The 72,089-nt window shown below is 38.3% G+C and overlaps 4 protein-coding genes across 4 annotated transcripts in view; 3 read left to right on the top strand and 1 right to left on the bottom strand.

The window, feature by feature from the left end:
- The first annotated feature begins 12,960 nt into the window (after window positions 1-12,960).
- On the top strand, window positions 12,961-35,613 carry LOC146003682 (uncharacterized). The gene is made up of 5 exons (XM_083142403.1): window positions 12,961-13,296; window positions 15,182-15,325; window positions 17,080-17,294; window positions 17,441-17,602; window positions 35,277-35,613. Exons 1-5 carry the CDS (start codon window positions 12,974-12,976, stop codon window positions 35,558-35,560), a joined length of 1,128 nt encoding a protein of 375 aa, XP_082998529.1. The 5' UTR covers window positions 12,961-12,973; the 3' UTR covers window positions 35,561-35,613.
- A 4,669-nt stretch (window positions 35,614-40,282) lies between these two features.
- On the top strand, window positions 40,283-58,923 carry LOC145979677 (uncharacterized). Its single transcript, XM_083112643.1, has 3 exons — window positions 40,283-41,024; window positions 56,783-56,932; window positions 58,833-58,923. Exons 1-3 carry the CDS (start codon window positions 40,342-40,344, stop codon window positions 58,921-58,923), a joined length of 924 nt encoding a protein of 307 aa, XP_082968769.1. The 5' UTR covers window positions 40,283-40,341.
- An 835-nt stretch (window positions 58,924-59,758) lies between these two features.
- LOC146002964 (uncharacterized) lies at window positions 59,759-69,470 on the top strand. The gene is made up of 3 exons (XM_083141385.1): window positions 59,759-59,969; window positions 61,828-61,989; window positions 68,928-69,470. Exons 1-3 carry the CDS (start codon window positions 59,765-59,767, stop codon window positions 69,386-69,388), a joined length of 828 nt encoding a protein of 275 aa, XP_082997511.1. The 5' UTR covers window positions 59,759-59,764; the 3' UTR covers window positions 69,389-69,470.
- A 1,989-nt stretch (window positions 69,471-71,459) lies between these two features.
- Pfdn5 (prefoldin 5) overlaps window positions 71,460-72,089 on the bottom strand; it is a 12,052-nt gene continuing 11,422 nt past the window's right edge. The window contains exon 5 of the mRNA XM_083140411.1: window positions 71,460-72,003. Within this exon, the coding sequence (XP_082996537.1) occupies window positions 71,924-72,003 (80 nt within the window). The 3' untranslated portion in view covers window positions 71,460-71,923. The remainder of the gene's footprint in view (window positions 72,004-72,089) is intronic.

The following is a 72,089-nucleotide window of genomic DNA, read 5'->3' as shown; positions in this document are numbered from 1 at the left end:
CGAAAACACGTGTATCAGTGTACAATTCTGGCATCAGTCCATCTTCCCTTGCGCGAACTGTGGCCTCGTCTGTCCTCTGCCCTGTGCAAACAGATTCCTAATAGCGAGAGAAGGAGAAGCGAGTCTCAACTTGTTACGCTGCCAATCCACGCGCGCGCCATTATCGACGTAACATCTCACGGTACGACAGCTTACGACGGAACTCACAAGCTCGCATTTTATTGTTCAACAAGTTTTTCACCTTTCCTTTATCCGTTTCTAGCATTTATAACACGCTGAGAACTTACTGCTGATACCAAAAAACCTATCAGTGTCATTTTAACGGAAAAACAACACAATTTAATCCCTGATTTGTCAGCTGATTTTAAAAATTTGATTGTAGTTCGAGGATCATGCGGTAGGGGGCGTGCGTAGCATGACGAATGACATTAGGTAAACACAATCTCCCATTAATCACGAATGGGCGCTTGTTCAAACCTCAAATAGGATATTAACACGCAAACTCGGTTCATGAGAACTGAAAAGACTACGAACATTTTCTATATTCTGACAACAAGGACATATTTATGGGGGGGCAAGGGGTCCGAACTCCGCCGAAAGTATAAAAAATAATAAAATATTAAAATAACTCAAATTAAATAATGAAACTATGCTTGTTGTTTAATCGAGGGTCATTTATTTCCGCCGAACTTATTGGAAGGCAAGGGCTATATTGGGATCATACGACTGAACGACAGTACCAAAGAAGATTTATGCAAGATTTATTACTACTTATAATAATATGCAGGGCTTGAAAAATCCCGGTCGCCACTAAATTTCATCTTGGCGACTATGATCTCTTGCTGTAATATTCCCGTTTTTTAAACGAAACTTTGAAGATTCTAAGTTCAAATTGCAGTACAGCGTAAGCTAGCAAGTGATTTTTTTTTTTATCAACGTTGTGAACATTCCATAGAATCAGTAACAATTTCTTACTCTTCGTCCCCAACCCCCCACTTCCCGCTTTCTCACATGATTTAGCGATGTTTTGAATAGGATGATGCTCAGCTTCTTATAGATTGATCGATTTGCTTTATTTTACTTCGCGTTTTGTGCCACTTTTGGCTAATTTGCGAAGAAGGTAATGAATGATGATATGATGAAATTGATGAACAAACACTCAGAAACATCCAAGCCCAGTCCAGGATTCGAAACCGGGACCCCTAGCGTCGTAGCGCGATGTGCTAACCACTCCACCACAGGGTCTGGCTCAGCTTCTTATACGAGGGTCACAATTTATATTTTGAGCCTTGGCAACACTGATTGAAGTTAGGCACGATTTGACGTTTGCACGGAATCGTCTGGCATTATTGACCATAACGTACTTCAAATGATTTGTCAATAGCTTCATTTGTGTTGTTTATGTTGCCTTGGAGATTGCGCGACAACAATAAAATGAAATTAACTCGTGAACATTTTCGTGCGATGATTTTTTACGATTTTCGACGTGGATTATCAAGACAAGAGTGCATCGATCAACTTACTTCCACATTTGGCGATGAAGCTCCATCCTTTGCCACTGTGAAACGCTGGTATAACGAATTTAATCGTGGCCGCCATTCGCTCACCGACGAGATTCGCGAAGGTCGTCCAAAATCAGTTGTTGTTCAAGAAAACATTGATGCTGTGCAAAACCTAATACTGCAAGATCGTCATAAGACATACTGTGAGATTGAGGCAACCATAGGCATTAGTTCCACCAGAATATTTAAAATATTACATGATCATTTAGCTGTGAGAAAGGTATGTTCTCGTTGGATCCCACACAATTTGACAAAAACTCAAAAAGACGCTCGCGTCAATTGGTGCAAACAAATGCTCAATAAATACAATCGTGGTGCTTCAAACGACGTATATAAGATTGTAACAGGTGTCGAATCATGGATATATGCATATGAGCCGGAACGTAAACAGCAGTCGACTGTATGGGTGTTTCAAGATGAACCCAATCCAACAAAAGTTGTTCGCGCTCGAAGCACATCGAAACAAATGGTCGCCCGTTTTTTCGGGAAAACTGGTCATGTGGCAACTGTGCCTTTAGAGGAACGTAGAACTGTCAACTCTGAATGGTACACAACAATTTGTTTGCCAGAGGTCTTCGGTCAAATACGGAAAACAAACAAACGCCGTCGGATCATTCTTCATCAAGACAATGCCAGCTGTCACACATCTCGTCTAACAACAGACTTTATGAACAGTCAAAAATCGAATTGATGGGTCATCCACCGTACAGTCCTGACTTGGCACCCAATGACTTCTTCTTGTTCCCGAATGTCAAGAATAAATTGCGTGGACAACGATTTTCGTCGGCGGAAGACGCCGTTGATGCGTTCAAAACCCATATTATGGAGGTGTCTCAAGAAGATTGGAAAAACTGCTTTGACAAATGGTTCGAACGAACGCAAAAGTGTATTGACCATAAAGGAGAATACTTCGAAAAACAATAAAGCAGTTTACAATGCCAAATTCCTGTTTTTTCATTGTTAGGCTCAAAATATAAATAGTAACCCTCGTAGTATCCACAATTGCTAGTAGGTGGTTTCCTGGCGCCTAGCTCTGAAGAAGATTTTTCGACCACTCATAATATGCATAAAATATTACCAGGAACTTTACTTTTCGTCAACTGGATCTAACATCCTTTTTTGATATTCAATAAATATTCAATTCTTTATCTATTTGACACTAATTTCCATGCCACGGCAGTTGTTTTTGCCGACCTTGACTAAAATAATGAATACGTGCTGTTATATCACTATCCTTATACCGTCTGTTTACCCTATTCATGTAACGAAAATATAATATGAATGTTTTGTTTAATATTATTTTAATTAAATTAATATAATTATGATTATTTTAATTTAAACATTATTATTATTATTATTATTATTATTATTATTATATGCACTTGGTTCGGATTTATTGGTTCCGTGAACGTATGGATATCCTATAAAGTTAGTATATTTGCTAGATTGCAAAGAAATAGATTTTTAAAATCTTGGTCGCTTCACTCTCAATCCAACCCTCGTCTGTACGAGTCACAGTGGTTTTCTTGTTTCACAAAACAATATTTTCTGTAATGGTGGTTTCTCGCCGAAGTGAAGATCGACACACGACACTTGTAGCCCAGTCAATAAAGGTTTCATGTCGGGAATAATTCCGTAAAATCTGAATTTTGGTCAGTTGTTAGAACACTACTAGTAGTGCAAAATACCAAAACTCCCCGCACCTCCTCGCGGTGTCCCCCCCCCCCCCAACATCAATTTCGCAGACTCTCAGATATTTACTTATATCTCCGTAACCAATGGTCATAGACAGATAATCTTTCTTTAGTCGTAAGCCTCATTAGATGGGCTACGAAAAGGATTCTGTTTAATTTTTCGATAATTTTGGTGGTTTTGCCGTAATTTAAAAAATTATCTTTGAAAAGTGAATTTTTTCTACTACTTTCTGAAGTTTTTGCGTTGTAACTTTTGAACAAATTAAATGACAAGAAATTGTTTGGAATAAAAGTTGTAGTCCAATTTATAAGCTTTCAAGCGATATAACATTTAATATATTTTAATGAAAGATGCGCTATAGAATGTGCCTCCAAATAGAGGACAGCATCAGAAAAGTGTGTCGATCACAGTTCGGCGGTTAAATCCGGAATCATTGACTTTTCGATGAAAACAAGAGACTTGGTAGAATCAATTGCTATACCACTTAAGACATGCTCAGTCGAGCAGCTAATCGCCATCTGCATGATGGTGTCCGCCATCTTGAAGAGAGTCCGCCATATTGGATATTTTTGATTTGGTATATCTCGTGAACTGTGACACCTGTCAACTCAGGATTTTTCAGAAATGCTCCAAATAATGTAAACTTTCATAATATATCAATAAATTTATTTTTGAAAAATGAAAATAGTGTTTTTTGCAGAAAAACTCACTATAATAATTTATGTGAATAACTCCGAGTTTAAAGTCTTAGTAATTATGGAACTATACAATAGTATTGTATATTTGGTAAAGTTACGAAATGTTTGTTAGAAGACTTTCGACGAACTTAATCCTTAAAATACTATTTTTTGTTACCTTAAATAACATTTTTAAGATAAATACAATTTATGTTCAACCCAATTTGATTTCTGAAAGTAGGAGTAACTGAAATTCTATTAAATTGTTTTATTAATTGAAAGAGAAAAGCATACATTGTAATTGATGATACGAAAATACGGAAATTTGTTTTACAAAATATTTTGTGATGAATTTCTCATTACATCGGTTTTGATCAGGTCTTCAATTCAAATCTATCACATTTGGATAATATAATACAGGCAATATTTCCCATTCAATTGCTCTCTGGAGCAATCCCGCGCATAACGGAGAAGAAGGGGATAAAGCGAGCAAACAGATGATGCAAACAGCTGGTAACTGCAGTCCTTTTTGCCCGTCCACGGAATCGCGTTTCCTCGCAGAATTTCATTGTTCGAGTCCCTTGATCCATAGATTCCCTGGACAGAGTATAGTGCTCTGTGCTTGCTTGTAATGGTATTTAGCGTGAAAACCCCACTGCAGATTGCACAGAGTTTTGATGTATAAAAAGAAGTTTATTTCGTGAAGGGTCTTTCCCAGGTGAACAATGTGAAGTTCTGTCTCAATTTAAGTTGTTACACTGAGAGTTATGGGCTTCTATAGTTCCTTTAGTAGTTTCTTTACTTGCAAGTTCTTTACTCATCCGATATTGAATGCTGAAAGGTACTCAGCTTATGAACTTAAATAACTCACTCACTCTGTAGCATTTCTAAACCCGAAGGTTTATGGCTGCAGCAACACAAGCCTTCCATCTGTGCCTATCCTGGGCTAGATCAATCCAATCTTTTATATCCTGACTGATTTTATTTAGGTTCATCTCAACGTTATCCCTTCATCTTCGTCTTGATCTTTCTACAGATCTCTTACCATCAGATTTCCCAACAAGAATCCTATATCTCTTCTTTCCTCTCCAATTCGTGCCACATGGACTGCCCATCTAAGTCTTCTTGATTTGATATTATAATAATACTATCTAGACATGAATACAAATTATACAGTTCTACTTCTGTAACCTTTTCCTCTGACCTGTCTCCTCCCTCATCCCTTTTAGGTCCAAATATTTTTCTAAGGATTGTATGTTCAAGTACTCTTCACGTATGTTCCTCTCTTAATGTAATGGACCAAGTTTCACATCCATACAATACTACAGGCAAAATTACTGTTCTTCTTGTTAATTTTAACTTTGTTTCATAGATATTATGCGAGAGGATAAAAGTTTACGAAGAGAAAAGTTGTAATGATGCGATCATTACTGGATCCTTTTTTTATGTTATAAATTGTGTATGGCTATGTATTCCTGTACTTTTGGGTTCTTGGCCGTTGGGGAGCGGTAAGTTTCCAGTAACGGTTTAGGTCATTAGCGGGGCCTATAAATAGGAAGGGCAGGGGAGCAGTCGGCCTCAGATGTTTGGCAGAGTACAGCAATGTAAGAGGTATCTTTTTCTCTGAGGGGAGCGGCTGGGCGAGCTTTCTTTCCTTATCATGTGAACCGACGGCGGGGATGTTAACTTTCTTTCTTTTAATACACACACTTGCTCTTTTCACATTATTCCAATAGTTTATTTCATGTGGGAAACCGGGTACACAACACACATACCTTCAGCCACCTTTTTTGGTACTGAGGGTTATATTTTTTTTTACTCGTGGAGCCAGTGGCTACGCGAGTCTACACTCTCTCTTCGGGAAGGGGGGACAGGGTACACCGAAATCTAATTCTGCGAATAACGGCCAAGAATTAATTTCTGTAAATATATTATGAATAAACCTATATATATCTAAAAGGAAATGGGCGTTAAGTTGTAATTTGAAGAGGTACGTGTCTATTGCCTAAACTAGCATCCACAGAACTTCAGGTACTGCAAGTTTTGAACCTCGGGACAAGGATTCAAAAATGTATGGTTGTGTATATTGTGCATATTGTGTATGTTGCTGAGAATCAGCTTAAAAGCATAAAATATACCGTTACATACTGGGGGCTCATAGTCGGGATATTTTTTGTAAGAAGTACTGAAGGCATATGTTATTGCGAAGTGGAAAGAAAGTAACAGAAGACAAAATGGCAATTCAAATAGACAGGGAGCTCATTGGCAAGTTGCTAGGCAGTGCGAACTTGGAGGGAAGGCCTGAGGAAGATATTGTTGGGGAACTTGAGAGACTTTCTCTAAACCTTACGCAAGGAACTTCGGCAAGGACGGGCGAGGAGAAAATGAACAAAATCTTGGAAAAAAGCAACATTAACATTCCGATCTTTAAGGGAAACGTCGGCGATGTAAGTCCACACGATTATTTGTATGAATTACGCAATTATCAGGAAATCATGGAAATTGGGGATACTTTTCTCTTAGATAGAATCTTGCCGCTTTCGTTGAAGGAAATCGCTGCAGATTGGTTCAGATTTTCGAGACCATTCGGCACTTTTAGGGAATTTGAGAAGGCGTTCTTGGAAGAATTCTTTAGTGTCGATTACGACTCGGAAATAGCAAGGATCATTCAGAACAATTACCAGTCACCAGACCAGTCTCTTCTTGCATTTATTCGACACACCAGGAAGCTTTTTGCAATGAGGGAGAAACGGGGGACAGAAGACGAGGTCATCCAGCACGTTTTGAAATTTTCCATCCTAAATTCAGAGCACACTTGTACAACAGAACATTCGCAACAATCAAAGATTTGGAAACCCATTCTATGGACATTCAAAAGAGACTGTATTCAGAAGCCCTGTACTATTGTCCAGAGCTAAGAGATAGCAGTTTACCACTAGCGTCAACTTCAGGGAGTGTCGCAAGGCAATTAGTAGCTGCGGGGGCAACAAACCCTTTCGGCCGCGTGGGAACAGAAGTATCAATGAGTGCCATAAACCCGGGTCTGTTCAACCGCTTGAGCCTTTCCGGGAATTTTGGAACCCCGTCGAGAGCAGAAGAACCGACGAGGAGAAGGGGGTATGATGGTCGGCAGAAAGGCGCCACCTGTGCCGTCTCTGAAGATACCGTTAGACCAGAACAGATAACTCCGGTTCTTGCACACGTAGAAGGAAAGCAAAACAGGGGGAGGAATAGGGAAATACGTAACTGCAGAAATTTCACTTCTGGCGACGAAAAACCGTTAGTCACCTGTAAGGTTCAGGGAAAGGACTTCTCGCTATATTTGGATTCTGGTGCGTCTGTGAGCACCGTGTCTGTTGAGATCGCAAGAGAACTGGAAAAACAAGGAAATAAGATTAACAATAAACATATTAATATTTCTTTGGCAGTAGGCTCTGTACAATCATGTGGGGAAATGTATCTTACTGTACATTTGAATGGGATGAAATTTAAGCATAAATTCGTCGTTCTGCGCAATTGTTTCACGGGATTTATCGCAGGTCGTGGGTTCATAAGGAAGGCCGGCATATCGCTGCATTTGAAGCAGGGAGGCTACAGTTTTGAGAACAGTAACGTCATTCATTTATTTTCTGCGGAGAAGAGGGAAGTGGGAAAGAGGCTTCCGTTCTCGCAGCAGGGGAGAACGTCGACTGTGGAAGCTGGAGCTGGGCTAACCGCGACGATGACTGCGACGATGGGAAGAAATGAAACTGTTACTGAAGCAACCGCGACGATGGGAAATTGCAAACCATACCCCGAAACTGAGGACATGATTGACCGTGTCAAATGTTCGACTGACACTGTGCAGAAATCAGTATAAGATTTCAGCGCTTTGTGTACTGCAGAGAGTGCGAAGCAAATGAGGAAGAAACAGAGGGAAAATTTGCTTCGGAACACAAAACTGCCCATGGTTCGTCTCTCTGAAAGTAAAGATATGGAAGATTCTTCATTGTTGCCATTCTCTGCCACTGAGGGAAATGAAGAATACAATTCTGAGGAGCCACGTAGACTTCTGGACACAGCCTCCCTCATTTCCGAGCAAATGAAAGACAAGTTTCTTGCTGACGAAGCGAGGGTTACAAGGAATGAGGAGGTGGAAGGAACGAAGAAGTACAAGGAAAAGGTGAAGACCCAGGCCAAATCTTCGTATTTCGACAACGAGGGAATTCTTAGGAGAAATTTGCCTACGGAAAAGTACAAAGAGAAGGGAAAAGGGAAAATATGGGCACCTACTTCTCTACGTTTGCAAATTCTCGTGTCGTTGCATGATAATGCATTCGCTTGTCATCCTGGGAGATTGAAAACGTTAGCGAAGGTTAGGGAACAATACACTTGGATAGGCCTAACTAAAGACGTTATCCAGTATTGTAAGTCGTGCCAGCCATGCTGCGTATTAAAAGATGACAGGAATAAGAAGCAAGATTTCATGTCAAGTAAGGAGGAAACAAAATTCAGGATGGAAGACGCCAAGAAGAAAGCTTGTGATAGGAAACGCCGCAAATGCACGTTTGAGGTGGGGGATAAAGCTTGGCTTAAGGAACATCCTATCTCTGGTAAGGCCCGCAGAGTAAGCAGTAAATTCTCGGGGAAATCCTCTGGATCACACGCAATTGTGGAGCAAACTTCGGCAAATACTTTCAAAATGAAACACAGCGAGGACGGAAGAATATTGAGAGCCAACAGTGACCAGTTGAAGCCTTATTCTTCGCCACCTGACTTTGCAAGGAAAGTAGCCGAACGCAATTCAGCAAAGAGAGCGAACGTAACTTCGGCAGGAGGAGCAAGACGAAGATATATCCCGGATGCGTTACAAGCTGAGAAACAGATTCTAGTCTAATTTCAAAGGGGGATTTTTTGTAAATATTGTACATAGGGACTTATCTATCTTTTCTTTATTCTATCTTTCACTTATTTTCTCTACCTCATACCTCATACAGTACTCATACAAAAGTGTCGTTCCGCAGTCAATTTCATCGCGAAAGTAACGCAAAGTTAGTGCGTATTCTTTTACCGTGTAATTTCGTCGAGAAGTCGAAGTTCGGTGGCGAGTGAACGCAGTTCTAGCGCCGGGCATAGCAATGACATCTTCGGATGTAGAGCCAGTTCGATCCATTCATGTGGAAACCGGTCGAAGCGGTGACTTCCGATCTCGGCAGGAGCGCAGAGCAGTGGCGTTGCCGGGAGTCGAACCAGCAGCCTTGGTGATTTGGATGGATTTCCAGGAGACTGTTTCTCATTGGTCCAGGAGGAAGGATGGAAGAGATGCTGAGTGGGTGAGAATCGACGTGGGTTAACCAGCTCCAGTGCTGAGGGAAGATCGCGGATCTCGAAGTACACTTGTGGACAAAATTAGAGTGAACATTGACTGTTAGTGTCGTGTGATCTTCTAATGAAAGTGTGTTTGTAGTGAACAGAAGCTGCGGACAAGTGCTTTGTGTATATTATTATTATTTTTCTAGGTTACAGAACTTTGATTTTTCTCTCTTCAGGAAGGGGGGACTATGTAATGATGCGATCATTACTGGATCCTTTTTTTATGTTATAAATTGTGTATGGCTATGTATTCCTGTACTTTTGGGTTCTTGGCCGTTGGGGAGCGGTAAGTTTCCAGTAACGGTTTAGGTCATTAGCGGGGCCTATAAATAGGAAGGGCAGGGGAGCAGTCGGCCTCAGATGTTTGGCAGAGTACAGCAATGTAAGAGGTATCTTTTTCTCTGAGGGGAGCGGCTGGGCGAGCTTTCTTTCCTTATCATGTGAACCGACGGCGGGGATGTTAACTTTCTTTCTTTTAATACACACACTTGCTCTTTTCACATTATTCCAATAGTTTATTTCATGTGGGAAACCGGGTACACAACACACATACCTTCAGCCACCTTTTTTGGTACTGAGGGTTATATTTTTTTTTACTCGTGGAGCCAGTGGCTACGCGAGTCTACACTCTCTCTTCGGGAAGGGGGGACAGGGTACACCGAAATCTAATTCTGCGAATAACGGCCAAGAATTAATTTCTGTAAATATATTATGAATAAACCTATATATATCTAAAAGGAAATGGGCGTTAAGTTGTAATTTGAAGAGGTACGTGTCTATTGCCTAAACTAGCATCCACAGAACTTCAGGTACTGCAAGTTTTGAACCTCGGGACAAGGATTCAAAAATGTATGGTTGTGTATATTGTGTATGTTGCTGAGAATCAGCTTAAAAGCATAAAATATACCGTTACAAAGTGTTTTGATCTTAAGGGCATCCGGAAATGTGCAGTTATTGGGAAATATCCCAATCGTTTTTACTCGTTTTGGCATGGTTTGAATGGGATATCTTGATCCACTCATGTCAACTTGAGGATGTGTTAGAATAATAAAATTTCTGTATCATGAATGAACCTCCAGCACTTATAGCCATAGGGTTGGTATCTTTGTAAGTGCCTTTGTTGTCAATCCAGCTCTGCTGATTTCTGATGGAGGATCACAGAGCGACATTGATCCTTGGATACCTCAATGGCTGACAATATTACTAGCTATATATTTCCTGGTGATAACTAGAGAGAAATCTTAAAATACGAGACAAGTTAACGGTGAACTGGACGTTCCAAATGTTGAATGGAAAATCTTGCCTCCACTATATTATGCGAATGTGAAAGATACGATTTTGAGATCTGATGAAAGAAGTGAAACGTATGAAGCAAATTTTATTCTAAATAATTTTCACTATTTTCGTATCATCAGTTACAATAAAAATGTTTTTTTCTTTCATTCATATTTTTAGAAATCAAATTGGGTTGTACATAAATTGTATTTCTCTTAAACATGTTATTGAAGGTAAATTTATAAATATATAGTATTTTAAGGGTTAAGTTAGTCTAAAGTCTTCTAACAAAACATTTCGTAACTTTACCAAATATACATACTATTGTATAGTTCGAGAATTATTAAGACTTTAAACTCGCAGTTATTCACAAAGTATTATAGTGAGTTTTCTGCAAAAATACACTATTTTTATTTTTAAAAGATAGATTTATTGATATATTATGAACGTTTACACTATTTGGAGCATTTCTGAAAAATCCTGAGTTTACAGGTGCCACCATTCCCGAGATATATCAAATCAAAAATATCCAATATGGCGGACTCTTTACAAGATGGCGGCCATTAACACGCAGATGGCGATTATCTACTCGACTGAACATGTCTTAGGTGGTATAACAATTGATTCTACCAAGTCTCTTGCTTTTATCGAAAAGTCAATGATTCCGGACTTAACCGCCGGACTGTGATAAAGACACACTTTTTTGGTGCTGTCCTCCATTTGGAGACACATTTTATGGCGGATCTTTCATTAAAATATATTAAATGTTATATCGTTTGAAAGCTTATAAATTGGGGTACAACTTTTATTCCAAACAATTTCTTGTCATTTAATTTGTTCAAAAGTTACAACGCAAGAACTTCAGAAAGTAGTAGAAAAAATTCACTTTTTAGATATTTTTTTAAATTACGGCAAAACCACCAACATTATCGAAAAATTAAACAATCTTTTTTGTAGCCCATCTAATGAGGCTTACGACTAAAGAAATGTTATCTGTCTATGACCATTGGTTACGGAGCTATAGGTCAATATCTGAGAGTCTGCGAAATTCATGTTTGGGGGTGAGGCGCTGGGGGGAAACACTGCGAGGAGGGGCGGGGACTTTTGGGATTTTGCACTACTAGCAGTGTTCTAACAAATGACCAAAATTCAGCTTTTACGGAATTATTCCTGACATTGGCCTTTTATTGTCCTTCATTGACTGGGCTAGGTAGGTAGCTTCGGTGCGAAATCTCTCTCAAGAGTTGCATCAAGTTTATATTTATTGCTTTAAAACTCGAAATCGGTCAAAGTCGAGCAGTAAGGTGTTGGTCGTTTCGATGCGTCACAAACCTATTCTCGGTCTTGATTAATAATTCGAAGGTTGGCGGATCTTTAAAAATAAGAGGAGGCATTCCTCAAATTTCATTATTTTGTACGACAATAGTGCCAGTGAATGCGCTTGTTGTAAAAAAAAATATCCCCAAGACTTAAAATTCCTTTGAGAATAATGCTCTGAAAAGTATTTATTTTACCGACTCGACGGGGCATTTTTAGTGGTAATAGAGGAACCCCAAAAGCCTTGTTGTTTTTAATTAAAATCTTAAATATTTTCTTCTATCTATTTAGATAAATTTCATAGAATACCATTTCTGCTATTACACCATTACCTTCTCTATCTAGAGAAAGCCTAATGGCTTGTTCTCTGGTCACATGACTGACGTCAGCATCTGGAGCCAAGATAGCCGTTTGATTTTTATATTGGGAAACAGTGTTGATAAATCGTGAATTCTAATTCAATTTTGAGAACTCTAATTGAGTTTCAGTAAAGTGTATTAATTTGTTACGTAACTTGGTCAACCTAAATTACGGTGTTTAACTTATTCTTTTTTACTTTTCTCACAAAAACTGTAACGAGTTTTATGTAAAACTCAAAAATATTAGAGATAAGATTACACAAAGACATGCAATTTGTTTTTGTTCACCAAGAAGTTTGTAAAGGTTTTCGCCATGAATTTGTGTCATGGTAGAGAGTTTTTGGAGGTGCCATAGTGACTTCCTGAACGAAAATTTTGGTGTAAATATTCAAGATGTTTCTTCTCTCTTCTAACTAGGGAGGTTAAATCTTAAAATTTAACTTCCCCCGAGATTCCAGTCCTTTCGAAAAATAAATAAACGATCTTTAGTTTTACAATAAATATTTTCTCCCTACGATAAGGGTTTTACAGCGTTAAGACGATCGCCTCAAGATTATGACGTCAGGACTGAGCGCTGCGGCATGAACCTCCAACCTCTTGATTACACTCACTATAAATGCAACCAACATTTAATGAGTTTGGGTTTCGTGGACTGAAATAGCCAAAAAGTTGAATTTGTCGTAAAGATACAAGGCCAAGGATATCCTTGACAAGGTGTTGAGAAGTTGTAAACATCATGGAGGAAATGAATATAGCTGTGAGGTTCCAGCACGCACCAATTACAAGCAAACAGAGAAATGCGAGTGAGAGCAATATTAAGAAAATGAGTAGCCCTTGCACTAAAACATTCAGTCAGAATCTTCAGGAAAAAATGTGCATTCTTGGTCTATTTGACATATTCTATGTAGCTGCTCTCACTGCTACCTTTTACATGAATTATTTAGCAGTTGTCATCTTAATTGTTAAATATATGTGTCAAAGACAGCTGTTTCAAGCCTGTGTCACTTTGATATTTGTTACTTTCTCCTTCCTAGGTTCAACAATATTTACAACTATCGTGTAAGTATTGACATGTTAGTTCTGTGAATTGCAGTAATAACACTTCCATAAATTACAACGTCACAGAAATTACTTGGCTTTAGGTTAACATCCAATCTTAGTGTAGTGATATTTTTTTCAGGTCAATCTATGTAGAAGATTTTTTTATTTTTTGAAGACTTTGAAAGTGAATTTCTTTATTGGAAATATACCAACGTGAGGCATTCCAGCGTTACGTGTGTGACATTTTACACACAATACGTAACGTACTAGACATGAGATTAGATTAAAATATTCATAATGAACTGATTTTATAGAATTATGAAGTACTTTGTGGTATCTGCTAACAAATGGGAAAAAAAAACTTGAGCCTCATGACATAGCCTGAATGCATAAAAAACATTAACGAAAATGTGTTACGTGTGTGACACTTTAAAAATGTAGAAAAATTTTGACTTCAGCTTTTGTTGGTGAAATATGCAATTGAAAACACTAATAATTTAGATTAATTTGTTTTGTTATTTACATAGAGTAGAAAGTGTGACGCTTTAAAAATGTAGCAAAATTTGACTTCAGCTTTTGTTGGTGAAATATGCAAATTATATGCATTTACAAACATTTAAACCTTAATGCAATTTAAAACACTAATAACTGAGATTAATTCATTTTCTTATTTACATGGAGTAGGACCACTTTTCGTAGAATCTCCCATGTGAAGAACTCGTAATTAGATTTTGCATTAGTTCCATTTCGATTATTTAAGATTCTCCTTGGTTAGTTTAAGTTAGGCTACATAGAGTAGTTTAGGTGTAGTTAAGTTACAGTAGATCAGAATAGGGCTGGATAGAAGTAACCTTGTATTCGTGTTCTGTTCACACTGAGGAAGCCAACAGGCTTTCAAATTCATTTCTGTTACGAGACCAAAAATTGAAATAAATCCGTTGGATGATCAATTACAAATATACAGTTATTCATGGTCTCAAGTTTATGAAAATCTTACTTTAAGTTTAAGTTGTGGGAGAGACAAAAAAATTAATGACAAATACAAAGCATTCCCCGACATTCCCGGTGAACGGGGTCCGCGACAGTCGCTAGAGTCGGCTATTAAAATTACAATTTTCATATTGTGTACTAACCTTGACTACAGAAGGTGTTGAAAATGATGTCCCTCTGCTGCAACACATTCCTGGCATCTCCGAAGGAAATTGGCATTTACACGTGCAAGTTCGTCTACTGTAATTCTCCCGACTTCTCGTACAATACTCTCTTTTAACTTACGGATGGTGTGCGGATTGTCTTTGTATACTTCATTTTTTATATTTCCACATTTTTCTTTCCACTTTTATTCAGAACTGACCCTGTATTCTTCAACTTTTATACGAAGTTTAATATAGTGGTCCTATGTGGAACGGGAACACCAGGAAATTTCGTTGCAAAACGTCGTCGCACTTCTCCACAATTCCTCCTTCCGAAGTAACACTCGACAAGATAAATCCTTTGTTATAATGTAAACTTTTGTGGTGCCACATTAAGCCACAATCTTCAACACACAGACACGATACAACACAACTTCCGAGGGAGGATTATACTGGCGTCAGTCTGCAACGTCAACAGAAAGGGAAAGAGAGCGAAGGCAGGGAGAGCGAGAAAAAACAGACTGTAGCGTGCGACTGTCGCGGACCCCGTTCACCGGGAAGGACAACCGCTGACGCCAGGCCGCTTGCCGCCGAGTCTCGTAGCGAATGTCAGGGAATGCTCTGTAGTATAACAACACGTTACGTAACGCCTTAACGTAGATGATAGGCTATACTGATAAATAATTTCTGCATTAAGATCAATTATGAATTCACATTTTTTAAAAAATATGTAACTTAAGAACAGTTTTATTCTCTCTCTCTCTCTACAGTGAACGGAAGTTCTATCAAAAAATTACTCGAGATTTGAGAGTGGAACAGCAGAATTCTATCCCGGGTTTGCAATATTTCAAACTCTCTTACAAAGGGTTTCTCGTGTTACTTTTTGCTATACTAGGCTGCAGACCGGCTCAAAGGTGAGTACAATCTAACAAGCGTTAGATGTAATATGACACTTGTTTGTGACATTAATAAGTACGCAACTAGGGTATCTGTAAAAAAGTTTCGCTAAGGTTTATTTTAAATCTACTTCATTCACAGATATAATAATCGGGATTGAATTCACAGGATCAATGAAATACTATGCATGAAGTATTACAAGTAACGATTGTCCATTAATCCTAAACGACAATACCGATTATTATCAGTGAACAACAGAAAAAGTAACAGATGACTAACGACAGATAATTTACAGGCTGTCCACATAAAACCTCCCGGACTTCAAATTACAATTGTGAGTAAACTACTCGACATAGAGCCCTGAGGTTTGCGGCATCATGTAAAGCAACCCCAAAAGTTTTTTCATCTTCTTTAATTTAGTGCACTTGAACGTAGGGTCCTTTCGAAACCCTCAAAATTTCCAGCCAACAATGTCTACTCGATCTCGGCCAATGTGCGCACTAGCAGCAAACCGCAAGCTCTATGTCGAATAGTTTCCTCACAATTTTAATTTGGAATCAGGGAGGTTTCATGTGGACACCCTGTACATTAATCAGACTTTTCCATGTGCTTCCATGGATTTCCTCTTGGGGAAGTAAATCTAACCCTGCTGTTGTACACGCATCAACTTCTCCCATCATTGGAGTCTGTTGTATTCCCAGTAAGCGCATGCGCATTCTGGTAAAATGACGTGGGTAAAATGGCAGAGCTGTTAGAGGCGCTGCTTCCCCAAAATATCAAACTGTTTGGATATCTATCTGCACAAACTTATTGCACAAACTGTTTCCCCGCGTGGTAAAGAACACTACGTAGTGTCGTACATTCAGTTCCCACATTATACAAGGTGTATCATAAGTAATAGCGCAAACTGACACAGTTGAAAGTACACGATAATAGAAGCAAAAAAGTCTCAGTAAACATGAGTCCGCACACGAGCCGTTTTTGAGATAATTGCGAATGTGTGGTTCCAAGCCGCCACTGACTTCATTGTTTGTAAACGTCGTCCTAGTTGGTAAAATGCTAATAATGTGTGCGAATGTGTGGTTAGAAGCAGTCACTGATCGCATTTTGTAAACACCGAATGCTTTACTACTTGCGCATTCCGAGGTTTTCTCCATGTTTACAAAACAGAACATTTCCGAGAGCTGGCGTTGTAATCAAACAGGATGGATACAATCAGTTCAGAGAATTGCACATGCTTGTGACCAATTCCGAAATGAACCAGGGATGTTCGAAAGAATTCGAAACTCAATGCGGAACCGCGTACAGTATTGCATCCATGCAAGGACGACACTTTGAACACCTCCTTTAACAAGTATAAGTGTACAGTAATTGTAACATGTAACATACTAACGTTTGTTAAAGTAAGTAGAATGTTTAATAGAAGCAATGAGATCTCCAATGACTTTTCTTACTGTATTATTAGCATGTTACCAACTAGGACGACGTTTACAAACAATGAAGTCAGTGGCGGCTTGAAACCACACATTCGCAATTATCTCGAAAACGGCTCGTTTGCGGACCCATGTTTACTCAGACTTTTTTGCTTCTATTATCGTGTACTTTCAACTGTGTCAGTTTGAGCTATTACTTATGAGACACCCTGTATATGTATTTAACATACACCATATTACTACAATAATATTGTTCTTTTCATCCAATCATCTCCGTACTCTTACTCCTATGAATGTCAAATACAATTAATTAATAAATAATAGTTTCGTCTCCATAGGGCCATCGAGCTCGCATGCGTTGTTGTGCGTCTTAGACGAATTGGGAAGGCGGACAATGAAGAACCAAGAGCCTTCTTACAGAAGTTGGGTTCAAACTTGAAATACAACATCGTACTTGCTGGCATCATGGAAATTATATTCCACTGCACGCCTCAGATAATTGCTCAAATAGTTTTCCTCACTAAGGGCATTGGATGGAGCATGGAAGTAACTGGTATGTAAGTTAAGTTTTAAGTTAAAAATACAGTGCTAGTTTTTAAAAGTTGGTTTTCTAAGCAATCAATACAAATAAATATAAGTAAAAATTCTGTTGTTGTTGCGCCAGGTTTCAATATCACTAAGATTTCGTATCATTTCTAGGTTCTCCACACATCTTGGTGATAATTCCATCTATTATGTTTATTAGTTGTGTGATGTCATCGTTCTTCCTTCTCAAAGCGGATGTGGTTAACAAAGAAGATTCAAGAATACCTTTTGAATACATTTTAATACTGGGATTCTTCTGCCTCGTCATTTTATCGGGTAAGGGTATTTTCAGTATTTTCCTCTTTCAAGCTCGGGTAATTTCTAAGAATTACTACTGTAATGGTTGTTGGGTTTGTGCCCAGCCCTATTGTTAGGGGTTATGTAATTTAAGATGTTTGGGTTCAGAGTATCATTTAAGTAGAGTTGTAATATTAAATAGGAGAATTTGTAAGGTGTAGATATAATTATATGTATAAGTAATGATTAACAATAATAAGGTTTATTATAGATAATAGATGTGGTTGATATATGTAGAATATTTTAATTTATGTGTTACGGGAAGGAAGCTGAAATGAAAGAAGTGTAGATTAGCGATATTTAGTAATTTTGAAGTGAAGTTTTTTGTTTATTTTTTAAGTGTTTGAAGACAGTTTGGATTTGGCTGGGTGGATAGCTATTTTTGGTTGGAGATTGGACAGCGCCTTCGGCTGTATTTTTGATTTGTTGGTTGATTATTATTTTATTAGTTTTGTGATTAGGGTTTATATATTTTGGGTGTGGCTGAAGCAATTTTAGGTAGGGTTATTTTTGTTGCTATGTGTTGTTGTTAGGAAGTGTAGAAGGTTAGGGAGGCATGCATAGAGAATTTATTGTTTTTGTATTGTGTTATTGGTTGTTTGTATGTGGTGCTTTTATATGTGATTGTATTTGGTTTTTAGACATTTTTTTTTAGTAATTATAGTTTTTTTGTTGTTGATTTTATTTTATTGAAGGGTAGCAAGTATATGTGGATTGAAAATAGGCGAAGATAAGATCCGCAGCGTTTTGAGTGTATTTTGTTGTGAACCGCATCTATTTTCAAGTTTATAGGAAGTTATGAATGCATAGAAATTTGTATGTTTTGCTACTTGAAATGTATTTAGATAAAATTTCTGAAAATGTCATTAAATTATGTACCATTATAAACATGCAAATGCTTTGCAAAAACAGTACTATTAGTGCAATGTTCCTGGTTGACAATAACAATCAAGCAACTGCAATTCCAGCTTCAATATGGCTAATAAATTGAAGCAGCCAGCTGTAATAAAAAAAGTGGTACATCTACAGTCGTTTTCACGTTCAGAAGACACAACGGCGCTTATGGAGAAACCGTACAGTGTTGCCAATACAGCGCTAGCTCATGTCGCCGGGAAATGATGAGCGTCCTTCACAATGTAGGTGTTACATATTTTATATATATAATGATAATTATATGTAATTATTAATATTATACTGTGAACATTACAGTTCATTAGCATGTCATTTTCCCATTAGATTTAATTTAATACACAGGCACATTTAATATTCATTCGCCTTTCTCTGTAATTATTTCATAGAATAACATTGAGATATGGTAATGTGTTAAAGGTAAAAAGGTAAAGTGTTCCCCTGTGCTTAGCACCACGCCATGAAGGCGTATATGGGGTGTGGGGGTAACGCCCCACACTTTCTTGATCCGGTCGTGAGTGGGGGTGATGTGATCAGCATCACGCCCCTGACCGCCTTTACCCCCCAGGGTTTCCCCCAGGTACCCATGTTATTCGACGCTGGGTGGGCGCCGGGGCCGTTTTCACCGTTAGAAAAGTTCCCGGATTTGAACCGGCCGGGGATCGAACCCGGGACCTTGAGCATGGTAGTCAGTCGCGTTACCGACTGAGCCACCGCGGCCATATATATATATATAAATTCATTACTGTCTATGAATTTATGTGTACGTTGGAAATTGAAATTGAAAGGTGATCTTCATTTCAGTATTAATGTCGACAGTAATGTAAACAAAAACAACGTGAATTTGCGACAGCACTAATGTTGCTCACAACAGCAGCATTGGAAATAATTGTCAATTTTTAAATTAAAGTAATTGCAATTCTATTATAACAAACTGAATGAAAATAAAATAACAACTCGAAAACTTGGTGGTGATTAGCCGGAATGCTGCGGTGAGTCGGCTCAAGATGGCCAGACAACGTCCCCTTACTTCGCGCGCGGTTCGGGTTAAAAAGAAACTCCAAATGCATGGAAGTAATATTTCTGGGAACCTTTGAGTGGTTATAAAAAATAATTTCATTATTTTCTTCACAACTTTGTCGCTGGAAGATTTCACTTGGAATTACAGAACAAAAACTGGCCAGCGACGACATTTTCTACTGCACGAATAAAAAAAATCTCCACATACTTTATTTGAATATTTTTTAATGCGAATATGCTTTAAAGTATTGATAAATTCTGAGCACCACCATCACCTATGACAATTAAAAAACAGTGTCAATTTTTTTCATAATGAATGCTTCAATTTTACGGCATGTTTCAACGTTAGGAATGAAAACAATGTAAAAATTTTGTTTTCACAGAAAATTTGAGTTTTTAATTTATCTAAAAATATGTAAACAAGAGTAGTAGTACTTGTGCTATTATAAACTCAAGAAAGGAAGAGCTCTCCCCAAGCATATTTGGCTATACTTAAAACTAGCTCAACATGAGCATATAAGCTTTTTGCTCAAGTGTAGCACCCCCTCTAATCCAAGATTTTTGTAAAAAAGCCCTCATGGATTCCATGAGAAAGGAAGAGCCCCCTCAGATTGATGTGCCTATACTTACAAAAAGGCACTTCTGTGAGATTGTTGTCCATAAACTTGTTAAAAATATGCCCCTCTTGATATTTTTTTGGCCACACTTAAAACTAGGCCACAACACACCCACCCACACCCACACCTACACATATTTACTTCCAATTTAAGTTTAATTGGACCCCAGCCTCAATCCAATATTAAAACAATGTAATATGCAGAGAACCTCTAGAATTGCTCCGTGACTCTCTCATTTCTTACATCATAAACATATGATTTTTCTCCTATGAGAATAACACTACATATGGTGTCATTAGGTAATGCTTCATGGAATTCACAGATAATTTTAATATTTGTTCTGTCATTCACCACAACCTGTTTTCTTTTTGAAGCATTGATTACAAACATGGGTCTCTGTGCTTTGAATTCATCTGGTGTGTAATACATTTCAATATTGCCTGTAGTGACCCTTTTGAAGGATGTAAAAGCCTCATATAATTTAAGAAAATCATCCTTGGACATGTCTAAATTGTAATTCTCTCTAGGAAAGACCTCATTTCTGCCATTTTTAAGATATATGTTCTTGATGTTGCAGTTATCAAATTTGCTTGAATTTTTTTCCTGATTGTTGTGTCTTCCAGTCTGAAACAGTACCACTACAAAATCAGGCATGTCATATTGAATACTGGAGAATGAATTTGTAGCATCAAACTCATAATATGTACCAGATGCAGGCTTCTGTACGCATTGATATGTATAAAATTGCAGAGGAATTTGCGGATTTTTTATTATATCAGCTTTGTATTTAAGACCATAACTGGCTTCATACTCAACAACAGGGATTCTTAGCTCCATGGTCTGAATAATGCATTTGCCTGCATCTGGTAGGGTATTAGGCAGAGCTTCTCCTGTGGGGTTTATTGTACTGTACCTCATCAAAGCATTGTTATCATTTGCAGCTCTTCTAAATGTGATTCTTAACCCACCCTTCCACATAATTTCTTTGTAATCTGAGAAGAATCCTGGCAACAGGCGCATGGGGAACAGCACAGTGTGGTTCTTAGATAATATCTTATCACCAGCTTCAAATCCGCCTATTTTGTAGTATGAAGCCTCGGTTTTGGATAATTTTAATGTAGCCAAAGCTGTGGAGGTAATGCCGGGATAATCCACTCTGTTTATAACAACGCCATGCTTTCTGATCTCAATTTCAGAGAATAGATGCGGCACAAAATTGTCTACAAGTCTTATATTTGAATTTGCCGGATAAGCTGTTCCATCGAGCTTTACAACATCAAATTTGATGTATAGATCTGCTCTGTGAGGGTGTATAAATCCATCCCCTACATCAAGATCAACCTCAATCTCTGTGTTGGGTTGATTTAAATTTGCAAATGTCCTCCTGTTTGGAGGGAATGATTGTAGCTCATAACTCTCAATATTTTCCATTGTATGTATTTTTATTTAAATGTTAATCTCTATGATTGCAGTTGTTGTGGCTCCAGCAAAATCAACTAATTCTTCTTTTTCATTAGTGACCATCAATTCAATATAATCTATTCTATTATGGCACACAGGAAAATATAATGTTGGGGATGGATTGTAGATGATGGGCTCCATAAATTCAGAATTAGGTTTGAATGTTGCAATAATCCCAGTTTGTTTGTGAGTGCCTATGCCATTTGATTTGGTGATCATACCCTCAGCCACATTACAGTGAATATTCAGAGTCTCTATGGCTAAGAATTTAGGTATATTCATAGCAGTGTGTTTGATGCCTGGTTCAAGTTTTGTATTGTTCTCAAATCCTAACAGCTCTCCTATAGTACCCAGATTCACTGTTTCTGCAGCAGATACAATCTCTACTCTGTGAGTGACAGAATTTTGACTTAACACTATACCTCTGGGTAATTGAGCATTTAGAGTGGACAGATTATATTGCCCTGGAGTAATAACAATTTTTTCATCACCAACTGCAATTGTGTTGTTGTGGTGTGTAATATTGGGGATCAGGTACATGCCATAAAATGCCCTGAGAGCTATTGTTTTGGGATATACTATGTCATCATGCAATTTAAGTTTCAATATTGAATTTTGGCTGGTGAGATGGAATACCCCCATGATGTTTCAGATACCACAAAGCTTTTTGAAAATCTTCAATTGATGGTTTATTTATTTGAGACATATATCTAAGAACAGATAAACACAAATGTCCGCAATTAACATCTTTGAAGTTTTGAACACGGGCATTATTGTAATAAAGATTAGCTGATTTTAGATATTTTATTAAATTTTCAGGTGGAACACCTCCAAATGAATCAAACACAAATACCTCATTTTTTAAATATTTAAGATAACAGATCCAGTGAGTGCCCTGATTTTTGAACTCATCCAAATTAACAATGCCACACTCTTTGTTTAGTGGTTGTTCTGGCAAAGAATCAGACATGTACACACCTCTAAAATGTTTGATACCCAGTGGCTTGATTAAAGCTTCAATATCTTGGTTTGTAAGCGGCTCTTGTTTTTTTTAAACTTATTCATGGCTCTCTTAACACCTTTGCCTTGTTTCTCCATGGCCAGGTTATGGCGCTTCTGCTCATCTAATTCTGCCCTATTTTTCTTGGCATCTATTACTGTTTTTGCTATTGCAGCTGATCCCCCGGCCAAGCTCCCAACAGCCCCGAGAGCAGCTAAGATGGCAGGGATGGTAAATATGAATCCCCCCACATGTGATTTTTTTCTTGATTGCTGTAATTTTTTTAATTGGGGGGTACTAAGCAACAATTTCATACCATGTCCCTTTGCAATACAAGAATTTTTTTTCTTGCGCTGCTTTTTGGTCAAAAGACTATCAATAGTTTTAAGAGATTTGAGACCTGCATAAGGTACCTGATACATAACACCCTTGGCCTTCATTGTAGGTTTATTATATACATATTCACAACCCCCACCCCAATTTTTGTTTGGTGCTCATAGCTATGGTGGTTCCCAATGCTGCTATTTTTTCACTCAAAGATGCATCTTTGCTTACAAATCTACCAAATGCAGCCTCTTCTAATTTCTTATCTGCAACATGTCTCTTGTCAAGATCAGAATGTGTGTTGTATGCAATATCATGGTCCCTACAAGCAACATCTAAGGGATTAACACCAGGATCCCCTCTGTTTAATCTATGATCCAATTTTGTGCCTGGACCACAATATTGATAGCCTGGAATATGTAGTTCAAATGGCAGCTTGTTTATAATGTCATTAACAAGGCCCCGACCCTCAGAAATATTCCAAAATTTAGGTGGTAGAGTATTAATTATTTTTATGAGATATCCAATCCCCTTAGGGTCATTCACTAAAAATTAGACAATTTGGTGCTTATCATGTCCATAATTCCAACCTTTTCATTGTAAAAATTGTGGTTGCCAGCATTTTCCTCCCCAGCTATTACCAATAGCCTATCTACAAGTTTCCTGACATCATCAACCCACACAAATTCTTTAGGCAGGGTGTTGTATTGTTTGATTCCACTTCCAGTCTTGATCTGTGACCATATGGGCTTGATTAAATTGTTGTATTTTGCCCCACTGCTCGACTTGACTCTTTTTTGTGTGGGATCATTGTTCTGGTATAGAGCATCTGATTTTATTAATATTTCTTTGTAATCCTCATAATCTTGATCTGTATAGCTGCCAGGCCTTTTCCTGGTCATCAATTCCCACAATCCAGGTGTTCCGGTGTACTTAACAAAAGCACCTTTTTCTCCGAGACGAGATTCTGAATATACAATTATATCATCTCCCATAAATGTTACTCTGAAATTGCCAATTCTATGAATAATGCTGCCATCAAGCTCTGTGTCAGCATATAAGCCAAAAACCTCATCTTTGTTGTCTTTAGGTGTGGTTAAATATTTTTGAGCAAGAAGACCCAATTCAATAGGATCCTGACTAGCCTCAATTCTTCGAGGAGGACTAGGTGTATGAATACTGGAAAGTGGGGTGAATGGATAATCTAATATGTTCCTTGCAGCTACAGGTACAAGCTCTGTGAGCAAATTTTGATTCTGCTCTGTAACAGTTTTGATATTCTTACCTAAATTATTAATAGCATCAATTACAGGCTGTTCTGTTTGTTTGTGTTTTTCATAAATTCCACGGTTCTCTGATTTCCATCCCTTAAATCTTTTTACAAGATAATCTCTTAACTTAAGATCATCAATGATTGGCCTTTTCATGTTTATTTATATACGTCTCTACGTCTAGAAAATTGTTGATTTTATTTCTGTATTTGCCACTATTGGGTGTTCTTGTCATATCAATTGTGACAAACCCATAACTGTCCTGGTTCCAGTACTTGCTGCAAATCTTGGAAAAATCATTGTAGCTCAGGTCCCCACCTACATATTCATCATGTATGTGTTTGAGGTTGGTATGGTCTTGATGAAATATACATATAAAATTGCTGTTGTCTCGGATCAGTTGCTTCGGTATTTTTGAAAAAGTCTGTGCCAGGTAGAAGCAATCAATGTTTTTGTGCCGGCCCTGTGTGAAGAAATTCCTAACTTTGTTTTGATTATCCAATATAATATCATCAAACACAACAACAGAATTATCGAGACAGTCATGAAGTGGCTTAACATCTGGTTCAAAAGTGGCAATATCCAGTCCATCATATAGCTTCATCAGCTGCTGATATTTTAATTGTTCCAAGCTCTTAGAGAAGATATACAAGTGCCTGTTTTTCCAGTCTAACCAGTTGGGTGCCAATAAAAAATTATCAACCATTAGTGTAGTTTTACCACAAGCAGATGGCCCAACAATAAGACACCTAATATTATCAGGTAGCAATTTGCCATTTCTCTTATTTTGTTGTTCAGGTTCTGGGAGCCTTTTTATAACATCCCAAGTACTCATATTATTATTTTGTTTGCATCGATCCAGCTGTTTTCCGGATGACCCAGCCATTTGACAAGTAACTTGTTGCCTTTTCTGCGGATGATTTTTTCTATGAGATATGTGTCAGGCTGTTTAGTTTTGCTGAGCTCTTGTTCATAGAACCTGCCTTTGAGAATTTCTCCTCGGTGATCCTTTATTATATATGTGTTAAGGGTCCCGGGTTTAACTTGAACCACTGTAAATATTTCAGTACTCCAGTTTCTTGTAAAGCCTCTCTTGAATAAGTGCTTATATTTGCTTATTCTTACTTGATCCCCAATCTTGTATCTGGCCTTTCTTGTTGTTGGCCGGTATCTAGGATAATATACAGTGCTAATCAATTTTTGCTCATCAGATGAGCTTATTACTTCAGAGGGTTTCATGTTGATTGTGGAATGGACCGAGTTGTTATATTTATGTAGAAGTTCTGGAAGAATATTAATCCATTTATAATTACCTTGGAGGGTAAATTGTTTATACATAAGATTTTTTAAGGTTCTGTTGAATCTCTCTACAATTGAGGCTTTAAGGTCACTGTAACTCGAATAATGTTTTATTGCCTGGCTTTTAATAAATTGTTGAAACACTGAATTATAAAATTCTTTGCCATTATCCGTTTGCAAATAGCGCGGGGATCTTCCACTCTGATTGATGATTGTCCTGAGGGCTTCTGTAACACATTTTCCAGTCTTGGATTTGAGTGGCACAGCCCAGGCAAATTTTGAAAATGTGTCTATTACAGTGAGTAGATACTTGTAGCCCTTGTTGATTTTGTCTAAGTTTTTCAACTGCCCACTTGCCATTTCAATCAAGTCGCTTTGCCATAAATCATCTATGCCCTTTGTGACTACTGGGAGTCTCTTATAATTATGTCTGGCTTGTCTGTGTAATTCATCAACAATAATTTGTCTAGACATAATATGTAAACAAGAATATTGCAACTATGGGGTGTTCAGCAGCTGATACTGCAGGATTTTCTAAATATAATTTGTCCCCTATCTGTATTTTAAATTCCAGAGTGCCATCATCTTCAGTATAGGCTGTTTCTAATGTATTGGGGTCTGTAAAATCCTCCAATTCTACACTGGTGATTTTCACTTTGTTGTTAGCATTTGTTATTGATAAGGTGGGGTAGTGGTGTGCCTGTGGTTGAAGCCAATATTTGATCTTGATTGGTCTCAATGTGCCTCCAACAAAAAACTGGTAATAAAATTGTGCAGGGGACAGCATATATATTTTGCCTCCTGGTGTAAATGGAGAATCATATTCTTTGTTGGGGATGCTGTACAATTCAAGAATTACTGAATGTTTTGGATTCTCGATTATGCCTGTTATTTCTTTTTCTGCTGTGAGCAATCTGCTTGTTACAGATTCAAGGTGCTCATTGATGGTTCTAACAATCTCATCGTGCCCAGGCTTGATTCTTATGTCAACAGCAAGTTTTTTGTATTGTTGCACAATATCTTGAAGCTGGGTGGCAAAAACAGACAGAGCATTTGCTTGATTGGATTCTATGGTCCCTAGCTGTTGCTTGATATTAGCAACAATTTGTTGCAAATTTTCAACAATTGCCAATTTTGAATTTTGAGCTGTAAGATCATGGACCTGTCTTCTGATATCCTCAAACAGGGCATGCAATTCATTAATATGTTGATTGGTTGGAAGAGTGGCCACTGTCTGAGTGAGATGTTTGATCTCTGCCTGGATATTCTTGATATCTTCTGATTTCAATATCCTATTCACTGCTCTCTTAATATTTTTAAGTTCCTGTGATGTAGGAAGATTTGATACTGTATTTTGCAAAGATTCAAGTGCCAATTTTACATTGTGTAATTCAGAAGCATCGGCTACATTTTGCATAGCATTTTGGAGCAGGGTTATATCTGCCTGAGTGGGTGTGGATTGTTGTAAAATTTCAAGTTTTGTTTGGATATCATCTATCAAGTGATGAAAATGAGACAGTTCAGATTCAGTGTTGAGGTTTTCAAGCTTTGTGATTTGGTGCTGGACACTGACAAGGGTATCTACAATCCCAGGCAATCTGGATTCTAGTACATTTGCCAAATCACTTTGTACTGCTGCTATTGTACCTTCAAGATGGGTTATGGAACTTTGAATTTTTCCAAAATCTTCATATGTTTCAAGTTGCAGCTTAATATTTGCTACACTCCGAGTTATTGCATTCAAAGCATCGGAAGATGGCAAGTTGTTCATAAAATTTTCAAGTGTCTCAATTTTTTCTTTAACCTCGGCTATGGCATTGTTCAGAGGGTCCAGATTAGGTATTTGGAGTGACTGAATCTGTTCTTTTAGAGTGGAAATCACTAGATCAAAATCTTCTTGTGATTTTATGCTTTTGACAATTGTTTGGAGCTGTGTTTGGACATTATTTATTTGCTCTTCCAATTGTTGTTTCAATTGCTCAGAGTTGTTAGCCTGGGTCTTAAATTTGGCTTGAAGAGCTGCTACAGCTTCTTCTAAACTTTGAAAATTATCTAATGTGGCCAGGTCAGTATATTTCTGAAGCAATAATTTGAGTTCAGAATCAATTTTAAGAAGAGGGTCCATGCATTGTGATTGCAAATTTGTAATTTCTAATTGAAGACTGGCATTGAGTGTAGTTTGTAAAGCTTGTAAATCACTTCTTAATTTCTTGACTCTGACATCAAGCATCAGAATCTCATCACTGTGATCTTCATGCCTTGTATGGCCAAAAATATCATTAGGCATTTTGTTTAGTAGTTATTTATTATAGAGTATCTGATTCTTAATTCTATAAAAAAAGGTATAAGCTTGTCATAAGATCCAGGGACCTCAATATATAAGCAGTCACCAGCAGAAACAGTATAAACAGTGCCAGAAACCATGTTTGAGTGCTTAATTCTATAAATATTTCTCCCTACTGAAATTTTAACATCACCCTCAGGGGTTGTAATAAATTGCAATTGCCCACCTACAGGTAATTGGTAATAATTTAAATTATTGTTAAATATGTACAATATTTTGCCTGTTTCATCATCAATATCTGTAAGTATGCTGTTCAGATGAATAATTAACAAGCCACTCAGTTTAGACAACATATCAGAAGAGGGTTGTGGTGTTGGCAGGTCCATAACAGTCCGTTTTTTGAACCCAAATAAGTTCATAGGCATGTTTATTTATTTCAAATCATGCTCTGTGCTTGTGCATTGATTCCTATTTTTCAAATCACAATGCCCCAATGGTAAAGTATGTATGCCACATGATAAAATGCATCTCTTATCATCATGTGGGTCCAGAGCCACTTTTCTTACAACATTTGAAGTCAATAAGTGATCCACACTCTGAATTCTGGATTCTGATGTTCTGATTAAACTCTGGGATTTGATGCAATTTTTATAATCTTCAAATTGGAGCTCTTTTTCCACAGTTACTCTGCCAATGCCCTTGGCTTTTTTGACAACAGCATTACATGTTTTAAAACTGTACATCTTGGCACTTAACCCAGCAAATTCCACAATAACATCACCAAGTGTCTCATCTTTTAACTTGCCGGGCACTTTTTTGTTGTGGGGTTGAATATTCAGATGGTCTGGCAATTCACTGGTGTCAAAATATTTAAACAATTCAGGCTGTGACATATCTTGATAAACATCTTCTGTTTGAATATCAAGAATAAAACTATCCGTATCCATGTACATCAGTTTTACATTATCACCATAAAAAGGTTTCAACACATCATAATACAACATTAACATATGTAATTTGGACAATTCCAATATTGCAGCCCCTACATAAATAGGTTTATCAAACTTAATTCTTGTTTTTTTCATGTTGAAAAGTGCCATATCTTCATCATAGATTCTTCTGTAATTGAAATTAGGCTTTGCAACCAATTTTTTGCTCAGGCTGGGGTCAGTAATTATTTTAACATCGGTATGTTTTCTGACATTTTCAATTGTTTTGCCATATACAGAATTTACCATCAATTTAAACAAGCTCTTATCAAATTGGCTCTTTGCAGATGTTCGAAGCTCCGTGTTTGTATCAATATATGGTTTCAACCATTCTGAGTGCCTGAACCTCAAAACTTTTCCAAGTTTGGTTACTTGAACACCATGATGCATCAGGAACTGGAGGTTTTTGTAATATATGACATAGCCTTGTTTTGGCTCCAGTGTCATCATGAGCTTCTTCTGTTTAGAGCCAGGTGAGCACTTAACCTCAGGAATTGGGGGCAGATCAGAAAATTTATTGTGCAAATCATCAGGAATTGTCAGATCAACCTCTAAGAAGAGGCCATAGTCACTGTCATCAAAATCCTGAAGATCTTCAATATTGAAATCTTCAACCCACTCAAGCCCTGCATATGGCAGTTTATCCATCATAGCATAACCATAGAGGCTGTTTGCATCCACATACACTATATAATTTGATGGCAATTCTGGATTATAATCAGGAATATATTTGTTATTTGCTCTGGCATATCTCTGAGAACATTGCACCATGCCTCCTTTTATATTTTCCTCCACAAACAGATACATATCTTGATCTTGGATAAGATCCAATTGCTTTTTAGTGTTTAAAAACATTGCAGCCCATGCTAGGCCCGGGGCACTGTAAAAATACACTGGGTCCAGTCCATAATTTTGCATACAAGATTTTCTGAATGCCTGCATTATATCTGCTGAGATGGTCACATCAAGTTTCAAATATGCCATGTGATAATCACCAAATGTCCGGCATTTTAAATTGTTCCACACCAATTGGGCATGGTGATAATCTTCATCTGTGATTCCAGAACCTCTGATTTCGCTGTAAAACTCTTCTTGTGGAGGCAGAGAACACTCATCAAATTTAGAAAAATCTGTAACATAATCATATGGATATACACCCTTCCGCCTAATTAATTTCGGGTCCTGATTTGGAAACACTGCACGTGTGATTTTGAATTCACCATCAGGTAATTGAGTGGCCAGTGTATCCAGGCTAGCAGGTAAAAATCTGTAAGAATCAAGAAATCTTATTTGAATAGAAAATCCATTAACTTTAATTATTTTGCTAATAGATATATATTTCTCATCATTTTCAGCTAAAATATTTAAATTCTGCTTCTCAAACCCCTCGTACCTGATCAAATGATGGAAATCATAATTGGATGCTCCATGGCAAAATATGGGGACAAATCTTGGTCTCTTGATCTTAATATTACAGCTATTACACAGGACCTGTTTATATCGACCATCTGTATGAGAATGGTGTTTCACTTTGATATTTGTATTTGAAAATTCAGAATCACATACCGGGCATTTTTTTGCATTGTTGAAATCTTCAATCTGTTTCTCTGTTAAAGGCAGCATGGGTTTTGATTTTAATAAGATGTTAGATGCTATGTCACGGCACTCATTTTCTATTTTATGTGCAAATATTTTGATGGCATCTGGCCCCATGTATGAATATTCTTTGGTAACAACACCATCCTGTACAACCACATAACAAAAGCTGGAAGGTTCATGTAGCTGATATGGTGTAATAGAAGATTCTTCAGGATCTGGGCTACAAAATGCAAGAGATTTGAGGTTTGATTCAAAATCACAGACAATATATGCTGGGTGTTCCAACAAGGCCTCAAACTTTTTAAATTTGCAATTCTCACTTGGCATTGGCATCACCATATGAACAGGTTTATGATTGCCACAGTATTTCAGATGCTCAATTAATTTGTTTTTGGCAATTTCTGCACTCACTTTACAAACCCCATTCACTGTTTTTCTACCATCAAGTACAGTTAAACATCTTCCGCATATTCTGAATATTCTATTGGATTTATCTAGTTGTGTTCTGACTAAAGCTTCAAGATTATGTATCAGAGTGTAATGATATGTGCCATCCCCTTCAATTAAGAGCAGCTTAATCGGAACAGCAGAATCATCATCACTGATTCTGAGAGGATCTATCAAGCAATTATCACGACCAGTGGAACAAATATATACATTAATAGATAATTGTTTGCCATTGATATCCCGGGCCTTTTTTTCAAATTTATCAATATTCTGAACAGTCATTGGATATTCTAAACCCTCCATTGCATCGTCAAAATCATGTTCATGTTGTTTGTAATAATTTATTCTCTGAGGATTCCTTGAAACTGGAAACAAAGCAGCTAATATACACCACAAAAAGCATTTATTATCATTATTTTCTATATTAACCACGGCTCTTCTGTTTTTAATATTGATAGGTAATGGCAAATATGTAGAACCTTGTAATGGGCTGAATTCAGAAATATTAACATATAACCTGTGTGGAGAGCCACATAGGCTCCATCCAGACTCTTTTCCAGCAAATTCAGAGTGTTTAATGTTCAATTGATCTATCAAACTGCTTATTATTGTGTCTGAATTTGCATTTGAATATACCGGTACAGTTTCTGTCATGTGGGGCTGTGTAAATTTTGTGCCGTTTGGCTTCTTATATTGTGTATACAATTTGAGGGACAGTTTATAAGAGCCATTTTGTGCATTTAGAATTGCCTGCAGATCAGGATTTACACTGTTCAAGAAATTCTCAATGCCACATCTTGGCTCTGATACAAACCGGTAATCCCTAAGTTGAGCCTTAAAACTGCTATGGATAGGTTCATAGCGTGGCTGCTTTGCTGCTCTGGCATTAACAGGTGCTTCATGCTTCCTCTTCAGACCAGATGTGGATGGTTGTGGGGGCAATATTGATGACTGTGCAGAACAAGTATTTTTATGTATATATGTGAAGTATTGCATGTTATATTTTCTATGGCATTTGGGGCAAATTTTTGTGGGAGCTCTGCATTTGTCTGGGTTACAAATCTTTTGGTGTCTAGCCCAATTAGAGCTAAATATATTCTTATTGCATTGGTCACAATATTTTTGATTCGGCATTTTTGCTATTGTTTATTATATACAATTTCCCGGGTTTCAATTCAAAATTCTATGCTGGATCAGTTGGGTTCAACACTGTGCTGTGTGTGTGTGTGTGTGTTAATATTTCTCGCTTTGGTATTTATATAAAATTTCCTGGGTTTTAAATCTAATCTCTATACTGGATCAGTTGGGTTCAGTACAGACAAAAAAACTGCAAAGCTCTATGTCAATTAGTTCTTGAGATATTGTATTTAGGAACCACTTTGGCCCCCCTGCCAAAAATTGGCTTTTACTGCACCAGTGTATATTGTTCCTATGATCTTGCTTGGGTTATTCCACCAGACTGTATGGCAGACAAAAAAACTGCAAAGCTCTATGTCAATTAGTTCTTGAGATATTAATTATTTTGTATTTAGGAACCACTTTGGCCCCCCTGCCAAAAATTTGGCTTTTATTGTATTAGTGTATATTGTCTCTATGACCTTACTTGGGTTATTCCGCCAAATTATATGCTTCAAGTCTCCTATACTTTGGTGGAGCCTGTTCAGGTTCTATCCCCCACTTGTGGGTTCCATTGCCGATCCAGCAATGGTGAAGAATCTGCACTGTGCCCTGGCTTATATAGATTTACAGAGCCAATCAGAAAACACCACATCATCACATTATGTCATAAGCATTTAATCAATTAATATTGCACAACATAATGCAATAGAACTGGACTGGGAAGTAAATATGTATGGATGTGGGTGGGTGGGGATGTGGGTAGGTGTGGGGGTAGGTAGGTGTGGGGGTGGGTGGGGGTGGGGGTGGGTGGGGGTGGGGGTGCATCTTGACTTAGTTTTAAGTGCTGTGTTCAAAATAAAAATATAGTGGCTAGTAGCTATATCCAAGCCCTATTATAATTTTTGTTTCTCTATTCTGTTACTAATTTTGATCCTAGGATAATTATATTTATGGGGGTGATTCTGCATAGCTGGAGTATTTTCTCCTGTGCGTACCTCCCGTTTCTCTGCTGGGTGTACATGCAATCAACACTGCACGCCATGCCCCAGGACTCTCCGGAACTAATCCATCAGGGGCTTCTAATAGAATCGCTCGAAATCAATAGAACAGCCCAAAATATTGACCGGCCTCACTGCGCAGGAACTGCTGTAGCCCGCACGGTGCAGGAAGCCCAAAGTATTGATCTTACCTCTACTCTATCCCACAGCGCCACGGGAATTGGAGAAACTATAGCCCCAAACATTGATCCGAGGTGCTTGCAGCGATCCGATGCTCACAGCACCTCGGGAATTGGAGGAGCTAATGTATTGCCTGCAGTCTTGAGAATCAATATATTGATTCTCCCCGGTACTAGGGCATTGAGACTCTTCAGACTTGTGGCTCATATACAAACATCTGCTTGGCCCCCCGAGCAACATACTGAAATTTTGGAAAAAATCGATAATTTTGTTTCTCTTATATCTTCGGAACCATGAATCCTAGAGACATGGGGTTTGTTGCTTTGGCCTGGGCATGTCAAGATGCAACTTTTTGATGTCTATAAATTTTTCAAAATATCTTGCTGTTCTCTAGATCTTGAATAACTTGCCTAATTTTCAAGATAGGAGCATGGGGGTTGCATATTTGAAATCTAGAGGCTGTTTAGAAGTTTTGTTAAAAAATCGATAATTTTTTTAAATTTGAGATTTTTCAGAAACTATCAATACTGGAGACTTGAAATTTTGTAGACATATTCTATTCGAGATTCTCTACATTTTATGTCTCTATAATTTTCCTGTTATATGCAATATTTAAGCTACAAATCTCTGATTTATATCTGTTCTATAAATAGAATTTTCTGAAAAGTGCAATATTAACAAAGTTGTTAATATCTTCGGAACCATGAATGCTAGAGACATGGGGCTTGGTGATTTCTCATGGGCATTTCAAGATGCAACTTTTTGATCTCTATAATTTTTCAAAAATCTCTTGCCATTCTCTAGATCTTGAATAACTTGCCTATTTTTCTTGAATAACTTGCATATATCATACAATATCAAGAGGGGCATATTTTTAACAAGTTTATGGACAACAATCTCACAGAAGTGCCTTTTTGTAAGTATAGGCACATCAATCTGAGGGGGCTCTTCCTTTCTCATGGAATCCATGAGGGCTTTTTTACAAAAATCTTGGATTAGAGGGGGTGCTACACTTGAGCAAAAAGCTTATATGCTCATGTTGAGCTAGTTTTAAGTATAGCCAAATATGCTTGGGGAGAGCTCTTCCTTTCTTGAGTTTATAATAGCACAAGTACTACTACTAACAAGTTACCACATTTTTGTGCTCACCATCGTATTCTCTACAAAATTTCCTGCAAAACTGCAGGTACCGATTTTACGTAAGCTAACTTTGTAAATCGAGAAATTTCACAACAGCGCTCTCGTATTTCCCATAAGAAAAGCATTGTCCATAAGAGCCCATTGTGTCTTCTGAACGTGAAAACGACTTTAGATCGTGAAATATTAACTTCCCTTTAGCGTTATGAAAGTTGCCTAACTTTACGGCGCTAAGTTGATTTTAATAGCAACTTTTCCATGGCAACTTCTAAGACCGCCCTGGAGTTAGGCAACACACACAATACCTTGCAGGGAAGCGTGCATTTCAAGATCCAGGTGTCACATTTTTACTGCCGGTGATTGTACATGAAGTGTATATCAATGACGAAATTTTAAAAACAATCAAATTTCTGTGCCACTGCTAGTTCAGAGTTGGCAATATTATTGTTTCAAAGAGCTTAAGTTTGTTTCGAAGTCCACTTTATGCACAGAAATGCTACTCGGGACTGGGCCTACAGTTTAAATTGCCCCCCTTGATTGTAAAGCGATGATGTTATCACCACGTCATCGGAGATGCGCTGTTTTAGGTAACAGCGCAATTCTAACAACAAATAAGTTGCTCTAAATTTTCAAGTTCCCTGATTTTTTTAACATTTTTAGGTTTAATAGGTAAGATTGAGTCTGGTTGTACGTGTTCAAAAATTGATATCACAACGCCGATGAATGGAGTGCTTGATTTAAATCAACATGATCAGTTTAAACTCTTTATTACAGAAATGTCACAAACGCAAGTACTTTAGTATTATACGGACTACCTCATTTCACACCGTCTGTTTTCTGGGAAACACTTATGGACATAATAGGAACATTGTAATTGAAAGTTTACAAGATGTAAATCATACAATTTTAGGTTAGGTTAGGTTAGGTTAGATGCAGTCCAGTTATATTTCATTCACACGTAACGTTTGCTATTTTATATTTCTTATCGTTTATTTGCAGGCTTGAGGCTGTATGTGATGCTTCTGTTTACTTCTGCCTTCAACCTTTATATTCTTGTGTTCTGCATTTGTCATTGGATTTTTACATGGGTTTTCTTGGCATTAGATAAAGATATAGCACTAGCTTCAAGCGCTGTTAGGAACATTGTGTCCAAAGGTCTTTTCGCTTTTCTGTATATGTTTGTTTACATAGTATTAGGTCCCAGACGAAGTCAAGATTGTTTCATGTTCTCTGTCTTTCTATTTGAAGTAATGGTAATGTATCTACTAGCATTGTTTGCATAGGTTTTGCAATAATGCCATGAGTTTCAATTCTTGAATACTGTAATTATCTTTATCAATAAATATGTATTACGCGTAATAATATGTATTATCCTGTATTAAATATTTTCTTGTGGTTTTGCTAAATTAGGATAAGCTACCGCATATGTTGTACAGGGTGGTCCGAAAATCTTGTTCGCTCCATAAGTTTAAATGAAATTGTGTACAAATGAATATCGGAGTTTTAAACTTGTATATTTTCTATGCTATACACATTACAAATATTAACTATATATGAAATGAAAGAGTAACTCATCAAGTTTCGATTCTACTCATGCACCAAATTTGTTTCCTAACTCTGACGCTTGGCGGAGCCATTCGTAAAGATGGCGACTCCCGAGGTCTAATTCAGTTGTTATAGTTCAACGTGCGTATCGGCGATGATATGCAAGTGACCCCCCCCCCCGGTCTGAGTGTTCACTTTGTGGCCAAAGGTGATGAAATGTGGATTCATCGCTGAAAATCACACGACTAAGAAAATCGTCATCTTCTTGATTAAGAATTTGTGTGCAGAAGTTCCTACGAGCTAAATGATCTGCAGGCTTTAGGCCTGTAACAGCTGCAGACGGTACGGTCTCATTTGGGGTCCTTTCCTTAACACTTTCCACACCGTCATTGTTGGTATTGCTAGTTCTTGACTCGCCCACCGCACAGATTATCTAGGACTTCGAGTGAAAGCCGCTCTGACGCTTGCCACCTTCTCGCCTGATACACTCGGCCATCCGGAACTTGCACCTTTACACGAGCATCCTGTCGTCTTAAACTGGTTATACCACCTACGAATGTTATTGTCAGGGGTCACTTCCAAATCTTCGCCGATATGCCCGTTGAACTGTAAGAACTGAATTAGACCTTGCAAGTTCCAACACACAAAGAGACTTACGCTCGGGAGTCGCCATCTTTACGAATGGCTCCACCAAGCGGCAGAGTTAGAAAACAAATTTTGCGCATGCGTAGAATCGAAACTTGGTGAGTTACTCTTTTCATTTCATATAAATGGTTCATATTTGTAATGTGTATAGCATAGAAAATATACAAGTTTAAAACTCCGATATTCATTTCGGATGGCTAACATAAGCTTCTACAGTGTAGAAAAGCGGATAATTACAAGTGCGTACGCTCAAGAACGACCACATAGTGGAAATACCATGCAGTGTGCGCAAAGGGATTTCACAATAAGATTATGAGGGGAACACGCCCCACCTCTTCCTTGCATGTCATCACTACGGAACGGATTTCTAGGTCCATACCTATTTATTTTGCTACGTCCTAGACACATGCTATTTCGAGATCTTTGCTATTCATGAAATTCTATGTGACCTAAAGTGCCTAAATGAACTATAGATTCCTATATATGCCCAAATGAACTATAATTTCCGGAATCAGCATGTGGAGATAAAAGAGTGCACTTATTCAACAGTTTCTTTCACGAAAACTTCACCTCTCATGCTTCAACCATCTCACTCCCCGACGTGCAGTCGGTCTGTTCACACTCTCTCTCCACTATCAAAACCTCTTCTCAAGAAGTTAAATCTCTGCTTGCCTCATTACCCATACACCCGCTCTTTAGGACCAGATGAAATTCCCACGATTTTCCTCCGTAACACTGCCGACTTCTTGGCTCATCCTCTCTCTCTCTCTTGCTAAATAGGTGCTTCTCTGAAGGCGAGTTTCCTCAGATGTTCAACAAAGCCAAAGTTGTACCCATTCACAAATCTGGGGATAAAAATAGTACTACATCATACAGACCAATATCACTCCTGTCACCTCTGTCCATAATCTGTGAAAAAATCATTAAGGACAGATTATTCAGATTTACATCTCCGCATATCAGTACTGCCCAACACGGGTTTCTTCCAGGTAGCCCTTGCTTGACTAATCTTTCAGATCTCCTTTCACATGCCACTAGGACTATTTCTAAAAATTCCCAGCTAGATGTGATATACTTGGATATTTCAAAAGCCTTTGACAAAATAAACAATGCTCTTCTTATTCACAAATTGCGAACTAGATTTAACATACATGACATATTTCTCTCCTTAATCCAGGATTATCTACACTCACGGACACAGCGTGTTACCCTTTCAGGCGCCTCTTCTGATTTTCTTCCTGTCTTGTCTGTGGTGCCACAAGGGAGCGTCTTGGGCCCTCTCTTGTTCATCCTATACATGGACGATCTCCCTCAAAGACTTTCCTCACTTCCTGTCAATATACTCATGTTTGCTGACGACTGTAAACTTTTCAAAGAAATCTGCACCACACAAGATGCTGTGATTCTCCAGAATGCGCTTTCCGAACTTGTCACATGGTGTAAGCAGTGGAATCTACAACTTAACCCGCAGAAATGTTCCTCCCTCACAGTCTCTTTAAAAAAGAACAAAATACATTCTCATTATGTTCTTTAAAACAATTATATTACTACAGTTGCGACTCAAAAAGATCTAGGTGTTATCATAGATAAAAAACTGAACTTTAAGGAACACATCGCAGCTACAACTAAAAGTGCAATGCGCCTCTTAGGCCTCCTCTACAGATTCACTGAAATTGATACTCCAACTTCTCTTAGCCTATTTTTCAAATCATTCATTTCTCCGATTCTTGAATACTGCTCTCCAGTCTAGACCATGGCTTCCAATACAAATCTTTCTAGCATGGATTCCGTCCTCAGCTTCTTTACCGCCATTGTTCGTCATAGAATTCCTTCTCTGCGGCATCTTCAGAAACCTGACATCCTGACTACTTTGAACATCCAGTTACTGCAGACCCGACGCGATATGGCCGATATGAATTTTTTCTATAAAATCATCAATGGAAAATTAAGATCTGAACTTCTACTTACAGAATTCAACTTCAGAGTTTCCTCTCGATCGACCCGAAACACTTAATTGTTCCACAACTCTACCGCTAGGCTTTCCCTCATACAGCGCTGTCTGATTCACAGGCTGCCACAGTTCTATAATAAACTACCTACAAAAATCTACATTTTTGCCCCTGAAAGTATTTTCCGATCTTCTCTAAGAACCAATATGTAAATCCTTTTGTTTGTTTCCTTGTTTATGTCTTATCTGTTTATATGTATCCCTTTTTGTTTTCACCTAAAACCATCTTGACTTGTTCTTGTTGATTTATTAGAATTTTCAGTGTAAAATGGCCTTGTATGTGAAATTTGAATAAATAAATAAATGTCTAATAGCCGTATTTTGACTTCAAATACGCCTTTTCTTAACAATTCGCTTAACTTCAAAAATAACTTTTATTAAGATTGACCCTTAATTTCCACAACAAAGGTTTGAGACTTTGAACAAAAGAAGGAATGCAACAGCAAGGGGTGTCAAAGTCTGTGCAAACTTCCGCCATCTTCCAGCTTGCAGCACGAAATTGAAAAAATGTGGAGCGAACTGACTGGATGAGCCGTTCTCTGTTGTTAAACGCTGTACATCCCAGGCAATTAAAGGGACCGTCGGTGTAGCAAACCGAACAAAAATTGATGGATGGAATGCTAGCTACAAAATCATTCAGTTGTTAAAACAGGGCCGGCATTATTCCCAGCCTCCAACACTGTAAGAGCGCGGGAAGATCCCAAGAATATGGAATTTACTGATCGGGACTTGACCTACAGTTTAAAGTGGGCTCCGAACCACTACGCCACGGGGAGAACCAAACCTGCCTTGGTTGCATTTATGGTGTTCGGCGTAGAGAAAAGGTTCTCCCTGGACTCTTCTGGATTGTAACGATTCACATTGAAAGTTAATGGGATTGTTACAATCCAGAAGTGTCCGTGACGGTACAAGCACCCATTCACGTGCGACTGGAAGAACATCACCACAAAGAACATTGAAAAGCATATGGTGGTGCTGTGCTTCAAAATGTAAAGTTTTTACATTGGACAAATTGTATATTTTTTATAATCAAAGAATAGTATTCATTGCACTAAAAATAGTAACCTTTGTACACAAATTGCATCTAAAACCTGATATTTCATAAAATTATTATAATTAATAATTATGCTTATTAATTTATTATAAGCATCTAAAAGTTCTAAAATACAGTTTATAAAGTCCTAAACCTGAAAAATCGTTCCCTTAGCTCGTTGATGGAATGTTAGAGGATTTGAATTTACTTTATTTTTAAGTGTAACTCATTGTGCCTTTGGTGATTACAAGTTCGGATGATCGTTTCTGCAATGAGTTTTCGGGGTCTAGGACATTTTGGTGCGAGCATAACAGTGCCAGAACTTTTTAGTGACTATAGTTACTGAATGCAAGTTACTTCCTCATCACATTGATTGATGAGGAAGTAACGCTGTACTAAATCGTATTAATACATTTTTCAGGTACATGATAATTGAAAGCATACAATTGATGTTCAAAATCTATTGCAACGTATTTATTGGGCTGGTATTGTTGATAAACTGTTTTTCAATGATTTTGTATTACTAAATTTCATTTTTTGTGTGTTTAATGCGTATTATGCAATGGATTACATCTAAGTGAATAACATGTAGCCTACATATAATTTGTCATCAAGTATAACATGTAAGAATACTTTCTTTTTAAAAATAAAATATCACTTCACCAAAAGATATTTAAATTTTGAAACTGTAGAGATCAAAAAGTGTTGAACTGACAATGAGTATAATTATTTCTAATCGCCATAGTAACATTACTACGGGAGTAAATTGTTAAGGCTCTACAAGGACCAACAAAATCGCCTGCAGCTACATAACTGAACGTGATTGTTTCGAAATGTTTAATTTTCTATCCAACACCGAATCATTTCAAGTCGCACCACAATCCGGCTACCAGATGAGATGGGGTAAAGTTAGCATAGATGTAATGGACGGCATTGAAGAAGAATCACTGGATGCAGCTCAAGGACGTGTCGACGTTAATCCAAACCAGTTTGGCGAAACAAGTGCTGCCACCAAGCGGATGGAGCGAATCCCAATTGATGAAGCGTTAGATCCAAACGACAACCAGGAAAGAGCAAATAAATCCAATTCGGTCCCACCTAGACGGGAAGAAAAAAGAGGGAAGAGGCAAAAAACTAAACGTGATGAAAAGAGAGACAGAACTAAGAGAATGAAAGTTCAAAATAGAAATTTAAACACAGAACACCAACAATTTCAGTCAGTCGAGCACAACGCTACATCGGACCAAGGTCGTCCAACTGTTGACCAGAAGGGTTACTCTGCTAGAACGGTTCGAAGAATGTTGTTCGACTTCCAACTACGAAAACGGCTATGTGTTAGTGGTTTGTGTGATGTATCACTCGTTCTAATCATGACCATCGCCTTCTACCTGAATTACGCCGCAATAATTAATATGACGATCCAATATAAAAAGAAGCAGGAGATGACTAAAGCCTGTGTTACCATTGGGTTAATGTTCAATTCTCTGCTAGCTTCAGCGATCTTCAGTTATGTAAAGTAAGAACAATTAGAATTAATTTTGTAAGAATATAATACTCAAAGATCTAGTGACTACCATGTACATTGTACAGTGGGATCCATGAGTATTACCGTGCAAAATTGTCCATGACTACTTTCATTAATTTTTCTATTACATCCTATGTGTTTTTTAGCGATGAATCTTTGTGTATGCTGGTGCAGAAGTTGTCAACAGCTTGTTTTGAGTTTTATTTTAATTCTTGAAGCTCTTATTGGGTCAAATACAGTGCATGAACGTGGTGATGGGCAATTTGCACTGTAATACTCATGGATCCCACTGTACAGTGACATCCACTAGTATTGCTCTGCAAATCGTCCATGATTACTTTCGTTAATTTCTCTTACATCCTGTGTATTTTTAAGCCATGAATTCTTATGTATACTGGTGCAGAAATTGTAAACAGCTTGTATTGAGTTTTCTCTTAATTCTTGAAGCTCTTATTGGGTCAAATAAAGTGCACGAACATGGTGATGGACAATTTGCACTGTAATATTCATGGATCCCACTGTAAAATGTAAACAATGGATCATTTCACATTTTTAAAAGCCAGTCATCAGTGGCACCAACTTCTATGGACCTATGGGGCTCGAGTCCACCCAATAATTTGCCTGTTAACATCTCTCATTCCATGCCACATCAACCAGTGAAAAATTAATTTTGAACCTTCATGTTTTAGATTATTTTGATTTTTAGTTTATGAAATGTACCACGGCCATCTTTAATAGAGGCCGGAGCCTTCAATTTGGCAACCCTGTAAACCGTGACATCAGCCGGCCTATGTTTCTCGGAAGAAACATTAGAGAATGAACGTCCAAAAGTAAAAAAGGTAATAACTTTACGTATGTAGCCTATTCATCCCGTAATAACTTCATTCGCTCAAATTGTATTCGTTAGTGTATTGAACGTTATTTTTCAAAGTAAAGCAATATGTTATCAAGTTGTTGAAAATATACATTACATGTTTTGACAGTGACGTAGTTGATCAGTTTGGGGGTGCCCAAACATAAGATTTTTTTTAACAAACTATTTATACACCATATAGGCCTATGCTGTATGCAGTATACATACATTATATATGTATGTGTGTGTGTGTATATATATATATATATATATATATATATATATATATATATATATATATATACATACATACAATAGTGGCATTAATTCTGGACGCTTCTTGTAAAATGTTAATTTCTTTAGAATAACTCGAATGTAAAACTATATCCTGTATAGAAAAATTAAACAATTTAAATTACATCATTCAGTAACTTCAATAATGCATCTCAGTGCATTATTGTAGCTTGTGTGCGATTCTTGTGTATTACATCAACTTTGAGCATCATTGTTGTATATCGTTCGCTGACCTCAAGAATCGCTCGAACCTTACTGCAGCATTGTTGTTTGATTATTGGTATATTTATTAGTATTGTTATTGGTATTTTCAATCAACTGAACTCTTTGTTTTCATTCTTTACTGCACTTGGCAGCTGATTTTTGTGAAATGAACATCGTTAGGTACTCTATGTAGTGGAGCGAGTTGAAAAGTGATACTGAAATTGCAAATAATGGCTCCTAACATAATAAAACGAGCTGATTGGTCACCAAGTAAATGGAGTAAGGCAGTGACACTTCCTAATGAAGGTTATTCTTATTAAGAAATAGCAAAAAGGTTGGGTGGTGGTGCTACAAAGTCAGACGTTAGAAAGGTTTGCAAGCGGTATGAAGCAACTGGGAACACAAAAACTTCTCCAAGAAGTGTCAGGAAACCAGATTAACTGCTCAAGACTGTCGTAGAATATGTCGCCTTTCTCTACAAGATCGCCGGCGTACGGCAAAATATGTTAATGCCATTTTGAGAACTTCTGGAGTAGTAGTTTCTGACCGAACAGTCAGACAAAAACTTTGTGAAAATGGTTTACGAGCGAGGGTCGCAAGAAAGAAGCCTCATCTCAACCAAAAGCAGAGGGAAAAGCGTGTGCACACAGGGAGAGGACACAAGAAGATTGGGGTAAAGTAATTTGGATCGATAAAAGCAAGATCAGCATCTTTGGAAGTGATGATATCAGGTATGTGCGTCGCCGAAAAAATGAAGACATGATACCTGAGTGCACCACTGCTACTATGAAGCATCCTATCAGTGTCATGGTGTGGGGAAGCATGGCAAGGCATGGTGTCGGTCGCCTAGCAGTGTTAGAAGGCAACATTAATGCCAGAAAATACCAAGAACAGGTCTTACAGGTAAAATTGCTGCCCACTATTCGTGATTTGGGGGTAACGTTCAGCGGTGCATCTTTCAGCAGGATGGCGCGAGGTGTCACACCGCTGGAATCAATCAGCGATGGTTCAGGGACCATGGTATTACTGTTCTGCCTTGGCCCGGGAACAGTCCCGACCTCAACCCGATGGAGAACTTGTGGTCAAGGCTGAAAGTTTTGGTGGCGCGTCGAAATCCCAGCAACAAGAGGGAGCTGTTAGAGGCCATCGTCCAATCATGATTTAGAGTGATAATACCGGAAGATCTCAAGTGTTTGGTGGACTCGATGCCACGAAGAATCGAGGCAGTTATCAAATCGAAAGGATATCCCACAAAATATTAACACAACGAAGTTACAATAACCATAATGAGTGTGTGCCAAAATTTACTTTTTACTGAATGTACATTTTACAGGCGTTGTTATGCTAAGAACACTTAGTTACATTTTCTGTATAATTATTATTATTACTATTAATTATAATTTAGTGTGCTCAGTTTTTGAAACATTGAACATATAGACATGTTTTTCTATTTCCTGAAAATTTGACTTCAATACAAACGTAAATTTAAATTAAAATCAAAACTTGAATGTGATTTTCATCATAATTCTCAAAAGTGTCCAGAATTAATGCCACTACTGTATATAGTCTTGGAAAGAAAAGGACGGTAGCATCGTCGCCTTGTAATCAAGGGGTTCCGGGTTCGATACCCGGTGGATGCTCATAGTGGTTCGGATCCCACTTTGCACTGTAAAACCAGTCCCGATTAGCCTTACTGTGTATAAAGTGGACTTATAACACCAACTCAATCAATCAATAAATTGGAAAGGAATATCGTTTTCTTCTGTAGCCCGAACAGTCTACGGATATACTCTCGCGAAATACACAGCCATTATTCTGGAAACTAAATGCAGAATGAACTCATTAGCTTAATGGCTTATACACCAAGGACAATGTTATTAGTCTTTAGATTTGTAAATTTACTGGAAAAAAATTGAGAAGTAGATAAAACCCTTTTCCGTGGTTTTAGATATAAAGTGCTGGAACCAGGTTTACAAGTATTGGCAACTGAGTTCAAGCTAGGCATCTCATGTATACAGTTCATACCGGAATCGAATCCGGTATCTCTTAGTTCAAGGGCAGGCCCGAGTCTTCTATGTCATCGGATTGTTCACTTGGGAAATGATGACGATAAGAAATTATATCCACACGTCTAATTTCTTAAAATTAACCTTATTTGTGTGTGGAAAACTGAATATATGATGGCACTGGATAAAACAAAGTTCCCACACGCTCAAATGATTACGCTCTCGTCTTTGGTTCGGCAGGTTCAACAACCTACCCGGGTTCGATTCTTGATGGAGGCACATAGTTGTTCGGATCTCACTTTAAACTGTAGGTCCAGTCCCGATTATCCTTACTGTGCATAAAGTGGACTTAAAACAACAGTTTAATTAATAAATCAATCGAAAGGTTCAAGGTTCGATTGCTGGTGGTCAGGCCGGTAGCCAGAATTTGATTTCGGAAGGGGTTTATCCCTTATCGGCAGCCGCCATCTAAAGATGCATTTCTTGGTATTTTGCAACTTACCATATACAAGATGTTTCATTCTGTTAATGAAGTAAATTTAATTACTACTACACATTATTAAAATCAGATATTTGTAGGCTTTCGGGAAAGGACTTCAGCCCCCGAGCCCCTTCCCTGGGTACGTGCCTGCTTGTATTAGTTCCAAAATTTCTGTGCTGTTCCAACAGCGTGAGGACAATTTGGGAAGTACCTGAAAGTGATATGGAAGCAAATTCTGCTCTCGAAACTATGGGACTCGATGTGATGACCAGGCGCAACCGAATGAAAACTCTTCGCAGGCCTTGTCCCTCAATATTAACTTTACTGACTAATTGTAAGTTTTTCTCGGCCTCCTCGATGACGCAGTGGTAGCGTCGCCGCCTTGAATTCCACTGAGTACGTATAACACGCTACGAAACCAGAGGTCCAAGGTTCGGACATTGAACAGGTATGGTTCTATCATGTCTGTCCCATCGCCATTTCTTCGGCTCATCATTCATCCTCATCGTCGCATTTAACCCAAGAGGTAGAAAAGCGGCGTAATATATAAATGATTGATTTGGTTTATTTTACTTTGCTTTTCTGACACTTTTTGGCTAATCGTGAAGATGAAGATGACAATGAGTGATGTGAAATTGATGAGAGGACCAACATAAAGAACACACACGCCCAGTCCGGGATTCGAACCGGACCCCTGGCATCGTAATGCACCTTGTTAACCACTGCATAACAAATAGAAACTGAAAATGCTTGATAAATTATTTGCTTCTCCATAACTCATGATTATATTATATAACTATTATTCGTTGTATGACTATGGATTAATTATATTTGTATGTCTAGCCAACCTAGTCACCTAAGCAGCAGCAGCTTCCGCATTTGCAGGTGGAGGCTAAATGAAGAAAAATCACAGAAAGTCAGAAATATATACAAATTTTGTAACATAATACTTATAGAGCATGCAAACGGCTGTAAAAACAATTGCTACATACCTAGTTTCCTTCCTTAATTGAAACGTGGTTCATTCTTCATTATACATGAGATCAACCACCCTGGGAGTCGAACCCAGGATCTTGTGTGGTAGTCAAGACTCTCTTTTAGAATGCTAATATGTTGGATATTTGGTCGATCAGTTGATCCTCATCCATTGTTTCCAGAGGAAGACAATCTGGCTGCTTCTCATTCGACATTTTACTCGCTATGTAGGAAAACGAGATCACAAACACTTCGTGATGCTATCTTCTCGCGTTTACAGAAGTTTATCACCGCTCGGACAAGAAATTCTACTTCAAACTGACAGATAACCAAATCAACAAATGAACCGACCGTTTCGATGTTTCTCCAAATTTTCAGAAAGTGGCCTTTCCCTCCTTGCAGGGCAGGTCATTAGCAGGAGGGTTGAGTGCATGTAAGAAGAACCGCTATGTGATTCATTCCCGCGCCGAAAAAGGGACAAGCAATAGAATTCTGTTCTTGGAATTTGAAACGCATGAGGATATCTTTTCTGAACCATAAAATAATTAACGCAGAAAGTTCTAGCCACCCATCGCTAAATCTTCCTATTTGTGTCGTCTTTTCGGCGCCCATGGAGCCAGTGCAGGGTCAGATGAAGAGGAAGTGCGGATTTTGGAGGATCCTGGATCTGGTGTGCAGCAGGGAGGAAAAGTGCATTTTCAATAGGTCTCAAGACTTCCCTGACCGGGGCGGACCACAAAACCATTAACTGTGCATCCCCTCCCAATACATCTGTTTGTGTTCAACAAGGAAGAAACACGGAAATAAGAAAGAAATGCCTTGCTTGGGTTCGTGCTACTGAAAATTGAAGAAGTGTTTCAAACTGCAAGCAAAATTTACTGAAGAATTATTTTGCAATATTTGTCATCAAAGTAAAATTTCCAGCAAATACAGAACAGTTTCCCTGGGCCACGTGGACGTTTGCCGGGGCCAGTGCCTCCGTGTGCCCCCCCCCCCCCTAACGACGTCCCTGTGTTTTGAGCAGCATATCAGCATTTCACGGAGCATTCCGTACGTTTCACATGTGATGAATCATCGAATATAATAAATAACGTCGAAGAACTATAACCGTGACATAGAGACTTAAAACATGTTTACGCAAAAAGCAAATTCCACGCTGAAGCTGAGAAAAGTTGTGTGCATGAGGCACCACACGCTAAGCTTTTACTTGTATTAAGTACAAGATTAAACTACAACACTCAAACAAGAATTCGGGAAACAATACAAACTCAAACAAACCAATAAGAGCATAAAATTGCCTAATTTAACAAAAACTGTAGAACACAAAATCACTAATTCCTTCACTGTAACATAGCTATCTCCGCAAGAGAAAAACAAGGAAATGTAACACCTTCTAATTTCTAAATCATGCAAAATTATCCACTTTCTTGCAGGGACTAGATAGTCACCAGCAGTCGGCATTATTTTAGCCTTGTACATAAATGAAGACCCAGGGGGGAAAACGATGAATGTCGATTTTTCGCCCATTTTGAGATCGCAGCGCCATCTGATAGCTCAAAAGCTGTACTATAAGAATGAGAACGGCCTTGGTTGGGAAACGGTGAGAAGTGCCTAAAGAACGCATTATTATTTTGGCATATATTGACGTATTTATGAAAGAGAAATACTTGTTTTTGATTTCCTGGCAAATCGTCTCGAATGAACATTCATCGTTTTTCCCCCTGGCCCTTCAAATGGGTTATATGCAAACAAAACAAATATTTGTACATATGCACATCGTAATTACAATGCACTGTCTGTTGAACAAAATCTTGGCAATTATGTCATAGACTGCTAAAATGAAGACGTTGTACAGAAATATGTAGACTACATAAGATTTATTTAAACTCTGAATGTAACACTCGTTCAAGCTGGTTTATCACATCCACAACTACTTTGTACATCTTACTTTTAGAACTTTAAGTCCAGTGTGTTAGATCTTCCAGAATTTAAATACAATATTTAGTTGTTAGATTCGAATGTCGTTCCGAAATGCTAGCAAATAAAATAAGGACAAGCTACACTTTACTGGATACTTAATACTGCGTATGAAATGCAAAGTTGGCATTGTATTTTCTGCTTATGTCAAGTTATTTAACGGTGAATTTATATGTCCATTGTTAATGTATGTTTTCCACTTACATAGTAATGTCAATCTTCTGTCCAGATTTGGAAAAAGGGAAACATTTTACTCAGATTCAGTGTTTCTTTAAGAGTCAACATCAATTTTGCTATTCGCGCCCATGCTATGTAGCTGGATGTTTAGGCCGGCGAGACAGCGTTGCCACATTTCAGGATTCCGGCCTTTATAAAACAGGCCGTGAATGTAGCTACCCATAGAGACTATGAAAAAGCAGTTTTTCTGGAATTTATTTTTGAAAATTCAAAAAACAGAAATTTTGTTTTCTTCTGAATATGGTCATCTTGCATATCATAGGAAAGAGCTTTAAAAAGAACCCAAGATGAACTTCCTAAATAGGAATTGTAGCTTTCCTGGCGACGTGATTCGAACAAGTGTTCTCGGGTTACCAGCCAGGTTAAATTGGAGCTGGCTTCCAACGTTTCGAGGGCATTCCTTGCTCTCATCTTCAGGGAATGTAAAATTGGAGACCAGTGTAGGTTAATGTGACGGAGTTTGGATTCTGTCTTCTATTGGCTCTCTCTGGATCCTGGAGTTCTCATTGGCTGGTGTATTGTTTTTACGGAGAAGTGAGTTCCAGGCGTGACTGAGCTGACGTCCCACGTCCCTGTTGAGATTGGTGCTTTCCAGTGATATGGCTATGGCTTCCTTTACCCGTCGGTCACAGTAACCGGCACATTTGGCTATTATTTTGGTGTAGGCAAATAAAATCCTGTGTCCTTCGGTGGTGCTCTGTTCAGCAAGTCCTGACTTTTCCGGTTGGAATAATCGGATATTACTTTGATGTTCATTCCGCCGCTGCTCAATGGTGCGTCCCGTTTGGCCTATGTATGGTGCCCCACACTCACAGGGTATTCGGTATACTCCTGGAATACGGAGCAGGCCATCTTTGCCTGAACGGAGTAGGTCCTTGGTTTTCAGTGGCGGTATGTGAATTGTCTTCACCCCGTGCCTGGCTAGAATTCTGCTTAACTTCCCGGAGGTGTGTCCTACGAATGGCAAAACTGTTACAGTAGGGCGATTTTGTCCTGTGTTGCTGCTGATAGAGGGGCTGTGCGGTGCAGTATCGGTCCTTGTAAGGGCCTCGTCCTCATGTTCGGCTCCTCTTGGCTGTGAAGAATCGGCCCTTCTAAGATTAGGGCCGATTAATTCTAACAACATTAAACGGTACCTCTGTTACCTACCTGTACCTCCTCGATAAAGTGAAATATTTTGCAAGCTTTATAGAGATTATGTTGTTTATGAACGTTTTCAATAGTTTTTAGCTCGCTGAAATGTGTTATTGTGAAGTAAAGTAAGCGTGAGGCAGAACAGCCCGAAGGCTTCGAGCACCCAACACAACGTTCAACAGCAGCAGCAGACAGGACGTTGCCTTCAGTTTCATAAATGTATGATAGAATAAAGTAAATCAAATACGAAGGACTGAAATTTTATGAAACCAAAATAGAAGTGAAATTATCGCTGGCATTGTTATATTTACCTATTGATGTGTATAATTTTACGTCATTACGTTAGGTTTGGTTCTGATAGCAATTCTCGACGATTTTGTTACGTTATGATGCTACATTTGACGATGTGATCCGTGTTCTTTAGCTATTTCAGTGTACATACAACTGGTCTTTACTGATAAAAACTTGCGAAAGTACACCAAGATGAAAGGTTTTTACTTACGCGGGCCATACGTTGGTATCAAATATCCTCGTTATTTGTGTTTTCCGCGCATTGAAAGTATTTTTATTATTAAGTAAAACATCGATTTAAAAAAAATGGACGTAATTCTCCAAGGGGTACAGTGGGTCAACATAAATAGTGAACATAACACTTCTAACGTACCAAAAAAGTAATAGATATTACTATCAACAATGACGTCCAGGCCATCCATTACTTCGCTATAACACATCGCTCAGTGTGTAAATTATCCACTTTCTCGCGGGTACGAGGGCTGACCAGCAAAGATGTAACGGGGGAGGAGGCATGGAAAACTTTTCGCATCTGCCTCCCAAAGTTAATCCCCCAGTTCGAGTCCGCACCCTCTTCCCAAGTTAAGCCTATGCACACCATTACACAAGAACTTGTAAAAAGTGGTTTAAAGTTCACTTCAAGCATAGTGGTCGACTAACAGTAGATTCCAAAACGTCAACAGAAAATCGAATCATTAGGAAGATAAAATGATGGTACGTACTAATTTACTATTCCACAAACAGATTTCTTCATTTTTACAGAAGAAACTACTTACGGTAATAAGTTCCTGTAGCATTGTCTAACATCTGGAAGGTGTTTCCTGTCATGTGGAAATGTATCATAGCGGAAATTCATTATTTTTGTTGAAAAATAATTCTCCGACGCACAATAGCCTTTGGCGCGTAGACGTCCGTAGAGTATCGCGCGTCGTGCTTGTGTTTTATCGATTGCAGGGTTTCCAACCACGCCATTGTTTTCCGAAAAGATGACGTGTCGTGGATGCGTGGTGAAATTCATACCGGGTGTGGAAGATCAACTGGATTTTGTAATCGGGTACTTGAAAAACGGGTAGCCCCACAAAGCATTGACGGATAGCCCCAAAAACCATTCACGCATAGCCCCACGAACCATTTCTGGCAAGGTTAGGTTAGGTTAGGCAAGGATAGTTAAAATTTGGTTCGTAAAACAATGCGAAGAAGCATAAAAAAATCCACTTGAGTATTTTTGGGTTACGATGGTTGGAAACACTGCATTTACAACACAAGCGCGACGCGCGATGATCTACGAAGGTGTCCGCGCCATACTGTTTCTTACGCAAACGAAACAATGCAAATAAAGAAGTACTCGTAATGTGAAAAATTGAAATTACTTTCATCAAAAAAACGTGAATACACCTTCAAGATTGTTCCGCGAAGCAGATACGTAAGTACGAATGTTAAAAGTGACGAAGTTACATGTGTTTGTGGAATAGTAAATTTTTACCAAAATGATTAATAAGGAAGGATTTTGTAGTATCACATCGTGAATTTGTTGGAAAATTACTAAGGGGAATGCTCCTGTATACAAAGGGTCTTACGAAGTTCGCCGAAGGCAGAATAGTTTGCCAGAACAGTACTCGGAAAGCTACTCCATTGATAGAATAACATTGTTAAAATTATGTACTTGCTTTGAATATTTTTAGAACTGACATTATTAATCAATGCCGAGAATAGTGTTTCTCTCGCATCGAAACGATGATATAATCCTTTATTACTTTCACAAAATACCCAACGAAATCCCTTAGTATAAAATATTTATTTCCATTGTTTTTAAATGTTATTCCAGGGCACCTCTAACGAATCACAACAGCTAGGGAGGGTACCGTGGCAAATATCGGATTCGTCTGGATTTTTTTTTAGACGAGACTGATAATTCTCGATCTATCTCTACTTTGGTTATTTAACATCGCATTTCCACCTCTTGGGTCAATCCCGACGATGAGGATGAATGATGAACTGATAAAATGCATAATGGGACAAACATACAAAAAATATTTTCATATGCGATTATTATTCCAGCTATCAAATAGATCGTCTCCAATGATCGGGAGCATTGAAAATCATTTGTAGGCCTATATGTTATAAATAGGGAAAGGATTTTAAGGTGCAAAAGGGGGAAGGGAGATTCTGAAAATGTTTTCAAAAAGGTGCAGATAGGTAAAGGTAAAGTGCTCCCCTGTGCATAGCACCACGCCATGAAGGCGTATAGGGGGTGTGGGGGTAACGCCCAAACTTTCTTGATCCAGTCGAGAGTGGGGGTGATGTGATCAGCATCACGCCCCTGACCGCCTTTACCCCCGAGGGTTTCGCCCCCGTACCCATGTTATTCGACGCTGGGTGGGCGCCGCGACCGCTTCCATCGTTTAAAAAGTTCCCGGATTTGAACCGGCCGGGGATCGAACCCGGGACCTTTAGCATGGTAGTCAGACGCGTTACCGACCGAGACACGCCTTTATTCAATGCGCTCTTTTTTTTTTTTTTTTTTACTGTTTTTCAGTCAGTACATCGGCATAATGGGGAACCTGCATCTTGAATTACTTATCATTAACAGGCATAGAGTTATATTTATTTACATAATTTAAGATTAACATCGACAGCTTTTAAAAGACTTGCTGCAACTGTCGCTAGCGAGTTCATTGCTTATGTTCCCAAAACCCGAGAAAAAAGTGACGACACAAAACAATACAACATAAAACATAAGTAGATCAGATGGCAGCTAGCAGTTCCTGAAGGATCCGAAGTCTGGCATCTGAATCGTCCGTGCGGCGGATGGCTTGGAGTCCTTCCACCAACACGCATAGTGGTTGTAGTAGCTCTGGGTTGAGCAGTATCTCTAGCAGCCGCCGGAAAATTTCCAAGTTGTCGGCTCTCTGAAGTGGAGGTCTCGAAGAGAAGGCTGTTGATTGGCTGGGAGAAGACGCAGCCGTATCTGATTGGTTTACTGGCTTCCTTGGTTGGGTGACGCTCTGCTTGTCTCGAGGAGGTGGTGGAATGGCGCTCTGCGATGAAGTCGATGCTGGTTGAATGGGTACCAGCTTTTGTAGAGGCTTCTTCTCCTGGGTAGACTTCTTTGTATTCTTACCGCGGGAAGCTTCCAATAAACGTTTGTACACAGGACAACCCTTATAACTGGCTGTATGTGCACCTTGACAATTTGCGCACGTCGGTGGAATATCCGTAGTGCGCTGTGGACAATCGGCTATCAAATGACGCTGCGAGCATTTGACACATCTTAGATTTAGTCGACAAAACCGCTGTCCGCGGCCGTAGCGTTGGCAGCTGTGGCATTGAAGTATTTTTTGCGGTCTAAGTTTTTCTACAATGACTTTAAAGCCATTGATACAGTCGAGTTGAAAAATGTCCGATGAAGGCAAAGCCGTCTTGGAGAAAAGTTCAGCACGTCGTATAGTAACGACGACTAAGGAGTGTCTGTTGTCCCGGGTGTTGCGACCGGGACTTGACGAAGCGTCCATAGAATGCGGAGAATGGCTCGGAAGACGTCTGACGTTTTCCACATAGAAGCCTGATTTGGTCAGGCTGCCGAAAATATCTTCCTCGGTGAACTCCAAGGGGACGTGTCGAATCACCACCTTTCGGTAGTTTTTTGCTGCTGATCCTGCTGCTGCAAGTCTGTCAAAATCAGGTCCGTGCAAATATTGCCAGACCTTCTTGAAGTCGGACGCAGTTGCACATATAACCTTAAGTTGGTCATATACCATGACGAAAGTGGGACACGTGTCTACAACACGCCTAATTTGGTCAGCGATGGATGCGCATCGTGATGTTCGAATGAAGATTGGTCGGACATATTTGTCCGTACAAAAGGGGGTCTCGTCGCATCGTTGAAAACCATACGGCGTTGACGAACATATGATACTACGAGTATCAGTATCACTTCCTGACGTACTCTCCCGGCGGCGACGCTTCGCCCCTGGATCGGGCGTCGAAGGGATCGACGTGCGAGACATCCTGTCTCAGCAGGTCCGAGGCTGGGAGTCGAAAGAAGTCGAATGCGCTCTTTTTCTGCGCCTTCTGTATATAATGCGCGCGGACCGCATAGAGAACTGTGGTTCTGCCGAATAGGTTTTATTGAAGTTCGTTTTCTCTCGCGGGTTTTGCTGCATTGTCTTAGGAACTATTGGCTCTGCAATGATTATATTACAGCATCTTATAGCTATCGTTCTGCTCTACAAAATGAGACTATAGGATTTTATATAGCTGCTCAAGAAGAGTGAAAATCATTTATTTTTCTCTCCAATTTTGTAACAAAACATGAAAGAAAAGGAAGGGAAAAGGTTTCATTTGATTTGCTTTCTTTTACTTCGCCTTTTGTGCCACTTTTGGCTAATTTGCGAAGATGGGAATGAGTAATGATATTATGATGGAACTGATGAATGGACATTCACAAACATCCATACCCAGGTCAGGATTCGAACCCGGGACCCTTGGCGTCGTAGCGCGATGTGCTAACCACTCCGCCACAGGGGCCGGCGAAGGAAAAAGGTGTTGAAGCATCAAAAAGGGGGTAAGAAAGCGATAAATGTGCTAAAGTGTGTTTATTTTACTTGATTTCATGTCCTAAAATACATATCTCAAACGATTGGTATGAAAACAGCTATATTATTGGAAATGTGCTGCACTTTAAAATCCGGTCCCTACAAGTAAATCAATATTCAGGAACTAGATATTGTCCCCAACCATAATTCAGTGATAATTTAAGACTTGCATTGTAACCAGCGGCGTATACTCTGGGTCATCTAGGTAATCGCAGATGACCCGGCTGTATTTCTTTCTTTTTTTTTTTTTTTTTTTAAAAAAAAAGATATATATATATACACATTTCTTCGCAATATTCTTCCAAACCAATTTCGATGCATACATTTATTTGCTTCCAGCGCGCGAATACTTCCAACCGTTTGCCGCTGAATGTCCGGGAACCTTTCTCCAGCCGGTGGAATGACTTCAGGGAATCTCACCCTGACGTCATTCCTCCCTCTTCCCTTACAACCCTTGGCGAGGAGGGAGGAGAGAGAAAGAGGGAGAGGAAACACTGCTTCTCAGACGCGGTGATTCCCTGGCCAGGGTAAGCTCCTTCTTGTGAGAGTCCACCGGTCGCACTCTCAACCTTCAGAGCCTTTACCGTTCCCTCCGCTGAACTAGGGAAAACATAGCCGGTAGAGTGCGAAGAACAGGAAAATTGGATAACATGAGCAAACCAATTCTACGCTAATTTTCACTTTACATTTGCTTCTGTTTTGCTGATTTCTCTTACTTGAACATAAATTTATCAAAAGGAAAAAGCTTAAATATTGAAGATGAAGCAAACTAAATTAAAATTCAAAGCTTAAGCAATTAAAGCACCTATATGCTGACTCCCCCATCCTTGCATTTACAAAAATAGTGATTGTTTCTCCTCTCTAATCTTCAAAAGCAGCGAGAATACTTCTTTCACTGAACTGAATATTTTTTAAAGGGAAAGATATCAAAAATAATTTTATATATATATATATATATATATATATATATATATATATATATATATATATATATATATATATATATATATATTAGTTAATTTAAGTTGCTATATTCCGCCTCTTTAGATTAATAGTGATGAAGATGAACGAATTAAACATAAAACGAAAAAAACACATCAGGCACGTAGTCAGGTGGAGGACTCGGGGGGCTGAAACCCCCATCCCCGAAATCCTACAAATATCTAATTTAAAAAGTGTATAGTGGTAATTAATTTTACTTCATTAGCAGGATTAAACACCTTGCATAATACGTTGTAATAATCTGAGATTCATCTTCAAGACTTCTAATCCCACTGTTTCAACTTTATGTGGTGGCTGCTAATAAGGGATGATCCCCATCCCGAAATAAAATTCTGGCTCTGACCTGCAATGATTCGAACTTTTAAAACCTGTCATTTCGAGCTCGGAAAGGGATTTTTTTTTATCATTCATAGGGAATTTCATTCTCAGCCAGGAACACAACAACAGAAGTTTGGCGCGTGAAACTGAATGCGTGTAGTCGTTGGCTTCGTGCTGTGCTCCGTGTTTATTATTTATTTAGGTGTTAGTGTTTGTCGTGATAGTGCTGCGTTAAAGGGTAATGGATGTGATACAAGATTTCCTGGTGAAACCTTTTGGAACAAGATCTTTTCAGGAGAAGTTGCAAATTGTTAATACAGGTAGTCCAGTGTCATCGCTTGAATTTATTTCTACACACAAAGACAAAAATCGGGAATATGTGAAGCATTTTCTCAAGCAAATTATGACAAAACACCATGGTTGACAGGAAGTATAAGTGTTAATAAGCTTTGCTTTTTTGTTGGTTGTGCTTACTTTTCGGGGCTGAAAATAATGTATGGACGCGTGGCGGATACTGTAATCTTTGCAACGCTTGCGTCAAACATGAAAAATCCAAAAGTCACATAACTTCCTTTGTTAAGCTGCAATCTTTCACACAGACACGTATTGACGTGCAACTGGACAAACAGTGTGCTTTGGATGTGGTACAGCACAAGTAATCGGGTCCTGGAGTAAGTTGAATTTTGCACTTAAATTAATATTGCGGGTTTTTATTTCACTAGTGCACATCTTTCATTTTATATTTCACAGTTGTTGTTTTTTATAGCTTTATAATACTGTCTTGTTTTATTGAAATTCTACACGTATATTAAACTGCAATAACGAGAATTAATTGATTGTGGTCGTAGCAATAAGACAAACATTCCGACACAATATTCCTAAATCCAATATGGATCCTGACATAAATTGCACGGAAACTTTTGGAATTTGAGGATCAAGGGTCGGAGATAACCCACTCTTTAGAACCAGCATACGCCACTGATTGTAACAGTTGGTTGTTGTCTCCTCCCGCTATATATATATATATATATATATATATATATATATATATATATATATATATATATATATATATATATATATATATATTGCCTCCCCTATTTAATGCTCAGTCACCCCACAAAATAGCATTACGATTTAAGAATTTTAAAATAATAATGTAGACCCTTGTACACAAAATTGTTACGAATTTATTTACATAACAATTTTGCTACCAAAATTACTAAGGGGAATGCTCCTGTATACAAAGGGCCTTACGAAGTTCGCCGCAGGCAGAATAGTTTGCCAGAACAGTACTGGGGCAGTCTACATACTATATATGTCAAATTTTAAACAATTGTCAATCAAATCATGATATTACTATGTGGAACTTTGCTTTCCAGAGAACAAACATTTTATCAGAGGATTTTACAAGAACACTACGAATCGGAAGAAACAGTGAAACGTTCTTGCGGAGTCATGAGATGTAGCAGACAGGACTACGGTCCATTGCTGATTGTCTTTGCTGCACTCGCTTTAAGACCAGTTCAAAGGTGGGTATGTGTAACTATGTCATTCCAATTATCCTAATTTGTCGTTAGTGTTCGAAGTGAGGAGGGATGGTATTCTCCCAACTAGCAAAACTTTCACAAAGAATCCCCCAACTGTCTATTTTTTACCATATTAAACCATATGGACATCCCTCCAGCTAACCTTAAGGCTATACGAAACATTCCCCTAGCTACATTTTCCACTTTGAATCATCAGTGGTTGTGCCCTATTGAAAACATTCAAATACATCCATGTGATGTCATCGTGCATCAACCAGTCCCTATTATTACTTGACTGGATTGACTGTTATCCTGATCTTAGGATAGAAATGGACATAACAGGGAGCTTACTGTTTTTCTGTACCAAACACATTACAGTCTCTGAAAAATGGAGGAAGGGGCTGAAAATTATATCCATATTTTATTCAAGGCATATTTTCCCCCCGTAAGTGTTTTTTTCAGGAAACACTCCTTCGGTTTGAAGTTATCATGTTTCCGCAACGCCCTTACGTATAATAATTTTGAATTACTATGACTGAATTGAAATGAAATCCCAGGGGATGGGCCATACCTGCACCCCTTTCTGGACATCCATGGTACTAGAGCATGGGCGTCAGGGGTGGGGAGGGGGGTCGAACGAGTTGGATGAACCTTCCTGGAAATTGACATTGTTCATTTAAAGATACAAAAAATCCGAAAGTTTGTCACTCTAATTGTTAAGATGAAGTTCATTTAGTTAGTATTCGAACAGAATAATCAAAGTAAAAATGCATTGGATCGAAAACATTCAGTAAAAAATACAGGAACAAGGTTATATTCTACCATTTTATCCAAAGAACAAATGTTTCCATAGTTTTCAAAATTCTAATAATAAAAGTTGTAGGTGAGAGGTCACACAACAAACTTTATGAAAAGCATTTCCCTTAACACTTAAAGCTTTTTCTTGAACGAGACATGCAAAAGTTAATATCAAAATGCATTTCAGATACTAAGTGCACAAAATGCAAAAGAAATAATGGAAAATAGTTGTGCTGGTATTCACTCTTTTGGTGGATTGAGTCTTCCCATTTATATAATAATAATTATTATTATTATTATTTCGAATAAAATTTATTTTTGTTAGTTTATAATATTTATTATTGTATAATAACATTTATTTCTGATCATTTTTCTACTATTCAACTTTTTATCGTTTGCCCGACCCCCTTCCCCCCTGCAAAAATTTCTGGCGACACCCATGTACAGGGTGTCCCACTAGCTTTCGAACTGAAAAAAACCTTATAATTTCCGAACAAACATACATAGGAAAATGAAATTCACAATACACGTACCTTGTTTCATGCTGAATACATGATCGTCACAGCAGGTGCTGCAAGTGTCTTCCCTGGACGTCCAGACATGTTTATACACAGCGTTCCATATTGCGAAAGTCCGATGTAGAGTCTCCGGTGTGATCTCGTGATTCGCATTCTCGATGTTGTTTCGCAACTCTTGCAGTGATCGTGGTTTGTTTCTGTATACACAACCTTTAAAGAAACCCCATACAAAAATTTCCGGATATATATCAAATCTGGGGATATTGGTGGCCACAATCCTTCAGAAATTATTGTCACCAAAAATTTACTTTTATTCCCCATCTTAACACAGCATTACACCCACCGACATGGAGAATTCTGGACAAACCTCTCCCTGAGATGAGATCAAGCCTTGCACAAGACTGAAACTGATAATAAAATGCTTGCAACTGAAGCCAGCATCCTTGCTGCACATTAAATAGTGTACACCAAATCACATAAATGAATATCACGTGTTTCATTTATTTATTACCAAAAATTTCAATTTTTGAATTGATACAAAAAAGAACTCTAGGGTTTCAAACATGACTGTATTATTTTTGTTGCAGCATACAATTGTGTTTTGAGCATAACCGTGAACCGACAACAAGCAAGTTTTACTTCACACATTTCTCACTAGATAGTAGCAACATCCTGTAACTGTACAGGCTCCATTCTTTGGCCACCACAAAATCACAATTTGGCATCAGTGTTGTTGTTTTTTTCATTTGGGGCTACCTAAAATACATTGTGTATCAAGAAAATATCGAGTTACTTGACCACCTGCGCCAAAGAATAACCACAAGCCATAGATGATATTCCTATAGATACAGTTATTTGAGTGTGGACTGAAGGGGGGTAGATAATGCACACTAATTTTTCTTGTATGTACGCATTGCTTGCATTGTAGAATTATTTCTCTTGTAGTCCACGGTTATTACAAGCATAACAACACAGTTTTTCGTTGTGACGTTTCAGGACAACACATGCTCCCTTCATCAGACATTTATTTTTAGTTTGATTAAAGATACATTGTTATAACTGTATCTTTAATCAGATTAAAAATAAATGATGATAAAGGGAGCATGTGTTTTCCTGAAACGTCACAATGAAAAACTGTGTTTTTATGCTTGTAATAGCCGTGGACTACAAGAGAAATGATAACACACACATTGAATTACACTAAAGACAATGAAACTTTAAATGTACTTCCATAAAATACGTTACACACATGTATGATTCAGGTTGTAATAAAGTAACTTGAATTTAAAACCCTGAAGTTCCTTTTTGGGCACCCTGTATGCATACATATCTATCTGCACTCAATCTTTTAAAACATTCTCATATTAAACATGTCAAATATACTGCATATGCTCCTATATTTACATGTGCATGATGTTCAGATATTAACTATTTTAGTTCAGTGGGATCAATTAAAACTTGTTAATACAGTAGCAGCAACTAAGCTAACCTCAATTTGTCTTGTTACAGAGCCTACGAAATGGTTTACTTAGTTTTTAAACTGCGACAGTCAAGAAGACAAGAAGATGCTGAAATAATTGCCTCATTTCAGAAATTGCGGTCTCATTTAAGATATAACATAATTTTATATTCAATTATGGACACAGTGGTAAATTGTACACCACAGATCATCACTCACGTGATCTGCCTTGCTCAAGATATGGAGTGGGAACGTAGAACTCTATGTAAGTATATGATCAGTATAGTATGGTATCACTACAAACTATGGTTGCAACAACCCAAGTTGTGATTATATACTGTCCATAATTATTTTCACTTATTTCTCTTTTACGAGAGTTATTTTTAAAATAAGGTCCATTTTGCAAAAAAAAAAAAAAAAAACGAAGTAAATGTCTTTTAAAAAAAACATTTATTTTCTGAATTTACATACACTTCTCTATTTTTCTGTATATTTTCCTTGCGGTTTAAACATTTATCATTACTAACTACGAGTTTATGGATACCCTCCTCATAGAACTCTGCCGCCTGCGATGATAGCCAGTTACTCACGGTCGTTTTCACTTCTTCATCAGTGTCTAAACGCTTGCCGCCCAGGAAGGTCTACAGATGGTGAAAGAGGTGGCAGTCGCTAGGTGCAAGGTCTGGACTCTATGCCGGATGATCGAAAACCTCCCAACCAAAAGATTCGATCAGATCTTGAGTTTGAGCCCCAGTTCATAACTTATGGTTTGCGAATTACTCACTTTTTCAGATTAATAAGTATTCTCAAAAATATTTAAAAAATACAAGGTGACCACGGTGGCTCAGTCGGTAATGCGTCTGACTACCATGCTCAAGGTCCCAGGTTCGATCCCCGGCCGGTTCAAATCCGGGAACTTTTCTAACGGTGGAAGCGGCCCCGGCACCCACCCAGCGTCGAATAACATGGGTACCTGGGGGAAACCCTGGGGGGTAAAGGCAGTCAGGGGCGTGATGCTGATCACATCACCCCCACTCACGACCGGATCAAGAAAGTGTGGGGCGTTACCCCCACACCCCCTATACGCCTTCATGGCGTGGTGCTATGCACAGGGGAACACTTTACCTTTTACCTTTTTATTTAAAAAATACAAAACTTCTTGTACTTATGTTTAGGTGAGTATCTATTTTTTTCTGAACGTTTCGGGAAACTACTGTTCCCTTTCTCAGGTTCTTCCCCAGGATGTGGCCTTGCATCGTCATGAATCAGTACGACACTGGCTGACAGCATTCCACGTTGTTTGTTCTGGATTGCTCGACGAAGTTTACTTAGGGTCTCACAGTAGAAAGCTGAGTTAATTGTTGTTCCTTGTGGCAAAAAGTCCACTAACAAAACACCCTGGTCCCATCGTCTCCTTTGATGAGATGACTCAAAAACTAGTCACCTTCCTCGTTGTAGAGGATAAAAAAATGTTAAAGCACTGGCTATCATCACAGGCGGCAGAGTTCTATGAGGAGGGTATCCAAAACTCGTAGTTCGTTACGATAAATTAAACCGCAAGGAAATTATGCAGAAAAATAGAGAAGTGTATGTAAATTCAGAAAATAAATGTTCTTTTTGAACATTTACTTACTTCGTTTTTATTGCAAAATGGACCTTACTTAAAAATAACCCTCATATATTGTGCTTAGGACGGTTTATAGCACTGCCATACATAGGTTCTTTGGGGGGGGAGAAGATACACAATAAGATATTTTGTATATTTAGAACTTTCCACTTTCAAAAATAACAATCTCTGGATCATTTTAAAAGGGGGTTGGATTTACCACTCTGTTCTCCTGAGTTTTTTTATTGCTTTCATTTGAAAATGTTGATTTTCTCACAATTTCGGAGGGCCTGTAGCCATCCACTGGATGCCACGTGGAAACTTTCTGTAAACAAAACACTGTGCCTACGCTTTCACCTAGTGTTTCTTAAATCTGTAAAATAACTGGTTTTACCTGGTTGACAAGCCCAGTTATCTTCGTTGATATTTTTTTCCATTAATAATTAAGAACACACCCATAGTTTATAGCTAACAACGCTATGTAAATTTTGGAGTAATTTTTACTTTTCTACTGCAGATTCGCCACAAGTTCTAGTGATAATTCCTTCAGCTTTGCTCGTTATTTGCACATTGTCATATTTCATGCCACTTCAAGGGATAACAACTCTGCACAGAGGTGCAAAAATAAATTGTATATGCATGATGATGACCAAGATCTTCTGGCTCACTTCTTCAGTCAGTAAGTACAGAACATTAATTTGAATCTTGGAGAGAAAAAATTCTAAGTTTGCATAATGACAGCTTGCAAAAAAAAAAAAAACCTCTACTCCTGTGTGGTTTACAAGTCCTTTACTAATTCTGGCATTTTGGATCCGTTGCCTTACCCTTCCTCAGGGGTGTCAAGAAATCACATTAAATAAAAACGGAATACAATGAACTTCAAACAATAAGACGACTTGGAATGAAAAAACTGCACCTGCATCCTCTTCAATCAGCTATCTTGAATGAAGGATGCACACCAGTACCATACAGCACTGACGCCACTTATACTCAGTCCTGGGAATCTGGAGCAAGCAAACGAAAGCAAGTCTCTGCGCAAGTAGTGACTTGAGAGGGCTTGGCAAATTAATGTGTGCGAGAAAATGGGATTGCATGGAGGAAAAACACCGACTGCAGTGACCAGCTTTTCCTGCAGCATATGCTGCTTTACTCTGTCCACTCGCTTTCTCCCCTACTCTGCCGTTATGTATGACCTTGCCCCACAGTCTCCCGGGATAGAGTATAAATGGTGGACAAGACAACGGATGACAAAAATGCAGGTGCAGTTCATTTCATCCCACGTCTTTTTATTTTTTTAACTACAGAGTGGTCACAGATTGGGCGTACCTCTATTTTCGACACTACGATGGTTATGGTTGAATGCTTGATATGAACACAAACCTGATAAGAGTCCCGAACATCAGTATGGAGATCGTCATTTTAATAGCACAGCCACGTTTTGGCACACTTTGAGTTGCAAGTGCAGAGTAGCTACGATTTTTTGATTATGAAATTCCCTGACTTTTCCAGGTTATCCAGACCATAAATGAAATATTTCCAGACATGTTTGTCATCATGATTTTTGCTTTTGAACCTCGTGTTTTTCAATTAAATATGCAGGCACGTTAATTATCATCAATATGAATATACACAGTTATTAGCTGAAAATTTACCACGTGATTAATATAATGCTATTCAATGAAAAAATAAATAACTATTGTACTTCCCCATTTTGACTGTCATTACAATTAAGGTGGTGTAAAAAAATGTGGCATATATCAAAGCTTTACAATGTAACCTGTATACAACCTCAATTATATCATTACAAATGAGAAACAACAGAAAATTAGGTCATGTACCTTTAGAAAATATGCAATAAGTTTAAAGATTATATTTTTAAATTTACTGAAAATAGTACATATTTCGGAAATTCAGAATGTGAATGGGGCCGGTGACCAACATACACCTAAAAAAAATATATATGTGGTCCATACTTTGGAATCAAATATCTCCATTATTTGAGTTTTCCACATGCTGGAACCAATTTTATATTATGGAAAACATTGAAATCTGTCTATTAAAAAATCAACATAATTCTCGAGGGGGTACAGTGGGTCAACGGTTCCTCCAAAATCCCGCATTCCAACCCATGTTTGGTAACCGTTCCGAAAGTTTTATGATTTTTTTCAAATTTTCCTAGCAGGAAGACTAATTATCATAGAATTTTGGCAATCATGGTGACACGAAATTTGAACCTTCCTTAAAATAATGAGCACTGTTTGGATTCGAAAAAAATATTTATGTTGAAAAAGAGACTTCAAAATGACCTTACGCAAGCATACATGCTTCCCATGGACAAGGTATTCCCCGGTTGACAAACGACAGTAAGTATCGTAAACTAGTGGGAATGAATTTAGAAATAAATCGGAACCTTAGTAGAGTGCATTCAGGGTCTTTATTTTAATTCTAAGACAACCAAACCTGACCTTCCTAACCTAACCACAAACAAAATCTTAAGTAATCGCTAAAAATCTGCAGTATGTGCTAACAGACAAATCGAAATCGAACCATGTAAAAGTTGCATTTGTAGCACGATGAAAGCGTAATGAAACAATAGGAACTTGGGCCCATTTTCACCACTTTTCAGCAAAATTTCATTCTACATGCAAAAAATACGTAAAATTACTATCGGCATCAAACCAACATTCCTAACCTAACAATGATGTCTGACCAGCGTATGTTTAATTCCTCTATTTCGCACCAGTTTTTAAAAAATAAATTCGTTCTACATGCACAAAACACGTGCATATTTGAATAATGATGTCACTGATACTGCATAAAATCGCTAATTTCTCGGGTGTAACACATCTCTGCTTGTAAAAACTACGACAACGAGCAAATGAACTAGTGGATCACGATGCTTCTGAACGGGTCGCAAACGAAGGACTCAAATTCACAGAATGGGTTCATGGGGAAAACGAAGTAGTGAGTCCCTTCGTCTTTACTCCACGTCCACACCCGTCCAGTGTGACATCAACCACAGCCAGTTACGTGAAATTCTGCTCTTCAAGGCAGAAAGTATTACAATGTCTTTGGTTCAAGGAGTATACAGTTATTGCAGATCCAAAACCAATGAACTGTCTGAAAACCAACCTGCTCCGCTTCACGTATCAAAAGAGAACGGGTTCCGAATGGATGTGTTCTTGAAGAAAGGAAATTTCCTCACCACACACACAGGTAAATCAACATTTTTTCCGCAAGAAATTCTGAGGATGGCTGGTGCATAGGTTTTGTCTTGAGTAGGAAAAATTTCACTCCTCTCCAAATTCCGGTCTTGGAACAGGTTCACAAGAACGAGTCGTAAAATGAACGGACGGTCGTAACAAATCCAAGAACCTAGATCCGAGAGTGAATAAATATAGAATCGAAATGCGAAGGAACGATAATTTTGTACAAAACAGACCAGAAGTCATAATGACGAAAGGAACAAGTTTCTGAATTGAATCTTTTGGGGGGACTGGAATCACAAGAACCGAATTCGGAAGTGGAAATGAACAGCAACTCCAAAATGCACGTAAATTCCAGAAAATATGCAAAATTCCCTGACCAACCAAATTCCCTGACTTTGCCCGGTTCTCCAGTCACGTAGCAACCCTGAAGTGTCATTACCTGAATAAGACACCTCCCGGGTTGTGCTGGGAATAGTTTCTGATGGCCTCCACATAGTCCCAGAAGTGTTTCATCAATGACAAGAGTCAGAAATAACCAGTATTGCACAACGCAAGTTACGAGCAGCTGTGGAAGATGTCTTCATGCACATGCCCCGCATTATCTCTGTAAACAACAGCCAGAAGATGGAGCAGAATTTCACTGTGCTACGAAAATGATAGTCTCCATACAGATCTTCCAGACTCTTAAACTATGAGGTGTGTGTCCATGTCAACCATTCAACCATAACCATCTTAGTGTCAAAAATAAAGGGGGGTATGCCCACTTTGTGACAACTCTGCACTTTATATTCTAATGAGTTCACGTTTCATTTTTCTATGCACTTTTTGTTCACAATAGATTTCGCCATTTGTCTAGCACCGTCACGAAGGTAAGTGGGAGATAAAGGAACCCCGCCACCTGCAACAAGACAGTACATGCCAGATAACGCCACCACACAGGTGGCAAAATCGATCACAAACAAAAAGTGCACAGAAAAATGAAATGTGAACTCATTAGAATGAATTTCTCTCTCTGCGTAACCGCCTAACAGATATCTTTAGATACAATTTATATTCTGGCTTTATCCTTAATTTGATTTCCGGACACCCCTGAAGAAGGGGCAAAATATAAGAATTAGTAAAAACCACACAGCTGTAGAGGGTCATGATTTGTTTAGTACCTTAGAAAAAGTAAAAACACATGAAAATATTAATTGGATTATCACTGGGGTATGTGCATTATACAGATACAACACCAAGATCCCATACTGAGGAATATATAGTAAGAACAAAACTTGAAGACTTTCCAAATGAGTTCATATCTGTCTCATTAATTCGTTACCATCAGTGATATTTTCATGTAACATATTACCCAATGAACAAAATACAATTTCAAGTATTAACAAAACTCTGGTATCTTCTACCATATACTGTCATAGGAATAATGAAAAATAATATTTTAAACATTACATTACAGTTAATTTTCTGACATAACACTTCTTGAAACATTAATTCTGCAGCAAACTCGGAGATGGAACTCCAAAACATTACATAAATGATTCCAGAATATTTTATAACAAAATTATTTTACATGGGTATTATAGTAAATTTAGATTGTTCAAAATTGTTCAAGAATTCATGTTGCAGGAATCAAAAAGATCACAGTCAACTGGTTTCAGGTATGCCTTTGATGCAGGCGTTGTAGTTCACACACAAGGAAACAAGTGTGGACATGGCTATTGTGATTAACCTAAAGTGGCAGAACAGCAACATAAATAAGAAAACTACAGTATCACATACAGAGGGTGTCTACTATTTCACAAAAACAAAATTCCCTGATTTCTCCAGGCTTTTCAAGCTCAGAACCAAATTTTACTAGTGTACATGAATATGTCTCGAAGGAGGTTGCTATATTTTGGCTAAACAACAACACTTAGAATACCACTAACCCATGTTTTAGAGTATCAACTTCACATGTAAAGGTAATAATGTGAAGAAAAACAAAGAGTAATTGACAGTTGGGTAGGGGGAGGTAACAAAGCGAGTATCGGGGGTGAGTTTTATGTATTACTTGAAATGTATTAACTAAAGATTAACAAGGAATTAAAAAATATATTATATATACATATATACTGAAGTAATACATAACTATAGTAAAATTTAACTCAAATCCGGGGTGCAACAGCTGGCTGGCCAAGTGGCTTCTTTACTCGGTGCCGCCGTTTTTCTCGATTTCAAGACAGGAACCTGCTGCTGCTTCTACAGAAGGTTGATCCGTCTATATGTGTCCGATTTTAAACCTTCACCCCTGCTCACACAATCGACCGATCTGAATGATTCAAATAGCAGCAGAAAGCCAAAGACCTCTAGTATCGAGGCAAGTTCGTGTGTGTGTGGTGTGTGCATTATGGCTCCTAAGGTGAACCAATTTTGGAAAAGCTACGTCGTAGCACTTTTCCACGCCAAGTTTTCCGTGACACAGATTCAAAAACAGTGCGGGGAAAATGGATGTGCATTGGGGTTAACGACCATCAATAACGTAATTAATCGACATAAACACCACGATGTTCTAGCACTTCGTTCATCCACAAAGGGGAGTAGAAAGCGACCGTGTACTGCGGTGACTCCACCTGTAGCTCGGAAGTTGCGCCGAATGGCCCTACAGGAAAACCCTCCTACTCAACGTGTGATGGCAAGACGAGTGCACGTGGCACAGTCAACTGTGAACCGCAACCTACGTGACAAATTAAATCTCCGTATGGTGTTTAAAAGTCGTGGACACTTCCTCACTGCGGTCTATCCGAGGGAGAGAAAGACTCAATGCCGGCGCCTCTACGGACGCCATCTATCCGGGGAAAAGTGGAAGTTTGTTGCCACACTCGATGAAGCATGGATTTATCTATCCGATTGTGGCAAACTTCGAGCCGTAACGTATACCCCACGAGACGCAAGAACACATCCTGACTTCATCCGTCAGTGCAAAGAAAGTTTCGCGAAAAAAATTCTGGTTGTCGCAGGATACTGCTGTGAAGGCAAGTTAACGATTCGGCAGGTGCCTAAAAACTGCAAAATCAACTCTGCATTTTGTCAGAAACATATCCTCACAACAATTTATACAGACGATCTGCCCAGTTTGTATTAAAATGCAATAAATCTGGTCCGTGTGCATATGGATAAGACCTCATTACATATATCTCGTTCTACACAGAGATGTCTGCAACAAATGGCGTCAGACACTGGCATCCAGGCTATTTCCTTCCAGGACATACCAGTGAAGTCACCTGATGCCAGTCCCATGGATTTTTGCTGGTTTCGCCTATTGAAAAAAGAACTTGCATCTCGTCGTGTCACCACTGCCGGGCCCCTGGAAATCCTGCCAGGAGGAGTGGCTCAAGATTCCCGTTCCTGTACTTCAACGGAGCCTCCTACAATGGAAGTTACGGTGCAGGGCTATTGCCAGGACCCATGGTGCTCCCATCGAGGGCAACTGCTTGTGGTCCCGTGGTTTTTCCTAAAGTAGGTGAGACGTCAAAATCGGACACATATAGACGGATCAACCTTCTGTATTCAAGTAGATCCATAATTTCCTCACAATGCTGGTGAATGCTGAAATTTTGGGGGCTCTTAACAGGAATCAAAACCCATGATTACTCGTACCAAAGGAGTGCTAACAATTTGGCCACGGAGCAGGCCCATAATAAAACCAATATATTATTCCAGGTAACTATTCTTTTCTATAGAAAGTAAAAAAAGTATAAAATATTTGAACAGTTTGATTAAAGCAAATAAAAAAATGTATGTAAATATACATTTCTTTTGTTTCTCTATGTATGAACTACTACGGTAATGTTCGTTGAGTGTGTTATCGAAACTACTGAAAGTACCTTTTCTTCCAGTGAAAATAAAGCATTCTGGATGTATTTATTATATAACTGTAACTTTGAAGCTGAAATTTGGCAATTGTTTGAACGACAGTTTGAAAAATATCAGCTGCCATAATTATTTACAGCTTAATGAAAATGACAGTATTTACAGTTTCTAATGATAAGTATTTTGTATATTATTCTACACAAATTTTTTGCTATTTTTGCCTATAAAAATTATTTAATTTTAAATCAAGATAAATTTAAGGGTGTTTAACAGTTTACATGTTACATTTCCTTTTGTATGAGCTTCACCCCCATCAGTACATATAACTTCTTATTTCCCTTCATTTCCTTTTTTAGAGCCAAATAAACACCATTCAGTGATTATGAGATTAATGCACTTTCACCATAAGTGATTCTGACATCTACTAATTCCTTATTCTATAAATTATTTCTTTAAAGTGATATAAATTAGTAACTTTTTAAAAAAATCACATGATTTAAATCAAACCACCTTGCTATGAATGCACCATGAAAGCTAATTTTCGTAACTTTCTTTCCAGCCGCAAGATTGTCCGTGCATTTCATGTTTGCCTGTGCTTTTAACCTGTACCTTCTGGTGGTGTACCTCTGCCACTGGACCATCACATGGGTGTATTTACTTCAAAACAAGGAGTTGAGGCTTTCAATAAACACCGTAAAGAACTCCATCTTCAAAGGTATATTTGCTATCCTGTACATGTTCACCTATACTGAGACAAGACATAGTCGAAGATGCGACGTCCTCTTCTACTGTGTGTTACTGATCGAAGATGCGTTTCTTGCAATGATGGCTTATCAGGCTCTAAGCTTCCATATTTTGCATCCAGGTTCAACGCAGCACCCAGCGAAAGATATTTGGGTGGAGTCTGTAGTCATGCTTTATGTGATGCACTGTGTTATCAACTTAGTAATCATCTTTATTCATCAGTGGTGTCCTTACTGGGAGAAACCTGAATCTGTTCATCAACAACGAAGATTCTGACATTACAGTTGCATCATAATTCTCAATTTGTATGTTGCAATTGCCGCGTATACGGAACTAAACAACTGTAAAGCAGTTCATATTAAAGCAACCACATAAATTAATATACAGCTTATTTCCTTATGTAGTACCGGGTCTTACTCCGTCTTGGTCCCTGATTTTCCCTTATAACTTTCAAACTAATGGATCCAAGTCAGTGAAATTTGACACAGATATACACTGGTATGTCCAAATCAAATTTCAATGAATTACGTTCATTACTTTAAAGGTTATAAGGGGTAATCAATGGCCGAGAGCGAGTGAAACGCCCTTTATAATATAGCATCAGTGTTGCTCTTCAAGTGTCCCATCCAAATTCTTCCACATGTGACAAAAATTACACTTACTGACAATAATAATTGTAAGTATACATTTCAAATCACAAATTGCAAGAAATGCAGCTGTCTCAGAGTTAATTTTGTACGTGCACATTGTACAGTGCCAACTGAACATTGCTGGTACAGGCTCTGAAGTGTTTGGTGTTTCTTTGCCAAACTTAGTCCAAATATTTCCGTGGCACATCTGTAGTCTCGAATTCCAGCACACAGAAAGCAGGATCTGCAGACGAGGTCACAAGAATGCTTTGCAAAAATGCCAACTGTGGAAAAATGGACAAACTATGTGCATTGGCGATACAATTCACACAAAACTATTTAACTTTCTCTTTCACATGATGGATCATTTGTTGTCATGTAATAAATTAAGAAAACTGTTAGCGGACATTATTGACATGGTGTCAAACGTCCTCCTCCGTGCCATGTAGTCCATGTTTTGGACTCTTCACTGCAGGATGGTATGAGTTCGAGTCTCTGGGTTCTCGGCCTGTGTATAGGACCAGTGGCAACCCACCATCATGAGGAAATTGGGGAGCTGCAAGTGAGCAGAGAAACCCGGTCTGCGAAATCTTCTAGAGCGGCTGAGGGTTCAACATGCTGACCCCACTGTAACCAATCTTGACGCACCCCTTATAAAAGTTGACCCACCCTCGCTGGGGAAAAAGGGCGGCAAGAGAAGTTAACGTCTTTTCTGGGGGACGATTGATGTGCGTTGCAGAGAAGACAGTCCAAATCCAGCATTGATACGGTTAGGATCCGTGTTACGTTGGTTATTGGTTTCGCGGGCTGTGAAAAACTGTAATTGAACTAAAGGCCATGATCTCTGCCGGAAAGAGAGATAGTGACTAAAGAACAAACTGTAAGTGAACTAACGGTCATGATCTTAGCCTGAAAGGGAGATAGTGTCTAAAGAATAAACTGTGAGTGAACTATCGGCCTGTGCAGTATCTCTACCAGAACCTGAGAAAAGGTTACTAAAGAAGAGAGGCTACTTGTTTATTATGAACCAACGACAGGAGGATTAGAAGATTGAAGACGTCGAACTCGGTATCAGCAAGATTTGTACTTTCCCCCAACTACCCCTAAGTGTTCAACGTTTTCAGCATGTTTATCGCCAAGTGAAGTAAATACCTAAGTAGTTACATCGAAGACGTAAGTACTCTGTGAAATAACCTCTACGAACTAAGTTTGGTCTACTATCTCAACAAAATCACACCGGAAGCTGACTAATCTGTGTATTCCGGAATCGTTTGTAAACCACAGACGTCAGGTGCCTGGGTCTTTAATAAATATTATACTGTATTTTGTGGTGTATGAATAGTTAGATACTTAAATATAAAAATTCACTGCTAGTCTCCTTTTGTGTGATTGACGTTGTTCGACGGCAGAATATAAATTGCTCTAATAAAAGCAAAACCAAAGAAAAAACGTTATACAACGTCACCTCATTACAGGTTGAAGTACTCCACACATCTAGGTAGGATTGTGGAAGGAGACTGGCAGTTGGGAGACAGGCCGGGGCTGTCGAATAAAACATTTTAGGTGCGGATTTACATTTCTAATATATTATAAATCATACTATGCTAACCTCATCACTCACAACTTATTAGAAATTCATGTACGATGTGCTAAACATTGACATTAAGGCAGAATGGAGTACACTATTACATTAATAGTTAAAAATAACACAAGTTACAAACATTGAAAATCAATTTTAATGTGTAGCTTTTCTTTAAAAAAGGAAAGATACAAAATGTAACATATTAATTTAATTTTCACTTCTTATTTAATGTTATGTGAACAAAGCTTGCACGTTTTTGATAAAGTAGGAGACATTTACAACAGACTGTTACTGTCATAATAGTTCTTAACTATGAAGCTTAACACACAAAACTTGAATCACAAGTATATACACGAGTTATTTGTTGCGTTACAAAATTCTAGACACTACTATTCATTATTACAAAATAAGCATCGCTGCGTGAAAAGTCTGTGTCTACCTCTAATGGAACAAAAACAAAGATTTTAAACAAGAAAACAAAAAGGATAAAACTTCCCTCTTCACCGTGCTGGAAGTTCCATCAGTTACCCAATTACACCGTGAGTCTTCTTTGTGTCAGTTTGTCCCACTGAGAATTCATAGACGAATATCATCCCACTGTTACGATTTCGCTGCCTGTTGCAACTGCTGTTGGGCTGCTATGTGTGCTTGGATCTTTGTTTCGATTAATTCTCCGACAGCTGTTGTGGAAGGATGGAGAAAAATTTTAAGATTGGACACTTCACAAACTCTGGTTTTAATCTTTATATATGTTTATCAATTCTCA

Source organism: Lepisma saccharinum, chromosome 1 (assembly GCF_977018435.1).
Source record: "Lepisma saccharinum chromosome 1, izLepSacc3.1, whole genome shotgun sequence".
Taxonomy (NCBI): Eukaryota; Metazoa; Arthropoda; class Insecta; order Zygentoma; family Lepismatidae; genus Lepisma; species Lepisma saccharinum.
Note: the sequence above shows the minus strand (reverse complement) of the source record. Positions and strands in the feature narration are given on the sequence as shown.

What these genes read in the sequence shown, in the direction of transcription:
- LOC146002964 (XM_083141385.1), top strand. Translation starts at nt 59,765, where the DNA reads ATGGTTTACTTAGTTTTTAAACTGCGACAGTCAAGAAGACAAGAAGAT. An exon ending in GTGGGAACGTAGAACTCTAT is followed by an intron (nt 59,970 to 61,827) that starts GTAAGTATATGA and finishes TTTCTACTGCAG; the next exon opens with ATTCGCCACAAGTTCTAGTG. An exon ending in CTGGCTCACTTCTTCAGTCA is followed by an intron (nt 61,990 to 68,927) that starts GTAAGTACAGAA and finishes CTTTCTTTCCAG; the next exon opens with CCGCAAGATTGTCCGTGCAT.
- LOC146003682 (XM_083142403.1), top strand. Translation starts at nt 12,974, where the DNA reads ATGGAGGAAATGAATATAGCTGTGAGGTTCCAGCACGCACCAATTACA. An exon ending in ATGGAGCATGGAAGTAACTG is followed by an intron (nt 17,295 to 17,440) that starts GTATGTAAGTTA and finishes TATCATTTCTAG; the next exon opens with GTTCTCCACACATCTTGGTG. An exon ending in CTGCCTCGTCATTTTATCGG is followed by an intron (nt 17,603 to 35,276) that starts GTAAGGGTATTT and finishes GTTTATTTGCAG; the next exon opens with GCTTGAGGCTGTATGTGATG.
- LOC145979677 (XM_083112643.1), top strand. Translation starts at nt 40,342, where the DNA reads ATGTTTAATTTTCTATCCAACACCGAATCATTTCAAGTCGCACCACAA. An exon ending in GCGATCTTCAGTTATGTAAA is followed by an intron (nt 41,025 to 56,782) that starts GTAAGAACAATT and finishes TTTGCTTTCCAG; the next exon opens with AGAACAAACATTTTATCAGA. An exon ending in GCTTTAAGACCAGTTCAAAG is followed by an intron (nt 56,933 to 58,832) that starts GTGGGTATGTGT and finishes TTTTTGTTGCAG; the next exon opens with CATACAATTGTGTTTTGAGC.